Genomic DNA, 72,089 nt, shown 5'->3' with positions numbered 1-72,089 from the left:
ACTCAGGAGCAGTACCATTCAAAACGTATGATAGCAGGGTTAGTATATAAACTCCCTATAAAGTGTCTAAATTTGCCTAGAAAATACCAAGTTTCTCTGATATAAGAATCCACTTGTACCTTATTTTAAGTACAACTTGATTGAATTTTAATTGCTCATAAGTTTCTCCTCTCTCCCTCCTGACTATGAACATTTTGTGAGATCCAGCCATATTCCTGTGTATTATAACTGAAAATAATGCCACAGCTTCAGTAGATACGCAAAAATCATTTGAGAGAAAAGAGAAAGAGGAGAGAATGGAAGAATAAAGGAAGTAAGGATGGAAAGATGTAGGAAAGTTATACATAGTAATATTTTCAGATATTTCCTGTGAAGTCAATGGTTGAATAGCAACAGTGCATATTATCTAGCAAACCCATGTCTTCTAAGCCATGCTACTGCTTCTTTCACTTCAATCTGCATAACTACAAACCTAATATAATTCCACAGGGAATTCAATAACCGGAGAAAAATGTTTAATCTGTTGCTTCGATTGGATACATGTTTTCTTATCGTGGTAACTGATATTACAAAATAATGATTTTTGAGTCCTAAAATATTTGTTTGAAACTAATTGGTATGAACTTTTTGTCTGTACCTGATAAGTTCCCGATGAATTATTTAAAAGCTAAGCAGAGGAAAATTGTTTAGTTAGCAAATTAATCTATAATGCATAAAATGAAAGCATCTGAAAAGTACAACCTTTCTGGTAAAGATTTTAGGTCATTACATTCCGTATTTTGATCTCTATGACATTCAGATAACTGCTGGAAATGTTAAAAATTCGGTCAATGCTGCTGTTGTTTATACCTGCCTCATGATAAACAGTGAGCTTGACATTTTGTACTGAATTGTCAGAACGGATCATTTGTCTCAATGTTAGCTGGATACATTGATGTACCTCTGATGCATACATACACACACATATCCACTCATCAGTTTTTCTCATTTAAAATAACACTTATTACTAGAAATCACAGAAATCCTGATAATTTGCATTATCACTGGTTTATGTCATAGATGTTCTCAGATTGCAGTCAGAAAGCAATTGTTTTTAACTTTTACTAACTTCAATTTCTGAACATAGAATGAAATATGAGATAAAATCCATCCTCCTAAAACTGTTTTTGGAAATTATGAACTCTTTAGGTTGCTATCAGTTGAAGTATCTTTTCAGTATATTAAATCTGACACATAATAAAGATTAGATTCATATCAGTCTTTTTAAAAAAATATTTGAAAGAGAGAATGAGAGAAAAAGAAATCTTACATGCACTGATTGATTCCCTAGATGGCTGCTACACCCAGCACCAGGCTACACTGAAACCAGGAGCTAATTCCAGGTCTCCCATGAGAGTAGCAGGGGCCCAAGCATTTGGGCCATCCTCTATTGCTTTTCCCAGGCCATCAGCAGGGAACTAGATTGGAAGTGGGGCAGCCAGGACATGAACCAGTGCCCATATGGAATGCCAGCACTTCAGGTGACTGGCTTTACCTGCTTTCCCACAGCACTAGCCCTTCATATCATTGTTCCTCCCCACCCCCAGAAACCTTTTATTTAAGAAATACAAACTTCATACATCTCATAATTACAAATTTGGGAACATGGTGATTCTTTCCCCACTTATTTATTTCACTCTGATTTCTTCAATGACCCACTGTTCATTTGGGAGCATGTTGTTCAGTCTCCATGTGTTTGCATATGTTTTAGATATTCCCAAATTGTTGATTCCCAGCTTCATCCCATTGTGGTCAGAGAAGATGCATGGTTTGATTTAGATTTTTTTTGAATTTGCTAAGAATTGTTTTATTTCCTAGCATGTGGCCAACCCTATAGAAAGTTCTTTGCACTTGTGAGAAGAATGTGTATTCTGCAACTATAGGATAGAAAGTTCTGTATATATCTATTAGGTCAATTTGGTCTATAGTATCTATTAACTGTTTCCTTGATGATTTTCTGTGTTATTGATCTGTCCATTGCTGAAAGTGGGGAACTGAAGTCCATCATTAATATTGTATTGGAGTCTATGTCTCCCTTTAGATCCCTTAACATTTGTTTGAAATAGCCGAGTGCCCTGGAATTAGGTGTATATGTTTGTAATAGTTACATCTTCCTGTTGAATTGATCCCTTAATCATGACATAATGCCAGTCTTTGTCTCTTAACAATTTTTGTTAGTCTGTTATGTCTGATATTAGGATTGATACACCAGCTCTTTTATTTTTAAAGATTTATTTATTTATTTGAAAGAGTTAGAAGGGAGAGGGAAGAGAGGAGAGAGAGGTCTCCCATCTGATGGTTCACTCCCCAATTGGCCACAATGGCCAGAGCTTGGCCGATCTGAAGCCAGGAGCCAGGATCTTCCCCTGGGTCTCCCATGCAGATGCAGGGGCCCAAGGACTTGGTCCATCTTCCACTGTTTTCCCAGGCCATAGCAGAAAGCTGAATTGGAAGAGGAGCAGCTGGGTTTCGAACCAGCACCCATATGGGATACTGGCGCTTCAGGCCAGGGCATTAACCCACTGCGCCACAGCACTGGCCTCAACACCAGCTCTTTGCTTTAGCATGGAATAACTTTTTCCATCCTTTCACTTGCATTCTGTGGGTATCTTTGGTGAGGTGTATTTCTTATGGGCAGCAAAGAGATGAGTTTTGTTTTTTAATCCATTCAGCCACTCTGTATCTTTTAACTGGAGAGTTGAGGCCATTTACATTCAAGGTGACTATTGATAAGCAACGTCTTTACCTTGCCATTTTTCCATAATTAGATTCCCTTTGTACTTTTACTGGGAGATTTTCTGTCTTCACCTTCTTTCACAGTGATGAACGTGTTTCTGTGTGTTTATGTGCAGCACATCCTTAAGCATCTTTTGTAAGACTGGATGAGTGATGACAAATTCAATTTCTGTTCCTTTTGGAAGGTATTTATTTTACCTTCATTCATAAATGAGAGCTTTGCATAATACAGTATTCTGGATTGGCAGTTTTTCTCTTAAGACGTGGAATGTGTCTCACCATCTCTTCTAGTGAACTGTTAATGAGAAGTCAGCTGTGAGTCTAATTGGAGATCCTTTGAAAGTAATCTGGTGTTTCTCTCTTGCATGTTTTAGATCCTTTTCTTTATGTTTTACTATGGAGAGCTGACTGCCATGTGTAGCGGTGAAGATCATTTCTGGTCATGTCTATTGGGAGTTCTATGTGCTTCCTGTACTTGGATGTTCCTTTATTTCTCCAAATTAGGGAATTTTTCTGTTGTCTCACTAAAAAGGCCTTCTAATCCATTCTCCTTTTCCACACCTTCAGGAATTCCCTAAGACCTATATGTTGGGTCATTTGATTGTATCCTGTAGATTCCCAACAGTGTTCTTAGTTTTCTAATTTTTTTTTCCTGACTGTAAAATTTCCAGAGATTTGTCTTCTAACTCAAATATTCTTCCTTCTGCGTCACCGAGTCTTTCCACCACATTCTTCATTTGTTGTATTTAATTCATTTCCAAGATTTTACCTTTTAAGATTTATTTATTTGAAAGTCATAGCCTCACAGAGAAGGAGAGGCGGAGAGGGAGAGAGGGAAGGAGACAGAGGAGGGGGAAGGAGAGGGGGAGTTGGAGAGGGATCTTCCATCTGCTTGTTCACTCTCCAGTTGCTTTCCCAGGCCATAGCAGAGAGCTGGATCAGAAGTGGAGCAGCCAGGACTCAAACTGGCACCCATATGGGATACCAGCACTGCAGGCAGTGGTTTTACCTGCTACGGCACAGCGCTGGTTCCCGAGATTTCACTTTAAGATCTCAATTTCATGGGAGAAATTTTCTTTCATGTCATGTACATTAGTTCATAGATTTGCTTATGATTATTTCCAAGCAATCCTATCAGATTTTGAGTTCTGTTTCCAGCATTTCTTCAGTCTCTTTATCTTTACATCCTAGTATTGAAGCGTCGTGTTCTTTTGGGTGTCATGTTGCCATCCTTATTTCTTAAAATTGCTGTATTTGTTATTCAGCATTTGTAGAGATAATTGATTTCTTATTTTTTTCCCCATGATGGCTTTTTTCTTTGGACTGTGCCTCTGTAGCTTAGTAGAGTGTTTGCTTTTTAAGCAACTACTCAGAGGCATGTGGTGAGTTTGGCCAGGGAGCTCTGTTCAGTGCTCCAGAATGGATTGTCCAAGGTGACACCCAGGTTGGGCATAATAAATCATCTTTTTTTATTTATTTTAGCAGAGGGGAGGTTTGCTCTGTTAGCATAGTCTCATGCTCCCCTCTTCTCTTCAAAAGAGACCTGGGTACTAGCTCCATTGGGTATAATGTTCATCTGCACTGCCCCGGTAACCACACAAAGGATCTGTACAATCCTTGGTGTGAATATAGATCCCACAGCTATGTCATATCATTCTTGAGTGTAGACCAGGTCTTGATGCAGGGCATGACAGGCTTGTCTTGGCCTGACACTTATTGTAGCTCACTGCTGTTTTTGATACCTACAAAGTTAAGCTAGAACAATAGGTGAAACCATCCAGTTGCAATCTGGGTTCTCACACCTCTGTCAGATGGACAGTTCCCAGCTCTGGGTTCATGGCAGAAGGGACCACAGTGATGCCTCTCAGCTGGGCCTCACTGCTCTGAGGCTGATTGCTTATCTCTCTTCATAGCCCTTCTAGAGCTGCTTGCATAGTGTTCCCTTTAGTAACCTGTAGTCCCTGTCCGTGGTCTCTTTTAAGGTGATTGCAGACAGCCTTCCTCTTGTAGGGCCCACACTGGAACAAACAGCACTTAGTTTAAAGAGAAGAGAAGCATCACGCTTGCCTTTGGACCTTTAATGTGTGAGTCACATGGCAGTCCCAGTGTCCCCACATTTTAGGGTCACTATTCCAGCTCCCTTAGTGATGCTCTCGTCTCTACTGATCTTATTTCTAATTTTGACAAATTTACCCAAACAACATTCCCAGTTAAACTAATTGTATAGGTCAACAAAATTATATGTAAGTGTCCATTTTTCCCTTTGCTTCATCATTAACAATAAGTCATAATATTTTCAAGGAGTGGCATAATAATTTTTTTAAAAAATCCTTAAAATTGGTTGAGAGATAGAACAGAAGGGATGGAGGAATCCAAAATTTTATAGGTCATAGGAAAGGAAAAATAAGTGGGTAGTGGTGAGAAGCTTTCCAGAGAGGCGGTATAAACAATATCCAATGCTAGGTCAAAATGTCTGGTTTACCTCATGTGTAAGTTGGTGGTGATCTAGGATGGAGCAATTTCGGCTGACGATGAGAGCACAGAGTTAGTCTTCTGAGCTCAGGAGTGAATGAGGACAGAATGCAGGAGACGGTATGAAGAGGAAGTGTATTCACTTTTTTGAGAATTTTGTTGTGAAGGGGGAGGGTAGTCATAAGTATTTTTATATTTAAAAATGCATTTTTAAAAGGCAAAGTGATAGAGGGGGTGGGTAGAGAGATATACCATCCATCCACTGATTTATTCCCCAAGTTGCCACAATAGCCAGGTTAAGATCAAGCCAAAGCCAGGAACCAAAAACTCCATCCAGGTTTGCCACAAGGGTGGCAGTGGCCCATTAGCACGAAACTGGATGGGAATCTGAGGACCTAGGACCCTAACCTGCCCCTTTTTTTTTTTCTTTAAGATTTATTGTATTTATTTGAGTGGGTTACAGAGATAGTGCCAGAGAGAGGTTTCCGACCTGCTGGCTCACTCCCCAAACGACCACAACAGCCAGAGCTGAGCTGATGCGAAGCCAGGAGCTTCCTCCCAGTCTCCCACATGGGTGCAGGGGGCCAAGGACTGGACCATCTTCCAATGCTTTCCCAGGCCATAGCAGAGCTGGATCAGAAGTGGAGCAGCTGGGACTTGACCCAGTGCCCATATGGGATGCCGACACTGCAGGCCATGGTCTTAACTCACTGGCCACAGCACTGGCCCCAAACCTGCCTTCTTAATATGGGATGCCTGCATCTGCAAAGGAAGGCTTAACCCACTGCACTGCAAGGCCAGCCTCTAAATGTTATTTTTTAATTTGTTGCATTTTTTTTACTATACAAATGAGAGAGACATAGGCATGTTGTAATATTGATAAGAAGTTAACAGGAAGGTTATTATTCAAGAAGTAAGGAAATTCAATATAGTGAGATTCCAAGCGGATGAGATCCAATAATATTATGTTTCATGTTGGATGGATACTGCTGCTATTGTAATACAGGGGGAGAAGGAAAGCATCGATGTAGACCATGGGATTCTGAAGCTCCTTCCTAAGGCATCTTCTCCTGGAGAATTATGAGGCATGGTGGGTCTGGGAGCATGTTAATAGTATGAATTTGAGAAAGGTGTTGAGAATGGAAGAACAAAACTATGGAAATTCAACAGGGAACTGCTGAGGGCTTCAACCCTCAAATGGGATAGCCCCAGGGCCTGGTATCTATGTAAAGATAAAACCGCTGGGTTTCCTTATCTAAGTTCTTTTAAAGATCCAATAAGATTTATTATGTTAGAATCAACACAAAGAAAAACAAAACATGTACATGTAATGAGACAGCAAATTTACTGCTCCTACTACTCAGAAGTGCCAGGAAAATATACTTCTTCTGTTTCCTAAGGTGGCACTATTTCTTCAATCCTTACCATGCTACTTAAAGGAAAACTAAGATGCACATTTCAAAATTTCTGGCTAATTACATCAGTCTTTTGAATGTAAATAATATATACAGCTGGGTTTTTATATTTTTTAAAGATTTATTTATTTGAAAATCAGTTACACAGAAAGAGAAAGAGGCAGAAAGAGAGGTCTTCCATCCACTGGTTCACTCCCCAATTGGCTCAACACCCGAAGCTGTGCGGATCCGAAGCCAGGAGCTTCTTCCAGGTCTCCCACACAGGTGCAGGGGCCCAAGGACTTGGGCCATCTTGCACTGCTTTCCCAGGCCATAGCAGAGAGCAGGATCAGAGGTGGAGCAGGCCGGCGCCATGGCTCAAAAGGCTAATCCTCCACCTTGCGGCGCCAGCACACCGGGTACTAGTCCCGGTCTGGGCGCCAGATTCTGTCCCGGTTGCCCCTCTTCCAGGCCAGCTCTCTGCTATGGCCTGGGAGTGCAGTGGAGGATGGCCCAAGTGCTTGGGCCCTGCACCCCATGGGAGACCAGGAGAAGCACCTGGCTCCTGCCTTTGGATCAGCGCGGTGCGCCGGCCGTGGCGGCCATTGGAGGGTGAACCAACGGCAAAGGAAGACCTTTCTGTCTCACTGTCCACTCTGCCTGTCAAAAAAAAAAAAAAAAAAAAAAGTGGAACAGCCAGGACTCGAACTTGTGCCATATGGGATGCCGGCATTGCAGGCGGCGGCTTTATCCGCTACGCCACAGTGTTGGCCCCATACAGCTGTTTATTTCAGATAATTCCAAGCTAATTTTTTTTCTTTTCTTTTTTTTTTTTTTTTCCCTCACTGTTCTCTGCTCTACTTCCTCAGTCCTTGCCATGAAGTTGTCTGGAATACAGGTGACTTTTTCAGGCAGTCACTGGTTCAGACACTAAATTAATATTAGCTGGCCTTTTGGGTCACTATGGTGGCATCTACCACTGGAGTACATGATCCTTTTTTTGCTTTTAAGAAAACTTCTACAATACAGTTAAACCAGATTGCTGCTACTTCATCTCCTCTCTGCATTCACTGAGGCCCATGTGGATTTTCAGGAATGCCATAGATGACAGGACGTATGGGGACTCTACTGGGGTAATTACCTAGGAAATTCCCTCTGCTAGCATGCTGCTCTGCATCCCAGCCAGTGATGAGCAGGACACCCATGTGAAGGCGACCTCCTTCCGGCATCCTGGCATCCTGCAGCCGCCTTCAGGCAGTGCCAGAGGAGGCGGTCCATCAGCCTCCTGTTCTTGGGATCCTCCACACTTGTTTGGTTTCCTCATTCTTGGTAATGCTAGAACAGTAGGTACAACAGAGATGGATGAGGATCTCAGATTGACTAAAGATCCAAAGTACTGTTCCCTTCACATACATTTTCTATAAATTTAAGCATAAATGCTATATAGTAAAAAATTAAGCATACATGAGACGTTAGAATAATGAGCTTGCCATGCTTCATAGATAAGCAGACGAAAATATGGAGTCCTGGAGTGTTACTTGCAAGCCAATATTTTTATGGCTCACTCTGGATTCTTTTACCTTGTGGGTTTTTTTTCCTTTGTTTTTTTTTTTCTTTTTTTTTTTCTTTTTTTTTTTTTTTTCTGTCTCAGCCTTTAGCCGTGGATCTGAATTTACCTTCATTCCCTTAACCCTAACATATACTTTTAATGAGTCCTAGTACTCTAATAGTAAGGAGGTTGTCTCACATGACATAATATTCCAAATACGGACTGCTTTAAATGTTCGCACAAGAATGGCTGCATGATATTTCAGCTCTTATCTCTAGATCTTTCTTGCTAATTTGAGAGCTTTACTTCCATCTTTGAATATACCCTCTTCAAATAAAAATATTCTGTATTCTCTAGTAATTTCAATGTTCTTAAATTGGAGCTATTTTCTGATTCCATCCAGACTCAACTGCAATTTCTATTCTATTATGGATGAAGGGAAGCTTGCTCTACAGTATTTTAAAATCATGCTTAGAACACTTGAGGGTATGTTCAATCTCATTTCACTCTGTCTAGATATTTGTTAGCATGTTTGCCTGGTTAGCATCTACCTCCTGCTTCTTATTTCTATGAGTCTATAAAACATAGCTCTTTTTATACATCCTCTGTAGGGACTGCTTATTTCCTGTTTCTGGGATTTAACACCTAGAGAAAGAGCAGATTCAGGGCCAAAGCCACATGCACAGAGTAAAAACAAAGAATAACAAAGAATAAAAACAAGTTCATAGGGGCTTGTCTTGGCGTTGTTGTGTCCAGCAGTGGTACTCAATTATGGCAACTATAGATTACTGCCAATCCTGGATTTTTAGTTTTAGATCTTTATTTTTGGAAAGAAGGAGCCATCAAAGAAGGAGGTACCTTTCTCTGAAGGGAACTTCCACTTTGACTACAGTCTTGTCTAAATATGATCAGAGTCGGTGAACTCAAAAGGCTTCCATAGCCTTGGCAACTCATGACAAGAGCCTCGGGTAATTACTGATGTCATAAACAAGAGTGTCAATTGTTATATCAGCAACAGGAGTCACTGTGCACCTATTCCCCATGTAGGATCTCTGTCTTCAATGTGTTGTGCTATGTGAATTAAAGGTATAACTAGTACTCAAACAGTACTCTATACTTTGTGTTTCTGTGTGGGTGCAAACTGTTGAAATCTTTACTTAGTATATACTAAATTGATCTTCTGTATATAAAGAGAATTGAAAATGAATCATGAAGAATGGGATGGGAGAGGGAGTGGAAGATGGGATGATTGCAGGTGGGAGGGAAGTTATGGGAGGGAAAAAGCTGCTATAATCCAAAAGCTGTACTTTGGAAATTTATATTTGTTAAATAAACGTTAAAAAAATCATGTTTTAACTCAATACTTAGGTCAATAGTGACATTCTAAGAACTGGAAAGCATTGCCTTATTTATGTCATAATATTTTAGAAGATAGATATTTTCTAAGATTAATTGTTCTGAGCTATTTAGTAGAATCAATAATGCCTACTTTAATATATTCATATAATTTAGAGATTTAACTTAATATTGTCTTTAGAAGTATTTTAGAATCATACAATTCAAATATTTAAAGCATGTAATTCAGTGGTCAGCATTGTGGCACAGAGGGTTAAGCCACTACATGTAACACTGCATCTCATAGGAATACTAGTTTGGGTCTCAGCTACTCTGCTTCCTATCTAGACCCCTACACCTGGTAAAGCAGCAGGAGACAGCCCATGTGCTTGAACCTCTGCAACCCATGTACCCATGTTGGAACCCAGATAGTGTTCTAGGCTCGTGGTTTTGGCCTTTCCTAGCTCTAGCCATTGTAGTCATTTGGGGAGTAAACCAGTGAATGGATGATGTCTCTCTCTTTCTCTCTTTAACTCTGCCTTTCAAATTAAATATTTTTAAAAAAATTAAGTATGCAATTCAATGTATATCAGTATATTCAGAGTTATGTAACCACAATCTCAATACTTTGTAGAACATTTTCACCTCTCCAAAAAAAAATTTTGTCCCTGTTAGCAGTTACTACTCAGTTTTCCCAATATCTCCAGAACTGCATCTAATCTACTTGATCTCTCTCAATGTTTCCTTATTATAATTATTTCTTATGGATAGAATCATATGTGATCTTGTATGAGTGCCTTCTTTCATTTAGCTTAATATTTTCAAGGATCATCTGTGATAGAGCATTTATCAATGCTTCCTCATTTTTTACTGATAAGTACTATTCTACTTCATGGATTCACCTTGATTCTTTATCGGTTGATGTCTTATATCTTATGTATTCCTAAGCACTTTCTAATTCTAATATTTTAATGTTTATTGCCCAGATTATTTTAGTATGTGCTAATCTCTACATAATTGTGAATATCCCAAATTTCCAGCTGATTTCTCTTTTCCAACAGCACTATAGAGTATCAAGTGATCCATGCTCTGACCCAGTTAAATTTTGATGACATTGCAGAAGTAATTTTTGAACGCTTTCTTTGGGATTTGCTTAGACCTTAGAGGGTATTTTTAGCAATCTAATTTCCCAGTAATGAATGTGTCTAGTAAGCGAATTCGCCTAGCTTGGTGTATCCCTCTCAAGGATCTACCAGTCTTTTTTCCTACTTACTACCTAAATCCTCATTGTATTTGAGAGGACTCTTAGGCTTGGACTTACCCACATTCTATTTTTAAGTAAGTCTGTTCTTGTGGCATCTTTCTCCTTCTGCACAATTTCTGATCTCCAAAACTAGGTTTGAACTGCAGTCAGATTTTCTTTGAGTAATATCACTGTTTCATGAGCTGAGTGCTAAGCAGGAGCAGTATCCTCTGGTTATCAGCTGGTCTGTCATTTCTTGAAGCTATGACTTACAAGAATATTGGGACAAAGGCAATTGAGGCCCTAGTTTTCTTGGCTGATGGTATTTGTCATATACTCCTTGCCATGAATGAATGCCAGATGGAAGAATAGAACCCGAGACAGCTTGGCCAAACCCTCCTGGAATTGAGCCTATGCAATGCAGAGCTCAAGGACATGAGAAATGCTGGCAGTCTGTTCCTCCTGATGACAATGCAGTGAGCATTGACAAGGAGCTGCAATAGAAGGGACCCAACTGCATGCAGACTTTGTAATGTTAAGCTGAAAGAGATAAACAGAGGGAACAGGCTGTGGCTCAAATCTGACTAGCTGTTTTGTTTTGTTTTGTTTTTGAGAGCTAGTAAACTTTCATGATTAAATGTGTCTTCATTTGCTCTCTTCCCTTGTGACAATGTTCAGGGATTTGGAAGTTTTTTGTTTTCTCAAGATTTATTTATCTGAAAGCCAGAGCCAAAGATCAGGGGAGAAATGAAAAAAGGAGGCAGGGGAGAGAAGTCCTCCATTCTCCAATTGTCTGCAGGTCTGGACCAAGCAAAGCCGGAGACAAGAATTCCGTCCTGGTCTCCCATGTGGGACATTTTCTGATGCCTTTCCAGGATTATTAGCAGGAAGCTAATACTCTGTTGGAAACAGAGTAGCTGGGGCTTGATCTGGCATTTTGCTATGGGGTACCAGCATTGCAGGCTTTGGCTTAATCCACTGTGCCACAGTGCAGGCCACTGAATAGCTGATTCATAAAAATATTTGTCTTGCTGCTTAAAAACTAGAAAATACTTTCTTATTTAATTTTTGTTTCATTTTTTTTGCCATGGCTGCTTGGAAGAATTGTGTGTTTAATGTCCAAATATAACAATATTTCTTATCATGGTTTCTTAAGTCATTAGTGTTTTTTTTAACTTAGATTTATTTTCTATGTCTAGGTTACAATGTAATTAAAATGCTTCTTTAAAAAATATTTAACCACTTGAAAGGAAGAGTTAGAGATCTTCCATCTGTTGGTTCACTCCCCAAAAGGCTACCATGGCCAGAGCTGGACCAATCTGAAACCAAGATCAATGAACTTCTTCCAGATCTCCCATGAGGGTGCCATCTGCTGCTTTCCCAAGCACATTAGCAGGGAGCTGGATTGGAAGGGGAGCAGCTGAGATTTTAACTAGCATCCATATGGGATACAGGTGCCACAGGCATTGGCTTTACCCACTACGCCACAGCACCAGCCCCTAAAATCTTTTTTTAAGGAAAGTGACAAATGTAGACATCTGTAGAAGGCCATTTTTTTTGTTTTTGTTTTAAAGATTTATTTAAAGTAAAGGTAGAATTACAGAGAGACAGAGAGGTCTTCTGACTGCTGGCTCACTCCTCATATAGCCATTAACAACCAGAGCTGGACCAATCTATAGCCAGGAGCCAGGAGCTCCTTTAGGGTCTTCCACGATGGTGTAGGAGCCTAAGCACTTGGGCCACCTTCCACTGTTTGCCCAGGCACATTAGCAGGGAACTAGATGGGAAGTGGAACAGTTGGGATTCAAACTAGTGCCCATATGGGTTGCCAGTATTGCAGGTGGCAGCTTAACCTGCTATGCCGCAACACTAGCCCCAAGGCCGATTGCTAAGAAAGAAAACACTTCCTAATATTCTGAAAAATAATCTTTGTATGAATTAAATTTGCATTTCTTAGTTTAATCCACACCTGTTGTGTGGATAGCTTTTCTGAAGAATTGATTTACATTTTATGGCTTTAAATTACTAAGCGAATATAGTTCAGGAGTTTCTAAGATAAATGTTCATTGCTCCATTTCTTTTTCTGTAAAATAATTGTTTTTAGAATCAAACTAATACACAGAAAATATTTTAGTAATGTACCTAATGCATAGAATTCAGTCACTAAACGTTGTCAGTTATATTTTGATTATTGTATTCCTGTCAACAGTTTAGCACTAAACAAAAAAATCTTAGAAGGAGTCTTGCTTTCAAAAATGTATTTTAAGTGTGGATTTTCATTTCCTCTCGCCCTACACATTAGTGAGTTCCCTGAGAGAGTAGAGTTATAAAATTAGCATTGGCTCATATTCAGTCTTTTACAAAGAGCAGTTTTTGATACACTCATCCTCTGATTTAGAAACTCACTTACATTCAGAGGAATGTTGTCGTGTCTTTGATTCCGGTTCACATCACGAAGCCATCTTCTGAGAGCTGCATTGCTTAGCTTTGGTGTTGAATAGAGCTTCCTTTTGAATGCCACTTCATCCCTGTTTCTCATCTGCTTTCTCTACTGATCTCTGAGATTAAACAATCTCAAAGAAAAAGCTTTATTTGTTTGAGCTTATAGAATGAGCTACAATTATTTAAGAATCACAGCCTTCTTCCGTATTCAGCATCTGGAACAAATTTTCAGGAAAAGAACTCGTGACTACAAAGGGATGACTCAGACATGAAATATGATAAAATTAGACATACACTCAACTTTGATTTTAATACCTAAGCATTAGCTTATACAGAACATAATATTGGCATTTTTGTTCCTTAAAATATTTCTAGATATAAGATCAAGATAATTGGTTCAAATTGTAACATTTCATTATTTATATATTTATAATTATTTTAGAACATTATTTTTATTCAGATAGTTTAATGGAATGTTGGAGAAAAATATTCCACTATAATAAAAGATAAAAACAATCATCACTTAAATCATTCTTTATTTGTGTATTGCTTCCCAATCCACTACAAAGATTCTATCTAGCTCTGATATACAAAGTTCTCTGCTTTATTTCTACTATTTGCTCCATAAATGGGATCACTCTCACTCTGTGCTTAGTATACGCCATTCTTTATTGAACACAATAATGTTTGCATGCAAAATAACTTCTTCAACCCCATCGCCTTTTATTTCCCATTTCTTTTTTGTTTCCTTTTCTTTGGAATCAGGTTTTCATTATGTTTTTAAAGAAGATAACATTTTTTAGTCCTTTAAAATCTAGCTCCTTATCACATCCTTTCTCTTGTTTGTACGAGAGCGAATATGATTGTGCTTAGTGGTCTGATAGTTCCTCCCTTACAAGCATTATGATTTTTAGGCATTGGTTTATTTTCAGGTTGCAATTATTCTATATATCATTGCAGGGTTTTTTTTGTTTTCAAAAAGAACACATATTGACCTATAAGTAATTTTTTGCCTAAGTACAAACCTGCCTTCCTGCTAGATTTTGATATTTCAGAGATTTAATTTTTGCAATCTTTTTATAGAGCAACCCTATTCACTAGTTTTTGAACTCATTGTTACTGGGCTGGGAGATAAGGAGCTTACAACAAATGCAAATTATTTCACTAAAATTTCTGTAGACATTTCCTATGAAGGATGTAACACATTTATTGCCACTTTAGCAAAAGTTCCCTATCTCCTCACAGACTGGCAACAGTCTCCAGACTGGCACAGGTTTAAACTCCATTGTGAGTGGCATTGTTATAGAGAACTGTAACCTTTCCTTTAAATCCATGTAACTGAGACACAGCTTCGTACTGACTGTGCCAATAAAAGAGTAAAGTGTCTCATTTTTAAAGAATAAAGTATCTGTACATATGAGGAATTGGGGATATCCAATTTTAATGTTTGCCTAAAATTTATTTTCATGTACACTTTTTGATATTCTTATTACAAACACGTTGGTTTTTTGTCTACTTAAACTACCTATGAAACTGGTTTTCTTTCACTGAAGTAAACCTGGCTTTATGGCTTAGAAATGGCATTACTCAGGATGCAGCCAAGAAAATGGAACTAGAATGCCTATACCACACAAACAGGTTATAAAATGGAAAATTGATTACAATGTTATTAGACTATTATAGCAAAAGTGAGAGATGCTGGCAGAGCAAAATAAGTGTATTATCCAAGAAACTATTTATACCACAAGGATAGGCAGAATCCATGTTCCAGCACCTACTTCTTGGGTGCTGGAGGACAGCTGTTCAGAAGCAGAAACTACCAAAGGATACTGAGGATTTGAGAATCGGAAGCAAGAAGAAAAGAAGTTTACCCACTAATGGACCTTGTCTCTTCTGTGCTGTAGCAATATCAGCAATAACCAGCTGATGCGTCTCCTACCTGAGTTCAAAGGAAAAGTTACTTGCCAAGGCCTCACCTTGGCTGATTGTAACAGAAAGCCAGCTTGAGAGGAAATCTATGAAATATAGCTTGTAGATTCCCAGGTTTAACAGGTCAGAGTGGAGTATAAAAAGGATGGGTGTAGGACTCGGGTATACTAGACAAGTGGCCAGTACAAGTCATCCCTTTGGCTATTTGCAACCATCCATACACTTCTATCTACCCCACCCTCCACACACATAGGCCACACCCAGTTTTAAATGTTACATATGATACATGAACAATAAAAAGATCATGCTTCCACTTAATAAATTATAAACTATCTTTGGTAAAAGGAACTAATCCCCCCTACATTTCCCAAAAGATGGACAAGTGTAGATCCATAATTACTATAAGCTATCTCTTGGTAGTATCCTAGTTACTTTTATGAGAGGACTTCATAAAGCTCATAGAAAATGCATATTATGAAAAGTATGCATAGATTTCAAAACTGTTTTGCCTCAAAACAGACTTATTATAATTCCATTTTCCACAAACTTTTTGAAGTACTCTTGGATAGTTCAGTCATCATTTTATCAAGATATTCATTAACATAACTGCCACCCTGACTCTTTCTATAGAGAAAGGGAAAATGTTTGTATTACACCTAATGATAAAGAAATAATTATGGAGATTTGTTAAAACCCTTATTTATATGACTCGTTAGAGGAGTTTTTTTTTTTTTTAATATTTATTTGAAAGAGTTATAGAGAGGTAGAGTCAGAGGGGTCTTCTATCCGCTGGTTCACTCCCCAGATGGCCACAACGGCCAGAGCTGAGCTGATCCGAAGCCAGGAGCTTCTTCCAGGTCTCCCATGTGGGTGTAGGGGCCCAAGGACTTGGGCCATCTTCCACTGCTATCCTAGGCCATAGGAGAGAGCTGGATTGGAAGCAGAGCAGCTGGGACTAGAACCGGTACCCATATGGGATGCTGGCACTTCAGGCCAGGGCTTTAACCCACTGCGCCACAGTGCCGGCCCCTAGACGAGTTTATAAATACTTAATTACTTTCTTCCACCGTAGTCTTGCTTTTATTGGATTGCTTACTCTACCATTCTTGACATGAAATTTAAAAAATTCCCCAAAGGATTTGCTGCATTCCCTATACTCCCTTGCAGTTCAGTTTTCCCCGGTGTTTATGTTCCAACACAGTGAGTTTCACATCCCCCCTTCTTTGATTATTAGTTTCAATGTCAAAAAAATCCCAAATGACCCCTTTAAAAATGAATGGAAATTGTGTCTCTCATATTGATAATATAATGCTGTAGAATTGGCCTCATGTTATTTGATAGTCTAGGTCTTTGGAAGCCTTTTGGTTTTTCACTTAACTTCTCTTGAGATACTGAGACCATCATGCTAATGCCATTTTGGATGAGAGACTACATGAAGAACTTCAGTCTCTCCCTGGCATCCAGCATGAACTGCCAGACATGTGAATGAGGCGCTCTTGCAAGTGAATCATCAGGTTCTTGACGTTACACGAGTGAGCCCAGTCCAGACCAGCAAAACTGGACTGCCATCCCACAAAATCATGGAAAAAAGATTTAAAAAGTTTTAAATTCTAAGTTGAGCATTGTTTCTTAGGGAGCTAAAGATAACTGAAACACTATTGTTAGCCAAGCAAAAATTATTCTTAGAGGGAAGAGCCTGCTTTTGCTGGCCAAGAAGTCACAGTGGGTATCTGAATTTCTGAGATACTCGTATGCACCAGAATTCCCTCAAATATTTACGTCGCTACTCTTGGGATCATACTATTTCCCAAGAAATAGACTAATTTTCACCAAAGACATGTGGCAAGAATGTATAGTACACAAATATTTCAATTCCAAATCCTTCCAAATTCACAATGGTATCTGATTTTCCAGCTAAGCTATCCCTGTGTCTACAGAACATACGAGATTAGAAGCTCTTTGGTTTTCTGACTGTAATCTGAGCTGAACACTTCCCATTGGTATTAGACAATAAGAAGCCACATGACGATGGAATCTGAGAAATTCTATCGTGTGCTTCTAGCCTCCTAAGAATATAAACAGAATGCTTTTCCTGAGAGACAATAAATGACCACAGAGAAGTTTTGTCCACCAAGGAGATGGATTTGTTTCCTTGGGTAAATTTAACTTCTTTGGAAAAGAAAGAATTGAACTAAAGTGACTTTCAGTTTCCCTTTATCATCTGAAAATGGCTATTTATGTATGTTGGTGTATCACTTTAACTTCCTCACCTCAGTTAGCAATAACACTAGGAGAATGCAAGACAAAAACATAACATGCTTGTTTCTTAATGTTAAAATGGTAAGGAAAAAACCCACAGATGAAAATTCTTAATAAACCTTATTTTAAAAATGTGCCTTATTCAATATATTCAGAATATTTTTATTTCAGAATATAACCAATATAAATGTAATGATAGCTAACATAGTTGGGTCATACTAGCACTTTATAATCCAGATGTGTTTAGACTTACAAAATACATCGCATTTTCTAGTCACACTAGAAATGCTCAAGAGTTACATGTTGATAGTGGCTACTGAAGAATACAGAATAGCTCTAGATAATTTTTCTTTGCCTATTTATAGGATATTATATTTTATTACTATGTTTTCTCAAATTATCCTCTACTGCCAATGACAACAAAGCACTTACGAGGAAGCATAGGGTGAATTCCCTATGTAAAATACATTAAATATTTTCAGCTTATATAAATAAATAATTTAAAAACTGTAAGAATAGTAGTCATGAGGCAACTTACAAAGTAATGTGAACACCAAATTTAAATATATTAGAAAGTTGGGATTAGGAATCCCTGTCGCTCCCCCTCTTCGCGGAGGAACGACACAGGACCCTGCGCTGTTCTTTCGTCTGCTCGGCCCTCCCCAGGTTTTCTGCTGGTTCTTCCCGGGTTGGCTACTATCCCTTCCACCTCCGTGGAAGGGCAGTTCCCCCTGGCCGCATTCCCCACTTCCGCAGGGGAGCGGCACACCGCCGGCCGGCTCTTCTCGGGGGCTGCACAGGTGTTCTTTCAGCTACATGTTCCCCTTAGATGTTCCCCCGGTGCATGCCGTCTCTCTCCTCCTTTATAGTCCTCCTCCGCCAATCCTAACTCGGCTGCCCACACGCCAAGTACGCTGCTCTCCTCCAATCAGGAGCAAGTCCTACAGTTTATTAGTTGAACTGGAGGCAGCTGTGCGGAAGCTGTTTACTTCTCTCCCAGCGCCATATTGTGGGAGAGCAGATGCATAGAATAAGTCCTAATTCCAGTAACTTAGTCCAGTCCGGATTGCTCCCCACAGATCCCCCTTTCTTTTTATTTTTGGCGTTGATATGCGCCTGTCTTCGGTGTCCCGCGGCACACACTCTGCTCTACTTGCTAGAGTTGCCACAGGCTCTTACAAGTCCTATCAATCAGGCAAACCGAATCCGGGTCCTCTCTTCGCCATGTTGTGAGGAGGTTTTTAGGCGCTGATGCGTGCCTGTGTTCGGTGCCCTGCAGCGCATGCTCTGCTCTGCCTGCAGGGGCTTACAAAACCTAGCAATCAGGCAAACCGAATCCAAGCCTTCTCATTGCCGTATTGTGGGGGAGACTTATTAGTGTTGGTTCGTGCCTATCTTCGGTGACCTGCAGCTCATACTCTGGTCGAGTTGCTTGCTGGCGCTTACCGCCTTAATCAGGCAGACCGAATCCAAGCTCTCTCATTGCTGTGTTATGGGGAGGCCTTTTTGATGTTAATTCGTGCCTGTCTTCGGTGACCTGCGGCGCATAAGCTGCTAGCTGCCCGCAGGTGCTCATCGTGCTCATCGCCTCACTTAATCAGGCAGACCGAATCCAAACTTTCTCGTTGCCATGTTGAGGGGAGGCCTTTCTATTTCTCTATTTCTCTATCTCCGGGCATTCCTATTTCTCCCATTTTACTTCTATCTCCCAGCATTCTTATTTCTCTCATTTTATTTCTAAACTTTATTTCTCTTATCCCTGCAGCTTCCCGGCGCCTCGCGCTGCCGGCAGCTTCACGGCTCCGCGCAGCTTCAGCCCGCGCCTCATCTGCGCGGCTCGGCTTTGCGCGGCTTGGCTTCGCGCGCTCCGCGGTCTCGCACTTAACCCTTTCGCGTCTGAACCACGGCCTCGTGCCAGCCCCGTTCCCTATCTACTTGTGCCCCGCATGCTCTCTCTGCACGCGGCGGCTTCCGCGAGTAACACAGCGTAGCTTACGTGTCCGCCACTAGCATTCAATCTAAGTTCCCCGGGCTAACCTGGCGAATTCAACCCAGCGTACGTCTCCGCCCCACGGTTTGGCTTCCCGTCCTTTGCTCCCCGGGCTAATCAGACGGATCCCAACCAGGCTCACGTTTCAGCTTCTGGTTTCAACTTTTCGCCCCCTATTCCCGGGCTAACTTGAGAACCCCAAAGTGGCTTTCGTGTCCGCCTTGGCCTGCCCCCCACGGCTTCAATTTCCCTAACATTTTTCTCTACCCGGTATGTTTCCCCAAGCTTTCCTCCAACGATACTCCTCCCTCATTTCTCCTGGCCTCTCCCCACAGTCGGCATCCGAGTCTGTTTGTTCTAGCTTTCACTTTCACCTTCGACCTTAGAGATTTCTCGCAGCTTCCCCCCGTAGTCCGTATCCGAGTCTATGCCTAGGCTTTCAATAGCTTCTTCCGGCACCCTTTTCGTCCGGCTTTTCCCTAGGTTGTTTGCTAGTCTCTCTCGCCGGTATTTTCCCAGTTCTTCCCGTTTCTTCCCTCTTAAGTTTGCTATCCGACCTAGGTTTCCTAATCCGAGTCATTTCTTCCCTCCTAAGTTTCCTATCCGCCCTAGGTTTCCTATCCGAGTCACGGCACCATTATGTCGCTCCCCCTCTTCGCGGAGGAACGACACAGGACCCTGCGCTGTTCTTTCGTCTGCTCGGCCCTCCCCGGGTTTTCTGCTGGTTCTTCCCGGGTTGGCTACTATCCCTTCCACCTCCGTGGAAGGGCAGTTCCCCCTGGCCGCATTCCCCACTTCCGCAGGGGAGCGGCACACCGCCGGCCGGCTCTTCTCGGGGGCTGCACAGGTGTTCCTCCAGCTAGATGTTCCCCTTAGATGTTCCTGGTGCATGCCGTCTCTCTCCTCCTTTATAGTCCTCCTCCGCCAATCCTAACTCGGCTGCCCACACGCCAAGTACGCTGCTCTCCTCCAATCAGGAGCAAGTCCTACAGTTTATTAGTTGAACTGGAGGCAGCTGTGCGGAAGCTGTTTACTTCTCTCCCAGCGCCATATTGTGGGAGAGCAGATGCATAGAATAAGTCCTAATTCCAGTAACTTAGTCCAGTCCGGATTGCTCCCCACAAATCCCAACTTATTAAATTTAATAAAAATCATTAACTATATTAAACATAAACCAGCAATAAAAGCTTTTTAAAATAAAGTTAACAATGAATGATGTATGGCAAGAAGAGCAAATGCAAATACAAGCTTTCACATCAAAGACTGGAATGTTTAACATGTCTAATTCTGTAACCTTTGAAAAGTTAACTTTTCTTCACCTCAGAGTGCTCATCTGTAATATGGAAATAAACTTGCCATTTTATTGAGGTTGTTAGGATGACTCTAAAATGCTGAATGCAAATCATGCAATAATCTTTGCAGAAGTAGTTCATATTAAATGTTTTGAAAGTATTGAACTTTGTAACAGAGTAATAGATGCAATGAAATGTAAATGAACAAAAACTTTAAATAGTATGGTATATAGCTAAATATAAGACCCGACTTTAAAAGTACTGCCATAAACTGTAATTGATGTACTTATTAGAGGTCTTCAGAAAGCTCATGGAAAATGGTGACAGAGTTGTGAATTCAAATTTTTTCAAATCATAATGAACTTGTTTTGCTTCAGTTTTCCTCAGACTTTCGAAGCACTGTGTGAGTAGTCCTGCGGGTCAGTCAGTTGCTATAATGGATAGTGCAGGCATGCATGTCTGGTTTGGAAACCTGTCTTTGGCAACTTTGTGTGTCCTTGGACAAGTTATTTAGCACACTTGCTTTAGTTTGCTCACCATGAAGAAGAAAAAGGAGAAAAGAAGGAAGAGGGGAATAGGAGAAAGGGAGGCCTCTTCCTTATAGTTGTCATGAGAAATAAATTATGATTTTAAATTATATTTAAGGAGCTTATGTCTGGCATATATTAAGCACTATGTAAGAACACTTCAAAAAAAAACTTGGGGAAAAATAGAATTCAAAGAATACCTTATTTTGGTAAATTTTTGGAAATTTTTATGTAATTTTTTCATAACACATACTTTCCCTGAAATTTTTGAAATACTCTCATATGGTGTTTAGTACTACGTAAGACCTTGCATATGAGAGTTTACTGCATATAAGAGGTATTTTTTTCTGTAAGATCTATGATCTATGCCTGGGATTTAGAGGATCACTTTAATCCTTACAGAAAAAATTTCGGAGGATTTTGGAATATTTGGGTGGATGCATCATGGCATGACATACGCTAGAGGTCATAGGGCTGGAGACAAATGAACAAACTTTCAGAATTATTGATGAGATGGAGTTAATAGGACTTGATGATGACCGAGTATACAAACATAAGAGAGGGATGGGATGAGGACTTTTGTTCTTTATCTTCCACTTTGGAGGAAAGTCAAAGGAAAGCATAGATGAGATTGTAATTAGTTTACTTTGGAGTAATTATTTGAGATTTCTATGGGCTGCTAAGTGGTGGTGTCTTGAGAGATATATTTGAAATTCCTTGGCATAACTAAAGTCTTGAGAGTAAACGAGATGACACTAGAACAGTGAAACAAAGGGCTTCATGGAATCAGGAATCCTATTGTATAATAGCATAACATATCTATGCTGCATAGCTTATAATCATTTCTCATTAACTTTCATAGCTGTTTAAAATGCACTTCCTTATATTGCTCAAGTGAGATAAAAGGAACTTAGAAGTTAAAGTTTTTCCAGTGACAGCTTTAAAATTTATGCAGGGAAGTGAATTAAGATAGGCACTGTAGTTAGAAAGTATGGATTCGACCTGGAGTTAAAAGGTATTTTACAAGTATGGAAAACATCAAACAAATTATCTGGGATAGTAATTCTGCAGGATGTAGTTTTCTCACCTCCCTTAGCACAGATACTAGCTAGTATCAAGATACAGATAGTATTTTCAAGATCCTGGTATAAATGTTTTATACTAAAGGGTTATTTATTGAAAAAATAGAATGATTCACAAGCTAAGTAACAGAAGTACTTTTCTTTTTACAGTGATATCAAGAGAAGAGCTATCTACTTCTCAAAGAGAAAATGCAAAATATACCTCAAAAAAGATGATTATAAATTTTCCAGCCTAAAAACTATGGCATATATTACAACATATTCCAGTTTAACCTGGATTCTAGCCTCAGTTGCTATTTTTTCTTAGTTCTAGGGCTTCAGAGCGTGACTCACTTCTTGGATTTGTTGTGATCCCTATAACATAAGATTGTTGGAGTACATCTGAACTCAATCTAACCCTAAAATTATTTTAAAACTATGATTATCTCAATTACAGCTATTCATAGGATATAGTATGAGAAGTCAAACATGTATTCAATGTGTGAAAAACAATTTTATTAACATTAGCGTATATATTGAGTATAGTGTGACATGACAATCAATGTCTGCAATGTGTACCGATCAAAACAGTAATTAACATTTCAGTCTCTTTGCCATTACTTTATTATTGGAATCTTGCAACTATTCTATTTACTTAGAAAATGTATACTATGCAATTGTAAGTGATAGTCACCCTACTATGTTATGCAACACACAGATTTATTCTAACAGTGATTTGGTATCTATTATTCAACTTCCCTCCAACTCCTAGTCACTAATTTCTTAGGATGCTATAGGAATATTTCCATTTAATCTAAGATCTTGAGTTGTACCTGTGAAACCATAACTCACATTGATATTTCCATAATTTACTTTTGAAAACATAGGAACTTTAAAATTTTTTAAATTATTTATTTGAAAGACAGAAAGTGAATGCTGCCGAGCTCGCTACCTCCCATCTGCTTGTTCATTCCCAGCCGTCTGCAACAACTCAACTCTGGGCAAGATCCAAGTCAGGAGGCAGGAACTCGATCTAGGTCTCCTACGTGGGTGGCAGGAACCTAGCTGCATGAGCCAGACCTACCCCTTCCCAGTGTTTGCATTAGAGGGAAGCTGGAGTCAGGAGTTAGAGCCAGGAATCAAACCCAGGAACTGATATGGAAAATGCAATCTGAGCCACAGAAACTCATCCAAAAATACATTTTAACTGTTAAAATGAAAATGCTCTTTCCTTTTTTTTTAAATATTGCAACTCATCACTTTTTACCATTACCAACCTTGACATGATTATTTAATGCAAAATCAGCTTTTCTGCCTTGAAGTAAGAAGTTTAGCATTTGCTTACCTAGCTTTCTGATCAGTGTCTGGATGAGCACCTAATACTGTACAAAAAATCTGTGCTTTCGTATATTGCCTATTAGGTTCTCCTATAAATGTTGTTCTATTCATTTATTTTCTTTATCATTCAAATTCTGCTTTCAGATAGCGCACAGCTCTTCAGGAAATGCGATTTCTTTTCCTTTGAGAAGTTGCTGTGTTGGTGATGAATTTGCATATTAGATAAGTATGTTAAAAATAAGATGGAATAACACAGATGCTATATAGGGTATGGTACCTTGAAGTGATTTCTTGACAATTCAATTTTTTATTGTCTCTTAAAGTGGAAAAAGCTGGTTTTCAAATATTACTGCATTTGACACCCATGATAAGGATTCAACACAAAATTGCCACATGTGACAGTTATAAGACCTTTGTAGATAGCAAGTCTGGCATATGTGGTTTAACAGTATCAAGTGTCATTGAGCATCTGTGATCTATAATTGAATTGTCTTTGAAGATCTCAAAATCACTTTGGAAATGAAACATTTGACAAGTGACTAGTGGGACTTTTTCTTAGATTATATTTGGTAAATTTCATAAAACTTGATTGATCAGATCCCTTTTGGCATAAGTAAAACCAATATTTAGTCAAAAAGTGTTAACTGTCGAACCTGTTTCTTTAGGAAGTTACTAATTTCTGTAGATGGTCCCTAACATTTGCTGGTTCTCAAAATTTTTCAGCATTACAATGATGCAAATGTAATACACATTCAGTAGAAACCAGACTAGTGATACGTAGTAGTACAATACTTTGTGATTCCAGGCAGTCCATAGGAACCACAGCTCCCTGTTAGCCATGTGACCATAAAAGTAACCAAAAAATACTTCTTGGTGAACAGTGTTGTGAGCATTCCTTGTAGTATTCAGTAAAATTGTAAAATAGGCTTTGTGTAAGATGATTCTATCCAACTGTACACTAATTTAAGTGTTCTGAGCACATTTGAGGCAGGGTAGTCTGAAATATGTTTCATATGTTAGGTGTATTACATACATTTTTGACTTAATGATATTTCAAATTTTAATGATATGAGCAGGGTATAACCCCATTGTAAGATGAGAGTTGAAGAGAATCTGTAAATGACATTTGGGTCTGAAATTGGAAGGAGAGATTGAGGATTTAGTTTAAAAAAGTGCTATATCCTACAGTGTACCCAGGAAAAGAATAATAGGCTTATACTCCTCATTGTATTAGATACCTAGTTTCTAGAGTTAAATACTCCCAGGCATAATATATTCCCTATTATATAGTAATCTTAATAGATACTGATGAAGTTTTATAGTATAGGCAAAATTTCACATCTCTCCCCTTGGAATGCTAGTTGGTCTCGAGAATTGAACTAAGACAGATTAACAGAAAAGCATGTGCATTATTACAATACAAGTTTTATGTGAAACAGGATCTCTTATAAGGAAATGGAGACCTAAATAACCTTGGAGTCAATCACTAGTATACTTCATTGGACAGAGCAGCAAATTGAGAAAATGTGAAAGCTTAGAATAGGATGGTAATGGCTAAACAAAAAAAAGTAGGTATGAAGATGTTGGTTAGTGTAACACAATTTGTGCAGATTTCTTTCTGCTTCAACTTTGTCTTTGATGATGACCTTCTAGGGAGAGTGATTTTCACAAGGGACTTTGATTGCTTTTAGTAAACAACACAAATTCAGAATGATCTTCTTATACCTGTTGCATTTCAAGTGCCTTTAACTTAATATGCCAGAATGACATATGTTGGGTGGCATAGTCTTACCTCTTAGACTTTAGAAAGTAAATGGGAAAGATGGCCTATCTGAGCAAGAATCTTCTTTCATTTTATCCTGCATATAGTATGATTCCTGCCTCCTCATAGATGCTTTGTAAATATTATAAATAAGACTATAGTCTACATGTGTATATAGGGTGGCATGTGTATCCACAGCTATAAAAGATTTTCATCAAGTTCAACATATTTAAAAGTCCGTTTTGAGAAAATATAAACACTGGCATAAAGGGAGAATAGACTTCAAGTTTTGACCCTACTAAAAGTAAGATGCATGACTTTGGAAAAACCTCTTTTGTTGGTATACAATTTCATGACTAGTAAAATCAATGAGATGAACAAAAAAATTCTAATACATCTATAGCAGAAATATCTAATTGGTATTGACATTTAAAAGTGACAATGGGGCTGGCGCCGCAGCTCACTAGGCTAATCTTCCGCGTGCAGCACCAGCACCCTGGGTTCTATTCCTGGTCGGGGCACCAGATTCTGTCCCGGTTGCTCCTTTTCCAGTCCAGCTCTCTGCTGTGACCCAGGAAGGCAGTGGAGGATGACCCAGGTCCTTGGGCCCTGTACCCACATGGGAGACCAGGAGAAGCACCTGGCTTCTGGCTTCGGATCAGTGCAGTGCGCCGGCTGCAACGCACCGGCCATGGTGGCCACTTGAGGGGGTGAACCAATGGAAAAAGGAAGACCTTTCTCTCTCTTTCTCTAACTCTGCCTGTCAAAAAAAAAAAAAAAAAAAGTGATAATGGTATTACATGAGATTTTTTTTTTTTTTTTGACAGGCAGAGTGGACAGTGAGAGAGAGAGACAGAGAGAAAGGTCTTCCTTTTGCCGTTGGTTCACCCTCCAATGGCCGCCGCTGCAGCCGGCGCACCGCGCTGATCCGATGGCAGGAGCCAGGATCCAGGTGCTTTTCCTGGTCTCCCATGGGGTGCAGGGCCCAAGCACCTGGGCCATCCTCCACTGCACTCCCTGGCCATAGCAGAGAGCTGGCCTGGAAGAGGGGCAACCGGGACAGAATCCGGCGCCCCAACCGGGACTAGAACCCGGTGTGCCGGCGCCGCAAGGTGGAGGATTAGCCTAGGTATTACATGAGATTTAAGGCATATATGTGTCAGGGAATTACGAAGACGAAGAAGCTGCACTCTAAGCTACCCTGCAAGAGGAAATCGCCAAACCACAAAACCACATCATCATAGCTATGCAAACTGGGAGGGTGGCGTTTGGGCGGGGCTGACCTTTTAAAATTGTATATAAGTGGACCCTCATTCTGTAAGCAGAGGTTGCTCAGCCTCTCTCCCTGGTCCATAGCACCTTGTACCCACAGGAATTTGGCTGAGTAGTCTCTCCCTCTAGATGCCATAATAAAGAGCTTTAAGGTGTGTACCTGAGTCTTCTCAGTCTCCTTTGTTGAACCCATCGTTGGCTTCCTGTCCAGTTGCTAACATTCAGGAAGCTGACATATATGAAAAGAAAATATATAAATATACAAGGAGTTTATTGGTGAATAAATGGAATTGTATAAATCTAATGTCCTTAGGAAATGGTAAAAATGCTATAGAACATTAAGAATGTATTTTTTCTTGTATGCTAACCAATAAAGAATAATGCAGTACATGATGCAAATACCAATAGGGAGATGGAAAATAGAATAATAAGTTTGATCATAAAGAAGGCAAAGAAGAACAAGAGAACAAAGAATGAATGGAACAGAAAAGCAGCAAGGTATTGGATATACACCCAAGTATGTAACAACTATGTATGTATAGTATGTAGAATAAACACTATATTTAACACATTTTTCTGGATAAGCAAAAATAAGAACTATATGCAATTACACTGATTAAATAAGATGAACCTTATTAATGACAGAAAAGTTGAAGATAAAAGGTATACCATGGAAACATAAAGAAAAACTGAATTACTAATATCAGAGTAGATTTTGAGAAAGGAAATATAATTAGCCCAAAACAGGATCATTTCCTGGCGAAAAAAGTGCCAATTTCAAAAGAAGACTTAGTCAATTTTCATGCAGCTAAAAATAAGGAACAAAACATTGAATAATAGAAGCCACAAATAAATCCACAATTGTAGTTGAGATTTTAAGATGTATTTATTTCTTGAAAGGCTGAGTTAGAGGAAGGGACAGAGAGTGAGCTTCCCATGAGTGGACTCCCTAAATGGCCACAATAGCCGGAGCTGAGCTAGACCCAAGCAAGGAGCCTGAAGCTTCATCCGGGTCTCCCATAATTGTCCAGGGGCCCGAGTTCTTGGGCCATCTCTGCTGATACCCTAGCCCATTAGCAGGAAGCTGAATCAGAAGTGAGCATCAGGGACTTGAATTGATGCCTTTTGGGGAAGTTGGCACCACAGGCTGCAGCTTTACCAACTATGCATAATGCCAGCCCCTGCAGTTGAGATTTTTAACACAACTTTCTCAGTACCAGGTAGCATGATAGCATGAATAGATTGAAGAAATATTGTTTATTTTTATTATTATTATTATTATTAGCAACTTGATCTACTCAGCATAAAGAGGATAGATATTATCTCCAAAATATATGTATTGCACATATTTGTAAACAGATATCCAATATGTGCTAAAATATAATAAAAGATCAAATAAATTTTTGCTATGCCACAATGCTAGCCTCATAGGTAAAGGGTCGCCTGCAATGCCTGCATCTCACATGGGCGCCAGTTCAGGCCCAGCAGCTCCACTTCTAATCCAGCTCCCTCCCTGCTGATGGCCTGGGAAAAGCAACAGAAAATGGCCCAAGTGTGTGGGCCCCTGACACCCATGTGTGAGACCCAGAAGTTCTTGGCTCCAGGCCTGGCCCTGCCCTGCCCACTGTGGCTATCTGGTAGTGAACCAGCAAATGGAATATCTGTTTCTCCCCCTCTCTCTGCCTCTTAATAAATAACTGAATCTTTTAAAAATGTTTTTTTCTATATGTAATTAAACTAGAAATTGATGTATAAAATGATAGACAACCCCCAAATATTTCCAATTGAAACAAAATCACAATGGAATTAATAAAGTACTGAGCTGAATAATGAAAACATATCTTTACAATTGGTAGCCGTTGATGAGAGTTTATTAAAAGTAATTCACAGTATCCCAAAGGACTTTTCATTATTAATACAGTTTTTTTTTTTTACAGGAAAAGGTTAAAAATAACCACAAAGTAAGAAGATGCATAGCAGCCAAAGGCTACTTCTCAGCAAGAGATCTGGAGAGGCTGGACACAATGTCTAATTGTCCTCCCTCTGTAGGGTACTCATTGACGTGTTTCTGTCACATTTGGAATCACCAACACAATGTGAACACCTTGAACAGAGAGCCACAGAGTCTTGATCACAGCTTTCTGTGTTCTGTTCTTGTAGACAAGTTCAATTACAAGGATGAACTTGGAAATAGAGCCCAGGTTCTAGCCAAGACCAGATGCAAATAATCAGTCTTACTGTTTTCAATAAGCAATGCTGTCAAACTGTCATGTTACACACATGGTTACAAAGAAATGCTAATCAATATATTCCGTACCCTATCTAGAGAACAGTGTAATTTAAGCATGTCTATTACTTTTACAATAGCTGTCTTCAATTCAAAACTTGATAGTTAAATCTTGTAGCACAAGGGCATTATTTCTCTTCTAAGGATGTAGCTGAGGCAAGGTGCAGAGAAAGTGTTTCCAACTCTAAATGCATGCATTAAAGAGGTTAGGGACAGGCATTATGACCCAGCAGGTTAATTCATAGCTTGAAGTACCAGGATCTCCTATCAGAGCACCAGTTGGAATCGTAGCTGCTCCACTTCCAATCTAGCTCCCTGCTAATGTACCTGGGAAAGCAGCAGAAGATGGCCCAAATGCTTGGGCCATTGTCACCCGTATGGGAGACTAAGTGGAGTTCCGGTCTTCTTGTTTCAGCATGGTCTAGCCCCAATCATTTGAGGAAAGAACCAGCAGATGGAAGTGTTCTGTTTTCTCTTCTTTCATTGTCTCTCCCTCCCATCTCCCCTGTCACTCTGACTTTCAAATAAATAAATACACATCTTTTTAAACAAAAGATTAAAATCAAAGATCTAAATTTCCAACCTAAGCTATTATAGGACAGCAAACAAAATAAAAGAAATAAAACAGATAAAACTAAAATAGAATTCAAATATAGGGATAAAAATAAATGCAAATATATGATCAAGAAGAGCAATTGAGATAAAAGTTGTTTCTTTTATCAGCTTCATAAAAATGAAATGCTTCTTTCCAAATTAAACAGAAGAAAAATAAATTAGCAGTACTGTGAATGAAAAAATAGGATGTCATTATGATGATATACCTAAAATCCAAACAACTTTTTGGCCAAAAATTGACAGTTTGGAGAAAATCGCAGGATTCTTTGAAAAACAACTAACCAAAAGCGACATAAGAAGGAAAACAAATCTGAGTGGGCTTCTGTTAAATACAGATTACTCTGGCCCAGATAATTATCTTGACCCTGTTACTGGAGAAGCAAGGGTTCTTGTCTTCACACAAAGAATTTAGGCGTAAGACAGAGTAGTGGAAAGCAAAATAGCAAGGTTTATTAGGGTAGGGACATCCGTAAGAACGGATGGGCACCTCTCCAGACAGGACCTGAGAGAGAGTGCCCAGTCGCTCAGACTGGGGAAGAGCGAGGTTACACAGTTGAGTGGAGAGAATATACCTGGCCAGACCAGGCAGGTGGCTTAGCAGTGAGGCAGAAGGCTGAGCTTGCCATCCGGTTGAGGCTGGGGATTTTAAGGGGATGGTCTTGCCTTCCCACCTCTTCTCCTCCTGAAACAAAGGACTTTTTGGATGTAAATATGAAAAATTCCTGAGTTTTCCCCCTGAAGTTATCAGACAGGGGAAGCCTGGCATACCTCGCCACACCTAAGAGGAGCCTTAGAGAAAGGATGGTTATCCGGTAGAAGGGGGAGGGCGTTTGAAGTGCAGATACTGGGCTGCACCTGGAAGGTTATTGGGATTACTTTCAGATGCAGATGCTGGACCTAGATGTTAACTCCTTAGGCCTTTGTTGCACACACATAAGCTCATTTCTGACTTCCTACCTAACAACCCCAAAGAAACTGAAAACTCCAGGCCCAGATGATTACATTGGCAAATTCTTCCAAATACTAAAAATGAAATGATAAATTCCATTTGTCAAAGAATCAAATATGAAAGTAGGTACACTTCTAACTCATTTATCAATCCTCAGAACTTTTAATAAGTCCTAACAGGGATATTAATAAGAAAGGAACATTACTGGGCAACATGTCTCATGAACATAAACACAAAAACTCTCAACACTGTATTGGAAATCAAATCCAAATATAGATGTAAAGAATAGTTTGCATGGTCAGTGTGAAGAATGACATTGTATTAGACAAGATCTAACCACAGAAACAGATCAGTAGAAGATACATATTTAATATTTACCACAAGGAATTGGCTTGTGATTGTAGGGCCTGGCTAAATAATTCCACCATCTGTGAGCAGGTCAGCAGAAACAGTGAGCTAGAATTCAAGACCATCAGCTGAAATCTCAGCCCAAAAGGACTTTGGATGCCCCAGGGGCTTAGAGCCCAGGATGAGCAGATCCAGATTCTGACAAGTCAGGGAACAACTCAGAGCTATTAATGGGTTTATATCTCCTTTACTCACAGTGGTAGGGAAAAATGCACAGGAAATAGCCACTCACCCCTTATGGCAGTGGGGCCACAGGAGCTAGCCACCTTTGTGTCTGTGGCGGCAGTTAGATACACACAGAGGCATAGCTACATAGACACACCTAGTCATATACAGCCGTACATCCATGAGCACCTGCAGCCACCAATAATCACATACCCACACAGCCACATTGAGCCATGTCCACCCCCACCTCCTGTTGCTTTTATGGGTCTGTGGACAAAAGGTGCTCAGAGCCAAACAATTACATAGACTGCTGCGGGCAGCTAGCCAAGCAGGTGGACACTGGCTATCATAGAAGCACAGCAATAAAGCAGCACAGAGATAATAGGACAAGGCCTAAAAGCATGGGAACTTAACTTCACCTTCCCAAGTTCATCTCAATAAACTTGTATCCAGAGTATATAAGGATCTCCTTAAAATAACTGAGAAAAATCCTAGAACCTAGTATTAGAACTTCAAAGAAGTAGATATAAAAATAGCGAATAAATACATGAAAACTCCACTGATTGTCAGAGAAATCAAGATTAAAGCCACAGTAAAACACAGCCATTAGAATGGCTGAAATGAAAAAGGCAAAAGGCACTCAGGACTGGGGAGGATATGGAGGATGCAGAACTCACTTTGTTGGTTGTGAGGATCCTCTTAATCTGCTAAATACAAGCGCATTAGAAAACAGTAGTATCCACTAAAGATGATAGCACACAGAATTGAAAAGTCTTCATTGAGCAATTTTGCTTCTAGTTTGATAGGATAGGAAGACTTATTCATGAATACAAAAAAGCACATACAAGAATGTATATGAAGGGGCTGGCATTGTGGCATAACCCGCTAAGCTGCCTCCTGCAACACCAACATCCCTCATGGGGACCAGTTAGAATCCCAGCTGCTCCACTTACCATCCAGCTCCCTGCTAATGCACCTGGGAAAGCAGTGGAAGATGGCCTAAGTATGTGGCCCTTGCCATCCATTTGGGAGAACTGGAGGAAGGCCCTGCCTTTGGCCTGGCCCAGCCCTGGCTGTTGTGGCCATTTGGGGAGTTAAGGAACAGATCAGAAGATCTCTTTTTTGTCTCTGCCTTTCCCTCTCTCTGTAACCCTGCCTTCAAGTAAATAAATCTTTTTTAAAAAATAATATACGTGAATATCATAATTTGTAATTATAACAAATTGTAAACAATCAAAATATTTATCAGACTGGACACAGTATACAAGTCCCTTATGGTACTCATTCAATGAAGTAGTGCGTAGCAATATCATTAGAAGTCTTGTTCCACACAAAAGGGATGAATCTTAAAAATATTAAGTAAAAGAAGCAATTTATAGTTGCTATGCCTCCGTCACATAAGGTTCAAAAATGGCAGCCATCTCTCTATTTGAGGAGGGGTATAACCAGGCATGAGCAGATGCAGGATTCCTAAGGTGCTGATAATGTTCATTCTTTTTTTTAAGATTTTATTTATTTGAGAGGCAGAGTTACAGAGAGAGGTCGGTCTTCCATCTTCTGGTTTACTCCCCAAATGGCCACAATGGCTGGAGCTGGAGGATCCAAAGTCAGGAACCAGGAGCTGCTTCTGGGTCTCCCACATGTGTACCAGGGGCCCAAGGACTTGGGCCATCTTCTGCTTTCCCAGGCCTTAGCAGAGAGCTGGATTGGAAGACCAGCCACTGGGACATGAACCCAAGCCCATATGGGATGCTGGCACCACAGACAGTAGCTTACCCTGCTATGCCACAGCATGCATCCTGATAATGTTCATTCTTATGCATAGATGTGTCCAGTCTGGCTCAGTATGTATTAAAATCATTGAGCTATCAACTTTCCTTTGTCTTTCATACTCCATATATTTACTTACATACTCATTGTACCCCATAAATATGTACAATTATTGCTAATCAAAGCATTTTTACTAATCAAAAATGTAATGCTTAGAAAATTTTCACATAAATTAAATTTATGCTTATATTTTTTCTTTTTTCTTTTTTTAACTTTTATTTAATGAATATAAATTTCCAAAGTACAGAATATTGATTACAATGGCTTCCCCCCCATAACGTCCCTCCAACCCTCAACCCTCCCCTTATGCACTCCCTCTCCCCTTCCACTCACATCAAGATTCATTTTCGATTCTCTTTATATACAGAAGATCAGTTTAGCATACATTAAGTAAAGATTTCAACAGTTTGCTCCCACACAGAAACATAAAGTGAAAAATACTGTTTGAGTACTAGTTATAGCATTAAATCTCAATGTACAGCACATTAAGGACAGAGATCCTACATGAGGAGTAATTGCACAGTGACTCCTGTTGTTGACTTTACAAATTGACACTCTTGTTTATGATCAGCCCTCACCCTGACTGTTGATGAGCAGCTTAATATGTTATACCTCTTAGTATTTTTTTTTGTTTGTTCTACTTAATACTTTTGGTTGAATCCTGTAATCAATACACAATTCTTCTTAAGTGCTGAAACTTAACTGAAAAGTGATCGCTGTTAAATGTAAGAGTGGGAATAAGAGAGGGAAGAGATGTGCAATTCGGGACATGCTCAAGCTGACTTACCTCAAACGGTAGAGTTAGAAACATACCAGGGGATTCCAATTCAGTCCCATCAAGGTGGCATGTACCAATGCCATCTCACTAGTCCCAGTGATCAATTTCTGTTCACAATTGATCATAATGATAGGACTAAGAACCAAAGGGATCACAGAAACAAGAATAGTGTCTGCAAATACTAGCTGATAGAATCAAAAAGGGAGAGAATGATCCAACATGGGAAGTGAGATACACAGCAGACCCATAGAATGGCAAATGTCCTAACAGCACTCTGGCCTCATAATCAGCCCTTAAGGCATGCGGATCCGGCTGAAATGCCCATGAGAGTATTTCAGGCATGGAAAGCCAAGACACTCTGGGGGGGGGGGGGGTGGAACCTAAATGAAAGATCTCCACAAGTGAGATCCCAGTGGAAAGAATGGGTCATCAAAGAAGGAGGTACCTTTCTTTGAAGGGAGGAGAGAACTTCCACTTTGACCATGGCCTTGTCTAAAAATTATCAGAGTCAGTGAACTCAGGGGGCTTCCATAGCCTTGGCAGCTCATGACAAGAGCCTAGGGTGATTACTGATGCCATAAAAAAATTTATGCTTATATTAAATCTAAAAATGACTAGGTAGTTGAATTATTGCAATTCTTTAAAATAAAGAACATTCCCCCTTAGATATAATAGTCCAGTTTATTAAGATGTATTTAATTTATTTGAAATCGAGAGAGAGATCTTCCTTCCTCTGTTTATTCCCAGAATGGCCGCAACATCCAGGGCTGCCCCAAGCCAAAGCCAGGAACTTCATCTGGGTCTCCCACGTGGGTGCTGGAGCCCAACCATTTGGGCATTCCCAGATGCCCTAGCAGGGACCTGGGTCATGTTACCAGCTCCAGTCTTAGCCATTGAAGTAGAATGAACTAGCATATGGGAACGCTCTCTTCTTGCCCTCTCTTTCTGCCTCTCAAGTAAATATTTTAAGGATGAAAAGAATGCCAATAAAGATGCACACAAAATTCCAACCCTTTAGCTATATGTTGAGTATATTTCATATTCCAGTATTTCTCTAGAACTTGGCACACATTAAATATATTGTAATTTTTAGAAAAATTTTTCTCACCAAAGTAATAAAATTTATTTTAAAAATTGTGGATTTCTTTTTCTAATGTGAGGAGAGAAGAGTATTGTAATTTAAGTGGTGTGATACAGTGGTAGGTTATCTAATACATAGAAAAAATAAAAAATATGCTGGCAATGCTAGGAATGCAGGTTCCAGGAGGACAACACCTGAATTATGAGCTGGATGATCTCTGGCACATCATTGATCCCTCTTCTAGAGTTTCTCTTTAGAAAAATGGGGACTGTTATACCTCGACCATTTAAGCTTTTCGGGAGAGAAAAATGTAAAGGCACATGCATAACACTAAGAACCAGAAAGTGTTCAAGGAAATTTAGATACTGTTACTATAAACCTGTACTGGTCATGCAAATGTCTGTTCATGTTTTGGATGAGCACACATATATCTAATACATATAAGCTATTCATAGGTATGTGTATATAACACATATCTATGAATATTTTATATATACTCATAGTTTCTCCTTTTTTGTGAATCCTAATAACTCAAAGTATCTTTTATTACCTTATCTTTCTCTTGCAGTTACGTACATAAAAATCTGGTACTAAAATGTAGTTTATGATGGTGCTATGATGAATAGACGTAGCCATAGTGCCCTTTATTTCCTTTTTCAGGCATAACACTAAATTCTACGTAAAAACCTTACAATAATGTTGTGTCATTTTTAATTCATGTAACTGGAAGATGAAGCCATATCATCATTGCAAAATCCATCTTTACTGCTTGTGAACAGTTGACTGGCCTGTTTTCCTAAGGCAAAACCAGGTGCTGTTAGCATCTTGTATTCTATTTGTGACTATCGTGGAGATTGTGTCATTGGTATTAAATTAAAAGATAGAATCAAGCCCCTGCACAATGAGTGGGTCCTGGGCATTGAAGAACATGGCAAAGAAAAACTGGGAAACTGTTGGTATATTTTTCCAAAATCCTGGTGGCTACATTGTAGGCAGGAATTGTAGGCAGTTTACAGAGTAACCGTTTAAGGCTTACGACTATATTAGGACATACTTAAAGATGAAATAGGGTGTAATTAATTTTTGTGGGACACCAGGAGTTAGCTATGACTGCTTTAGACAAAGGGTCACTTTAGTTACAAGGTTATCTTAGAAGGGAAATGTAGACGTTCAGTGGTATTTATGGTGGCCAAGGCGGGATGTTGAATCAAGGGGTGGTGTCATTAGTCCTGGTAGGCACATCACATTCCTGGCTCTAAATGAAGTTGAAAGTTGAAGCATCCCAAGACACGCCAGCACAGCGGCCTCTCATGGAGCTTCAGATTCTCTCAGCGCAGCTGGAAGTGCTGTCTCACAACTGTGCAGCATGTTATGCGACCGTAAATCTAGGTCTTCAAAGATAACGTGGAAACCTAATGGAGGCACCAGGCTCACATACTCATGGCTACATAAATATCGCTATAACACAGAAAACTTGAAGGTCAGAAATGTTCATCTTGACATACAGTGTTCCTACTGATGACCTATCACTGGGTCACCCCTGCACCCACCCCTCTCCAGGAACGTTCCCTCATCCCCAGGCCTGAGGTGGACACTTCTCTATCTCCCCAGCGCACACTGCAGACTCCTATCTAAACTTAGCACAATGTCTCCCAATTACTGATTGACTTTTATTTCTGTTATTTAAGGCTGTTGATACTACAGACCATGTCATATTTTCTTTGTCTCGTGTGCCACATACACTCTCTAGTGCCCAAAGCTTGGTGGCTATTGCAACTGGATTAAATGTATGACTAATGTTGGAATAAAACTTTGTATTTCATGAAATTCTTTAAAACCCACTTGTTTTTAAGAGTTCTTCAAACAGTGGGTGTTTGGTAAACATGAGTTGATGCAAAAGCTCTGCTAATTTTACATGTCACTAATTCTCTATCATGAATGTACAAGAAATTTTCATGCATTAGTTTACAGCTGTGTATTTGCATGGAGCGGGAAGGAGTCATTCAGGCCATCTCGGCAGTAGTGATGAACTGCTCAAGCATATTCAAGGAACATTGCAGTGTAACCGGAAAAGAGCACCAACATCTGGTATGCTACACTATGAATCCTAATGTTTTATACACGGTTTCTCAACTCTTCACGTATATCAAAGTTCATTGCTGTCCACTGGTAAAAACATTTGCTCTTGTCTGAGAACTTTGCAAGGCCTTCTTTAACATCATTCCCTTGTTTCATTGACACTAGTCAACATTATCCCATTGGAAATTGCTGTCTTAATGCTTCGACTTTTTGCTTTGGAATATTAGTTACTCTGTGTATCCTGATGTTCATCTGGCCTTTAAAATTGCTAGGTCCCTCCCCATAAGTATCAGAAAAATTAATTATTTCATGGATATTAGATAAATATGTTTAACATATTTACCCTAGAACATCACCATTTGGTGCTGAAGTTTTGGTTTCTTTAGTTTCTAGCTTTTAAATGTTTTCATCTTATGTAGAAAACTAAAAGCTTTAAAAAGGAAGTGATTCCTCCATATATGGTCTTCAGCTTATCTTCAATATGTCATTTATCTTAGCTTTTCATTCTTGATGTTAGTGATTACATCTGTCATCGCCCAAGTAAAAACCGATTTTGTAGTAAGATGATAACCAAATTTATGTATTGGATTATGCTTATGGTGTTCTTAAAAGTGCATTGACCTGATGGAAGGATTCAGTTTTATAGTTCGTGTGTCAGTATGAGAAAGTATAGTCAAGTCAGGTTCCTAAAAATAAATAAAGCTTGGAAATTAAAGCATGATGTCACTTATTAATTATTAAATATTGAAGATAGTCTTTTAGAAAGTGTTATTTTGCATTAGCAATAGAATTATGAAAAGAACCACAATTAACACACTCAGCATTCTGGGGTACAAACAGTCGTTTGCATTCTTTAGTTGTGAAAAAAAGCTTTAATATAATGCAATGCCACTTCTGTTCGCAGTCGTGCTCTTCCAATTTAAAAACTTCTCTGCACTTGGCCAGGTATCATCATCCAGAACAGTTTTGTTATATTTTCCTTAATTCTAGGACTGAATTTTCCTTGATCAATATAGGGAAACTGTGAGGTGATTAAAGGTCCTATAAAAATCTTTCAGGGTGAATGGCTAGTATATATGAGTACTATATAATCTCTTTTCCGTTCTCTAAAATTAGTGATTTTAGAGTATGTCAGACAGTGTCATCAAGCATTTTAGTTTTGTGTTTCTTATTTTGGCTCCAGTGTTGTGGATATGTGATCAACATCAGGGACTCCTTTGAATCTCATTCCATGAAATGAACATCATATGACCTTGAACTTGCTCAAAAATACAGCAGCTGGATTAAATTCTGGGGTTTTCTTGCAATCAAATTGAGTTTAAATATGTATGTAGATTTATTATTTTAGACTGATGCTATCTATTATAAAATATACTAACATTGAAAATATATACTCAATAAATATAGAATATAATGAATTCCTCAACTATATTACTATATGATTGAATTTATATATAAAATAGTGCTTATTAGTCCTCATATCAATGAAAACCTAGCAAGATATTTAAAGAAACAAAGCTATGTAGCAACACTAACAAACGAGACTAATCAGACAACTGTACTATACATTTTTAAAGCTTGCTGAGTTAATCAGTTTCATTTTAGCACAACAAGTTGCGAAAGATACACTGGTTCAGTGAACTAGCACTAACTGAAATGATGCCCAGGGAACACTTTAACAGGAATCAGCAAGAGAAACAACCTTCATTACTGAGCTGCTGAATTTGCACTCTAACTGAGGTTTATTTGAACAGAAGTTAGAGTAAAAAAAAAATGCAGAACTGTGTGAAGAAACTTACCCAGGCTTATATAATTATGGTTGATAGCTTCAGATCTAAAATGGAGGAATCTAGTTTTAACCTGAAGTATTAAGGAGAATTGTAGTAATGTAGTTTTTTAATTCTGGCTTTCCAAAGCAGTATGCTGATCTTTGTAATATTTTCTTTTCAGGTTTTTTAAAATCCATTTAAAGAAGGGAGGAGTATGTGTGTGTGTGTGTGTGTGTGTAGACCGATTAAGAAAGATCTTCCATCTGCTGATTCACTCACTCCATTAATTGACAGCAAAAGCTAGGGCTGGGCCAGACCAAAGCTAGGAACCTGGAACTCAATCAATCCAGGTCTCCCACATTTAAGGCATGTACCCACGTAACTGAGCCATCTCTGCTTCTTCCCAGGGTACATATTATCAGGAAACTGGATAGGAAGCAGAGTAGTGAGACTTCAACCAGACAGTGATATGGGGTACAGGAATAACTTAATGGCTGTCCAAATGCTTATCCCAACATTTAAATTTTTGATTTTTACTTTTGCAGATAGTTAACAACTACTTTTCAATGATAGATTATTTTAGATAAGGTTTTATTAAGCATTTAAGAAATATTTATTTGAATGGCAGAATAACAGCAAGACAGGAAAATCTTTGATCTGCTGATTCGCTCTCCAAATGCCCATAACATCCAGGGCTGGGCCAGCCTGATGCCTGGTATCCCACATGGCAGGAATTCAAGCACATGAGCCATCATCCACTGCTTCCCAGGTGCATTAGCAGGGAGCTGAATCAAAAGAAGAGGAGCCAGGACTCTAACCAGCTCCCCTTGGTGGGATGCAAATGACCCTCGTGGTGGCCTGGCATGCTGCACCACAGTGCCTGCACCTGTTGAGTATTTTCAATCTATTGCATATTCGAATGTAAAATGCTATCTGAGAGAGAAAAACAGATATGTAATGTTCCATGATGGAATCTGCTTAGGATGATTTTTAAATTTTTATGTTAATTTTTAATTAGTTTTAACAGATCCAGAGTGATTTGGAGATGGTTTTAAGAGCATAATGATTTTCCCTTCCTCCCTCCCCCTCTCTTCCTTCCACACTCCTCCTTTTGCACTCTCTTTTTGCAGTTTTTGAGATAACATTTTAAATTTATGTTACAGTAAAAATGCTTAATACTTCCCCAAATAAGAAGTTTAATAAGTAAAAAGCAAAGACCCTAGTTTAGTGGGAATGTAGGCAATGCTTAAAAACAACAATTGAATGAAAAAATGACCGTTTCTCCCATTTATAGCAAATTTTAAAGTAATCACAGATGATTAAAACTGTAGTAGCAAAACTTGACAAAGGTGTAAAACAGTTTCACAAAACTATATTTGCAGCAATACTAATACACAACGGCACATCTTTTTTTGTTTTTTAAATTTTAGCTCACACATAAGGGGAATTTTATATGTATACACACACACACACACACACACGTATACCACATTTTCTTTATCCATTCATCTGAAGATGGACACCTTGGTTGATTGCACATTTTGGCTAGTGTGAACAGTGCTGCTACAAGCATGGGGGCCCAGGTATTCCCCTGATATATTGTGTTCAAGATTTTTAGTTTAAACACAATAGTGAGATTGTTGGATCCTATGGCAAATCTCTTTCTAGAAATTTAGATAATCTCCATACTGGTTTCCAGTGTCTGCAGTAGTTTAATTCCCACCAAGAGTGCCCCCCTCTTTTTTTGACAGCCAGAGTTAGACAGTGAGAGAGAGACAGAGAGACAGAGACAGGTCTTCCTTCTGTTGGTTCACCCGCCAAGTGGCTGCTACAGCCAGTGTGCTGTGTCGATCCGAAGCCAGGAGCCAGGTGCTTCCTCTTGGTCTCCTATGCGGGTGCAGGGCCCAAGGACCTGGGCCATCCTCCACTGCCTTCTTAGGCCACAGCAGAGAGCTGGACTGGAAGAGGAGCAACTGGGACAGAACCGGCACCCCAACCGGGACTAGAACCCGGGATGCCGGCACTGCAGGTGGAGGATTAGCCAAGTGAGCTGGCACTGGCGAGTGTTCCCCCTTTGTCCACAACCTCGCCGGCATTTGTTACTCTCTGCATTTTGGCTTTCAGCCATTCTGACAGGAGTGAGGTGATACCTTACTATTGCCATTTTGATTTGCTTTTCCCTGTAGGTCATTTGTATTTCTTCTTTTGAGAATTGTCTATTGAAGTCCTTTGCCCATTTCTCTCCTGAATACTTTGAAAGAATCATTTCATTCTTTGGCAATTTTAATGCCCTTGACTTGGAGTGTGTACTTTGTCTATCCTCAGTAGATCCACTTCCTTTCTTTTAGAATACTCTGTTGTGATAATGACCTTTAATTTTATCTTTTAGAGAAAGAATAGCATATTTTTTCATAAAATTAATTTAAGGATAACTAAACCTCATATTTTTTAAAGATATTATTCCTCTTATTTTTCAAATGACATAGTGAGATTTTTTGCATACTTCTTTATGACTACTTAAACATTTTTATTTTTAATTTGTGTGAAATGAAATATTTAATGTTAATTCACTCTAAAGTTTAAGAACCTAAATTAAGCATGAAGTAAACAATTAATCATGCTTTGACCCTGTTAAAAATGTTAACCTTATCTGAAAATGAAAAATTCATCATGGGGCTGGTGCTGTGGCATAGTACCTTAAGCCTCCACCTGCGGCACCCGCAGCTGCTCCCCTTCCAACCCAGCTCTCCGCCATGGCCTGGGAAAGCAATAGAGAATGGCTGAAGTGCTTGGGTTCCTGAACCCATGTGGGAGACCTGGAAGAAGCTCCTAGCTTCAGATTGGCCTTCTCAGGCCATTGCACCCATTTGGGGAGTGAACCAGTGGATGAAAGACCTTTCCTCCTCTCCCCCTCTCCTCCTCTCCTCCTCTACCTCTCCAATAAATTCTTAAAAATCTTTTAAAAATTCATTGTGCATTGTGATAACATGTTAGAAACAAAAAGAATAGTTGAAATATCCTGCAGTTTAGCAGGTGAGTCGTGATCACTGAAGTGTTTGGCTCAGTGGTAAAGGCGCTGCTTGGGGAACCTGCACACCACATCTGGGTGCCTGCCTGATTCCAGTCCTGGCTGTAGTTTTGATCAAGCATCCTGCTAATGTACATCCCAGGAGGCAACAGGTGACGGCTCAAGTACTTGGGTCCCTGCACCCATTTGGGAGACAGATTGGGTTCCAGGCTTCTGGCTTCAGCCTAGCTCATGGCTGTCTTCCTTCTGTGTGTGAATGTGTCTTCCTACCCTTCATTGGATTTTTCTATGCTACCTAAACTTTTCTTTTCCTCTTCTCTGTATGAATATTTTACTTTAGAGAATGTTTGTGAGAACTAGGAAATGCTTTATGAATAATTACTAGAGAAATGCTAAGGATAATTTTATCCTGTGGCAGTGGGGATAGAAGCATGAGTTTACCTCTCCCTAGGAATATTACAGAGGTCCAAGAGCGGCAGCAAACAGAAACACCCAGTTGGAAAGTAGGCATTTTGGTCAGTATAGAAGTAGATTAGATATGTGGGAAACATCAGCCAGAAAGTAAGAGTGTCAGAATTTAGGAAATTTAATAATAAAATATATAGTTTTGAACTGTTAATTTGAACTAGTGTTACTGTGCAAATACAAACATATCAAATTGTATATGGTTTTTAAAATGTTTTTGAAAATCATCACATAGAGGGAAAACTATTAACATGAAATCAAAATCTTGAGATAGGTAGTTGGTCTAGTGTTTAAGGCACTGGCTGAGACTCCCAATCCCACTTCTGGGTAGCTGAGCTCAGTTTTAAGCTCGGACTCCTGACTCTTTCCTGCTAGTGCATACCCTGGGAGTCAACAGGGATGGCTTGAGTAACTGGATTGCTGTTACCATCTGGGAGTAATGGGTTGGGTTCCTGTCTCCAGGCTTCTGTCCCAGCCCATCCCAGTCATCATAGATAATCAACAGTGAAATCACTGGATATATCTCTGTCTCTCTTCTTCTTAAATAAATATTTTAAAGGTATGTCTTGGGTCTATATTTTAACCTGAATACCAATTTGCTTTAGGAAAGTGAAACATGTATAAAATATGATCATCCTAATTCATAAGATGGTCTGGTTGTCATAATTTGTAGATCGCACTTGAGAACTGATCACCTGTACATTAGTTAGAAACAGGTGGAGTTGAAGGTCAGGGTCATCTGAGATGTATAGCTCATCCCCTAGGGGAGACAGTGATTGAAAAATGGTGACATTATTCCTGTCCACTTGACAGAGGTTCAAATAGATTGTTTTTATTCAAGAAGGCAAAGTTCATTAATTCATTTACTCATTCATTCAACTAACCTACTAAGTATAAGGAAATTCATCAGGTGCTGAAGACATAAGAGAACCAAGCTAAGCACCAATCTTCAAAAATCTAGTGGAAAGGGGGCGGAGCCAAGATGGCGGAATAGTGAGGGCGCGCACCGATAGTCCGGGAAAATTTAGTTTAATAAAAGGGGAGTTACGGTAGCCTCAGAAAAAAGAACCAGGAAAATATTGCAGAGGAAACTCTTCTGGATCGAGTGGCTGTGAATCAGAGGACCTACTGGGAGAACAAGGTCACCCACTGCGCGGAAGCCGAGCCGCGGGTGCCGCGGGTGCCGCGGAAGCCGCAGGGTCTGTGCGCCAGTGCATGTTACACAGACAACAGCAGGGAGAGTTGCAACGTCCAGGGCTCCGAGTCCACACATTGGCGCTGGAAGGGGAGGTGAGCTCAATAACCCAAGACATTGGCGGGGAAACGAGGGTCAGAATCTAGAGGGGGGGCCGGAAAGTGCAGCAAACTCACTACCGGAAAGAAGGAAAAAAAAAAAAAGCTTGGAGGTTTCTCTTTCCCCTAACTTTGCAAAGGTTGCAAGGCTGCAAGGCTTGAAGAATTCGCAAGAGACAAAGAGCAGGCCCCCTCTCTGGATTTACAAATCAACAGGGGAGAGCTAAGGAACTGAGTCACTACAATTCAGTAGCCTAGGAAACCCAGTGGGAGTCCAGAGGAGCCTACACAGACTCTTTGGGTAGAAGCCAGAGACTGGAAGCTAAATACCATCAATTCTACACAGCCGTGCAGTGCGGTGTTACTTACCCCCTGAATAAATAAAATAAATAAATAAATAAATAAATAAATAAATAAATAAAAAGAGATTTACCACACATAACCTGAGGGTGTCACCTTTGCACACCCTTAACCAGGAAGAACCAAGCAGAGCTCTCAGGCCACACCCATCTCAAGCCTCCAAGGCTCCTCCAACAGCAGGCAGTCCACTTAACACGGACATAGTATAAAATAAATTTAAAAAAAATTAAAAAAAAAACGCACAGTGACGAAAGAAGAATTAACTATGCCAAGCAACAAACACAGAAATCGAGGGAACAAAATCAACGATGACACTATGATGCCTCCAAATAAACAAAACACCCCAAACCAAGATTATGAAGATGATGAGATAGAAGAAATGCAAGATACAGATTTCAAAAAATTTATGATAAGAACATTTAGAAGTTTTCAAAAGCAAATCCTTGAACTACAGAAATCCTTAATGGACAGGACTGAAAATCTCTCTCGTAAAATGAAATTTTAAGGAAGAATCAAAATGAAACGCAGAAACTAGTAGAACAGGAAAGTGTGATAGTGAAGAGAAATCAAAATGAAATGAAGAGCTCAATAGATCAAATGACAAACACATTAGAAATAATTAAAAACAGAATGGGTGAAGCAGAAGAGAGAATATCGGACTTAGAAGATAGAGCACAGGAAAACATACAGTCAAACCAAAGAAAAGAAGAGGAAATTAGAAATCTAAAAAATATTGTTGGGAATCTACAGGATACTATTAAAAAAAACCAAGATTCGAGTTCTAGGAGTTCCTGAAGGCATGGAGAGAGAGAAAGGATTAGAAGGCCTTTTTAGTGAGATACTAGCAGAGATCTTTCCAGGTTTGGAGAAGGACAGAGACATCCTAGTACAGGAAGCTCATAGAACCCCCAATAAACATGACCAAAAGAGATCCTCACCATGACATGTGGTAATTAAACTTACCACAGTGAAACATAAAGAAAAGATCCTCAAATGTGCAAGAGAGAAACGTCAGATTACTCTCAGCGGATCTCCAATCAGACTCACAGCAGACTTCTCATCAGAAACACTACAGGATAGGAGGGAATGGCGAGACATAGCACAGGTGCTAAGAGAGAAAAATTGCCAGCCCAGAATATTATATCCTGCCAAGCTCTCATTTGTGAATGAAGGTGAAATAAAGACCTTTCATAGCAAACAGAAATTGAAAGACTTTGTGGCCACTCGTCCAGCCCTGCAAAAGATACTTAAAGATGTGCTACACTCAGAAACACAGAAACATGGCCATCAATATGAAAGAAGGGAAAGGAAGAACACCTACCAGTAAAAGAGCATGGGAAGCTCAAAGCATATACTAGAAAATATTTCCGGGAAAATGGCAGGGCAAAGTCACTACATATCAATAGTCACATTGAACATTAATGGTCTGAATTCTTCAGTTAAAAGACACCGTTTGGCTGACTAGCTCACAGGACACAACCCAACTATTTGTTGCCTACAAGAAACACATCTCTCTAACAAAGAGGCATGCAGACTGAAAGTGAAAGGTTGGAAAAAGATATTCCATGCCAACAGAAACCAAAAAAAAGCAGGTGTGGCCATATTAATATCAGACAAAATAAACTTTAATACAAAAACTGTTAAGAGAGACAAAGAGGGACACTATATAATGATTAAGGGTTCAATTCAACAGGAAGATGTAACTATTATAAATGTATACTCACCTAATTACAGGGAACCGGTCTATTTAAAAGATATGTTAAGGGACTTAAAGGGAGATTTAGATTCCAATACAATAGTACTGGGGGACTTCAATACTCCATTCTCAGAAATAGACAGATCATCCGGACAGAAGATCAACAAGGAAACAGCAGATTTAATTGACACTATTGCCCAAATGGATCTAAGAGATATCTACAGAACTTTCAACCCTACATCTACAGACTTCACATTCTTCTCAGCAGTGCATGGAACCTTCTCTAGGATTGATCACATACTAGGCCATAAAGCAAGTCTCAGCAAATTTAAAAGAATTAGAATCATACCATGCAGCTTCTCAGACCACAGCGGAATGAAGCTGGAAATTAGCAACTCAGGAAACCCCAGAAAGTATACAAACACGTGGAGACTGAACAACATGCTCCTGAATGAACACTGAGTCATTCAAGAAATCAAAAGAGAAATCAAAAACTTTCTGGAAGTAAATGAAGACAACAACACAACATATCAAAACTTATGGGATACAGCAAAAGCAGTATTGAGAGGCAAATTTATAGCAATAGGTGCCTATATCAAGAAATTGGAAAGGCACCAAATAAATGAGCTTTCAGCGCATCTCAAGGACCTAGAAAAACTGCAGCAAATCAAACCCAAATCTAGTAGGAGAAGAGAAATAATTAAAACCAGAGAAGAAATTAACAGGATTGAATCCAAAAAAACACTACAAAAAATCAGCCAAGCGAGAAGCTGGTTTTTTGAAAAAATAAACAAAATTGACACCCCATTGGCCCAACTAACTAAAAAAAGAAGAGAAAAGACCCAAATCAATAAAATCAGAGATGAAAAAGGAAACATAACAACAGACACCACAGAAATAAAAAGAATAATCAGAAATTACTACAAGGACCTGTATGCCAGCAAACAGGAAAATCTATCAGAAATGGATAGATTCCTGGACACATGCAATCTACCAAAATTGAACCATGAAGACATAGAAAACCTAAATAGACCCATAACTGAAACAGAAATTGAAACAGTAATAAAGGCCCTCCCAACAAAGAAAAGCCCAGGACCAGATGGATTCACTGCTGAATTCTACCAGACATTTAAAGAAGAACTAATCCCATTTCTTCTCAAACTATTCAGAACAATCGAAAAAGAGGGAATCCTCCCAAATTCTATGAAGCCAGCATCACCTTAATCCCTAAGCCAGAGAAAGATGCAGCACTGAAAGAAAATTACAGACCAATATCCCTGATGAACATAGATGCAAAAATCCTCAATAAAATTCTGGCCAATAGAATGCAACAACACATTAGGAAAATCATCCACCCAGACCAAGTGGGATTCATCCCTGGTATGCAGGGATGGTTCAACATTCGCAAATCAATCAATGTGATTCACCACATTAACAGCCTGCAAAAGAAAAACCATATGATTATCTCAATAGATGCCGAGAAAGCATTTGATAAAATTCAACACCCTTTCATGATGAAAACTCTAAGCAAATTGGGTATAGAAGGACATTCCTCAATATAATCAAAGCAATTTATAAAAAACCCACAGCCAGCATCCTATTGAATGGGGAAAAGTTGGAAGCATTTCCACTGAAATCTGGCACCAGGCAGGGATGCCCACTCTCACCACTGCTATTTAACATAGTTCTGGAAGTTTTAGCCAGAGCCATCAGAGAAGAAAAAGAAATCAAAGGAATACAAATCGAGAAGGAAGAAGTCAAACTATCCCTCTTTGCAGACGATATGATTCTGTACTTAGAGGATCCAAAGAACTCTACTAAGAGACTATTGGAACTCATAGAGGAGTTTGGCAAAGTGGCAGGATATAAAATCAATGCACAAAAATCAACAGCCTTTGTATACACAAGCAATGCCATGACTGAGAAAGAACTGCTAAGTTCAATCCCATTCACAATAGCCACAAAAACAATCAAATACCTTGGAATAAACTTAACCAAGGACGTTAAAGATATCTATGATGAGAATTACAAAATCTTAAAGAAAGAAATAGAAGAGGATACCAAAAAATGGAAAAATCTTCCATACTCATGGATTGGAAGAATCAACATCATCAAAATGTCCATTCTCCCAAAAGCAATTTATAGATTCAATGCAATCCCAATCAAGATACCAAAGACCTTCTTCTCAGATCTAGAAAAAATGGTGCTAAAATTTATATGGAGACACAGGAGACCTCAAATAGCTAAAGCAATCTTGTACAACAAAAACAAAGCCAGAGGCATCACAATACCAGATTTCAGGACATACTACAGGGCAGTTGTAATCAAAACAGAATGGTACTGGTACAGAAACAGATGGATAGACCAATGGAACAGAATTGAAACACCAGAAATCAACCCAAACATCTACAGCCAACTTATATTTGATCAAGGATCTAAAACCAATTCCTAGAGCAAGGACAGTCTATTCAATAAATGGTGCTGGGAAAATTGGATTTCCACGTGCAGAAGTATGAAGCAAGACCCCTACCTTACACCTTACACAAAAATCCACTCAACATGGATTAAAGACCTAAATCTACGTCCTGACACCATCAAGTTATTAGAGAACATTGGAGAAACCCTTCAAGATATTGGCACAGGCAAAGAATTTCTGGAAAAGACCCGGGTGGCAGAGGCAGTCAAAGTCAAAATCAACTATTGGGATTGCATCAAATTGAGAAGTTTCTGTACTGCAAAAGAAACAGTCAGGAGAGTGAAGAGACAACCGACAGAATGGGAAAAAATATTTGCAAACTATGCAACAGATAAAGGGTTAATAACCAGAATCTACAAAGAGATCAAGAAACTCCACAAAAACAAAACAACCCACTTAAGAGATGGGCCAAGGACTTCAATAGACATTTTTCAAAAGAGGAAATCCAAATGGCCAACAGGCACATGAAAAAATGTTCAAGGTCTTTAGCAATCAGGGAAATGCAAATCAAAACCACAATGAGGTTTCACCTCACCCCAGTTAGAATGGCTCACATACAGAAATCTACCAACAACAGATGCTGGCGAGGATGTGGGGAAAAAGGGACACTAACCCACTGTTGGTGGGAATGCAAACTGGTCAAGCCACTATGGAAGTCAGTCTGGAGATTCCTCAGAAACCTGAAGATAACCCTACCATTCGACCCAGCCATCCCACTCCTTGGAATTTACCCAAAGGAGTTTAAATTGGCAAACAAAAAAGCGGTCTGCACCCTAATGTTTATTGCAGCACAATTCACAATAGCCAAGACCTGGAACCAACCTAAATGCCCATCAACGGTAGACTGGATAAAGAAATTATGGGATATGTATTCTTTAGAATACTATACCGCAGTAAGAAACAATGAAATCCAGTCATTTGCAACAAAATGGAGGAATCTGGAACACATCATGCTTAGTGAAGTAAGCCAGTCCCAAAGGGACAAATACCATATGTTCTCCCTGATCGGTGACAACTGACTGGACACCAAGAGGGAAACCTGTTGGAGTGAGGTGGACACTATGGGAAACGGTGGCTTGATCAGCATAGCCCTGACTGTTAATGAACAACTTAATACATTATCCCTCTTAGTAGTTTTTTTGTCTGTTCTACTTAATATGACTGGTTTAATTCTGTAATTATCACACAGTTATTCTTAAGTGTTGAAAATTAACTGAAATGTGATCCCTGTTAAACATAAGAGTGGGAATAAGAGAGGGAAGAGATGTATAATTCGGGACATGCCCAAGCTGATTTGCCCCAAATGGTAGAGTTAGAAACATACCAGGGGATTCCAAATCAATCCCATCAAGGTGGCATGTACCAATGCCATCTCACTATTCCAAGTGATCAATTTCTGTTCACAATTGATCATAATGAAAGGACTAAGAGTCAAAGGGAGCACATAAACAAGTCTAGTACCTGCTAACACTAACCGATAGAATAAATAAAGGGGAGAGTGATCCAACATGGGAAGCGAGATACTCAGCAGACTCATAGAATGGCAGATGTCCTAAATAGCACTCTGGCCTCATAATCAGCCCTAAAGGCATTCGGATCTGGCTGAAAAGCCCATGAGAGTATTTCAGGCATGGAAAGCCAAGACACTCTGGCAAAAAGATCTCTGTGAGTGAGATCCCAGTGGAAAGAACAGGTCTTCAAAGAAGGAGGTACCTTTCTCTGAAGGGAGGAGAGAACCTCCACTTTGACTATGACCTTGTCTAAACAAGATAAGAGTCGGAGAACTCAAGGGGCTTCCATAGCCTTGGAAACTCATGACTGGAGCATAGGGAGACTACTGATGCCATAGACAGGAGTGTCAATTTGTAAAGTCAACAACAGGAGTCACTGTGTACTTACTCCTCATGTAGGATCTCTGTCCTTAATGTGCTGTACATTGAGATTTAATGCTATAACGAGTACTCAAACAATATATTTCACTTTGTGTTTCTATGGGGGTGCAAACTGTTGAAATCTTTACTTAATGCATACTAAACTGATCTTCTGTAAAAAAAAAAATTATCAATTCCCAACTTGACTCTCACTGGGATTAAACATGACAATAGGTCTGATCTGATTTCATCATCATTTAAAAAAATCATCTATTATTTTTTACTTTATGTTTCTGTGTGGGAGTAAACTGTTGAAATCCTTACTTAATGTATACTAAACTGATCTTCTGTATATTAAGATAATTGAAAATGAATCTTGATGTGAATGGAAGGGAAGAGAGAGTGGGAAAGGGGAGGGTTGTGGGTGGGAGGGACGGTAAAAAAAATCTAGTGGAAAAGTAACATTTAAATTAGCATTATTTACTTATTAATGACAGTCAATATTTATTGGAAATTTACATGGACAAAGATTTTTACCTTAATCATTCAAAAACTCTGGGCTTATTTATGGATTCAATGAAACACATTGACTATCAATGGCATTCTTAGTGGAAATAAAAAAAAAAGTCCCAAAAAACATAGGCTAAAGTAATCTTGAGCAAAAAAGAAAAAAAATGTAGATATTACAATATCTGAAATAGTACAAGGTGTAAGTCTACAGTGACCAAAAGACCATGGTACTGGTATAAAAACCAACACATAGACCAATGGAACAGGATAGAAATCCTATAAATTTATTCACACATCTAGAGCCTAGCGATACTCAACAAAGGTGCCCAAAACATAGTGGAGAACAGATAGCCTTTTATATAAATGGTCCTGGAAAGGGGGCTGGCCTCTAGAAAGTTAAGTCTCTTCCTGCAGTGCCAGCATCCCATATGAGTGTCGATTCATAGCCCAGCTCCCTGCTAATGCACCTGGGAAATCAGCAGATGATGGTGCAAGTGTGTTGTCCCCTGCACCCACATGGAAGACCCAGAAGAATCTCTTAGCTCCAGGCTCCTAGCTGTGTCCTGGCCCCACTCTGGACATTGTGGCCATTTGGGGAGTGAACCAGCAAATGGAAGATCTCTCTCTCTCTCTCTCCCTCTCTCTCTCTCTCTCTCTCTCAAAAGGCAGAAATAGAGAATGAATAAATCTTAAAAACAAATGGTCCTCAGGCTGGTGCCTGAGGTTAATCTTATGCCTGCAGCTCCAGCATCCCATATGGGTGCCAGTTCTAGTCCTGGCTGCTCCTCTTCTAATCCAACTCTCTGCTATGGCCTGGGAGAGCAGTAGAAGATGGCCCAAGTCCTTGGGCCCCTGCACCCATATGGGAGACTAGGAAGAAGCTCTTGGCTCCTGACTTCGGATAGGTGCAACTCCGATCATTGCGGCCATTTAGGGAGTGAACCAACAGATGGAAGACCTTTCTCTCTGTCTCTTCCTCTCACTGTCTGTAACTCTACCTCTCAAATAAATAAATAAAAAAATTTTTAAGAAAAAAAAATGGTTCTAGGGAAACCGGAATATCTAAATGCAGAAGGATAAGCTTGACCCCATTTTATGCTATGTAAAAATTCAAAATAAATGAGATATCTAAATGTAAGAGCTGAAATTGAAATGAAGAAAATATAGGGGAAGCACTTGAAGACATCACTGCAGATAATAATTTTTTTAAAAAAAGGAACACATTAGATTATTTTAAACTAATAAGTAAGGCTGCAAAAGAAACAAGAGTGAAGGGAAGGGGGAAAAAAAGGAGTGGGAGAAGACATTCATGAAAAAGTCATCTGACAAGGAAATAAAACCCAGAATATATAAGGAGCTTAAAGTAGCTCAACAAAAAATATGATACAATTTAAAAATGGGCAAATGATTTGCATAGACATTTCTCCAAAGAAGAAACACAAATGGCTAACGTGTATATGAAAAAATTGACACCTACATTGGCCATCATGCACATGAAACAGAGTGATAAATCATTTTACCCCACTCAGAATGGTTTTTAGCAAAAAGAAAGAAAATAACAAAGTCTGAAGAGGAGGAGAAACAAGAACTTCATACTGCTTGTGGGGCTGTAAATTAGTGCAACTGTTGTTGAGAACAGAATTGAAGACTCCTCAAGAAAACTGAAAATAGATCTGCCGTCTGATCCAGCTGTCTCACTTCTGGGTACACATATCCAAAGGAAATAAAACCGGCATTTAAAAGACATAGCAGGACTCCCGTGTTTATTCCTGCATCATTCACAACAGCCAAGTCTGGAATCAACTGAGGTGTCCATCAACTGGAAAATGGATAAAGAAAATGTGGCATATGCACACAAGAAACAGGATTTGACCACAACAAGTAATTAAATCATATTCAGGGATGAAAAAGTTAAAACTGTACCACAATTAGTGCCTGTAGTTACTATGGGTTGTGAAAACCAGAAAATGAGCATTAATATTTAATTGTATTTAGGTTTATTCATTTAGTGAGGAAATAATTATTTTAAAGCATAGTTATCATAAAAGTTGAAATAGGAAAAGAAAATGATTATTAGAATTAAACTTTTGTAGATTATCATTATGGATATAGGAGAATAGCATCTAAGAGTTAGCAAGTGAAAACTTGATGTGCAATTCTTTTTTTAAATTTTTTAAACATATTTTTTAAAGATTTTATTTGAGAGATAGAATTAGAGACAGAGAAAGGTCTTCCATCCTCTGGTTCACTCCCCAAATGGCTGCAATGGCCAGAGCTGGACCAATCGGAAACCAGGAGCCAGGAGCTTCCTCTGGGTCTCCCACGTGGGTGCAGGGGCCCAAGCACTTGGGCCATCTTCTACTGCTTTTCCAGGCCATGAGCAGAGAGCTGGATTGGAAGAGGAGCAGTCGGGACTCGAACTGGCACCCATATAAGATGTTGTTGCCTGAGACGGAGGCTTAGCTTACTGTTTCACAGCTCCAGCCCCAGCCCCTAGGTACAATTCTGGTCTTTGAGAACAGATGAGTTGATTTCTACCTTGAAACTGGTTTCTATTATTTTTTTGTATATATACATATATATTTTTTAATCCAATTTCTTTTGTTTAAAAACCTTAAGCAGGTTTCTAGACTAGTTCAGAGTATAAGGAAAATACTTTCGTGGTCCATACTGCCTGCAAGACCTCCTTTCTCTAACCACTGCCTTCTGAATTGCCGTCACACAAGCTGCTGCTTGTTTTCCCAGCCCATTAAAGCTGCCCCAGTCCTCAGATCTCTGCGCTTACTGCTCCATCTACCTGGATGACCCCCGATCCCCACTTGACCTGTTAACCTCAATGCCTTCTTCAAGTCTCAGTTTAAGCATCATTTACTAAGAGACGCTTTCCCTGACTCTGCAGACCTGATTCTTTCTCCTGCAGTATGGCTGCATAGCTTTAAAAATTCTTTGTATATATATTACTTTTGATATTGAGTGTATTTCCCTATGTCTTTCTATGGATTCCCCCAGAACAGAACTGAGAGAAAGTGCATATAGTTTAATTGAGAAGGGACCCCAGGGAGTAGGAGACCGGACTAGGGAAGTTCAACAGGGAAGGGTGAAAAGTCATTGACGCGTCTTTTGTCCTATTGGAGCTTATAAGAAACTTTATGAAGTGCTTTTCGGAACTGATGAAAGAATCATCAGAAAATGAAAGAAAAATCATTTATTCCTCCACTCCATCACGTTGGTCTGGGGTCGTCCATAGCATTTGTGCCTACATTCAGGTATGCAAATGTTAAAAATGTGGAGTAGATCCCCACTGGGCCCCCCATTCTCTGAGCAGAGCATTTGAGGATGAGAGTTGGAAGTGGAGGTCCACACGGAGCAGCTGGTAGTCTGCACCTGTTCCAACCTGTGCTTGAGCACCGCAAAGAATAAAAGCTGGATCCGAGTCTGAGGGGATTGGGACCGGAGACCATGGGTTACCGTCTCCTAGCAAACGTGATACTTCAAAAAGGTTACGGAAAATGGAATTAAAGGACAATTTTACTTGGTAGAAAATCTATTGAAATCCATGCTTAGAGAAGGTCTTCAAATAGTTCATGGACATGATATTATTTTTTAAAAACAATTCATAAATTCCGAATTTTTCAGTTGCTTTTTGTAAATTCAGTGTTGATTGATTAGAAATTTAGTCAGATTGAACTCCAAACTTGTAGGCAATTATTACAACCAATGATTGCTTACTGATGAAAAAAGATTTCATGCACTCCAGTTAGCACAGAATCCTGAACTAGGTGAAATGCTAAGTTTTCTCTCGCTCAAAAGGGGCTGATGCAATGTTGCAGCCTCCGTTCATAAATACTAGGAGTTGTGTATGAATATTTCAGTATGCTTTTGTGTCAGGGGAATGCTCCTGTACTTCACCAGTGTGACTGGGGGCAATTTATAGATAACAAATGATTCTACAAGGGACAACTGTGCAGATGTCCATACACAGAGAACATTCAAAAGAATTAAAATGTAGGCGATAGAGAAAAACAACACAAAAATGGAACAACCGTGTAAATAGGATTTCTAAACTTGGTAGATATGAATATGGTCCTTGCATTCATCTAACTGTACTTTCTGTTCAAATGTTACCTCACCAGAGAGAATTTCTTATCCCTTCAAGTTATACTTTATCCTATATATTATTCTTGCTGCTTACCCTCATCCAACATACTCTAAATCCAATTGTTAATTTATTGCTGCTAGTTATAACATAGTAAGTTATTAAGTTGTTTCTCACTTAGCTACATGGAACAGGTAATTTCTTCTCTGCTGTTTTCAGTGTCTAGAGCAGTTATTGGCATAGAATAATAGCTTGATAAATAATTTAAAAATGATCAATCAAAAGAATGCATGTAATGTTTTAGTGTAAGAATTGGAAAAGTAAAGCCTACCTCCACTTTTATAAATAAAGCTTTATGGTAACGCAGGCACATTAATTTACATATTGTCTGGATGGCCTCATTTTCACCATAACAAGAGTTTGGAATGCTTGTGATTGGCCATATGGTCCACAAAACTGACAGTATTTATCATCTGGCCAATCATAGAAAAAGGGAGCCACTCTGTTTTAGAGCTGCAACACACAAAGGCAGTATTCATAACTCTAGTTCTCTTTTCAAAAAGTCACATTATACATGTAGACCTTTACTTTTTAGTATAAATATAAAATTATTTTTCTGGAGGCCACCTACATGATGTCATAACTTGTCCAATTTAAATTTTTTGCTTAACCTACTAAAAAGCATCCGTTGTAAAAGAGCAGTCAGAAAAAAATTTTGTATTTTCACAGGAATCATATCACTAAAATTAAATATAAATCACTGCCATTGAATATGTAACTGTATATCACATAACTGCATAGGAAGACATGTTTTCCTACCTGAAAAATGATTTAGATTAATTCTCAGGTTGATTCCAACTCAAATTCTGATATCAATGATTATCTATGTAAATATCCAGCATATGTCACTTCCAAGTTCATAAGAAGCCAGTTCAAAGGGCTTCAGTTGAAGGCATTTTCTTAGAAAATTGCAAAACCAAGAGAAACCAAAAGGCACAGAATGATTTAATACTCATTCTAAAGTGAGCTGACAAAGAATTTGACAAATGAGATTGATCTGGGATCATTGTTAACTGGACGGTTGTAGAACTTACATTGTAGTAATCAAGGTTGAACAACTCAGCTTTGGGCTTTGTACTGTGGAATATTGGGACTGATTTCCCTCGAGTCAGATTATCTTCTTTTTAAAGTACATTAAGGAGGTTTAGGGTACTCTTTTTCTAAAAAGCAATGAACTTTTCCATTTTCAATAATTTTCAGACAGGAAATGAGGTAGTCCTTGGACTAAATGGAGTACATTTTCACTGAGGATAACTTAGGATGAAGTATGGAGGTTCTTGTTAATGTAAATTGATTCCACCCTGCCATATGAGGCTTCCTAGTAGTGAGACAAGTAACCTGAGGTCAGGTGATGGCAGTGGTCACTCATTATGGAAATCATTATCTGTTTTTCTCCATATGTCTACCTTCCACAAGGCTTCCTTGTCTCGGTGACTGTTAGAATGTTTTTGTAAGAAAATTTTTGTTGGAAATGTTTTTGTAAGAAGTTCTGTTATTGTCCTGGTCTGTGGAACACTGTCCCGAGACTAGAGAGAATCAACTAAATTCACCCATAGAAGAAAACTTTGCTTAATAGACTTAGTATCCTCCAAAAGCTGTTACTTCTGTTACACAGGTAGGGAGCAAAGCGTAAGCAGTGAATGCAGACCCAGGCTGGGTCAAACACTGCCTATCCTTTCTTGAATTATAGCTAGTTGTTAGTCCTTCAATTTCTTCATTTAAACATTATAATAATTATACCTGATTTATAAGTTGAAGATTAAATACTATAAAAATTTTGCATCATAGTGCCTAGACAATAAAGGTACTCTATAACTAAGCTACACATTTTCCCAATCGCTATGAGACTTTTTAAAATATATATATTTGTGGGATTCGTTGGAAGGCAGAGAGACCTCTCATATGCTGGTTCATTCCCCAAATACCTGCAGAAACCAAGTCTGGGCCAGGCCAAATGAGGGAGCTGAGAATTCATTCCAGGGCCCCCATGTGCATTACAGGGACCCAGCTTCTCAAGCGTTAGTTGGTGCCTCCCAGGTCTTTGTTAGAAGGAAGCTGGATTTAGCAGTAGAGCTGCTACTTGAAGCTAGGCACTCTAATACGGGGTGTGAGGGTCCCAAGCAGCAATGTAATTGCTGCAGCCGATGTCCACCCTGTTGGATTTTGCTGGATAAAAGGATTGTGAGTGGTATCAATCAATGTTAGGGAAAGGCTGGAGGAAAGCCAGATGCAAGAGAATACTAAAGCATGGACTTCAAAGGCATAGAGAATAGAGGACAACTGTTTTAACCTTGAAAGAAGTAAGTAGGAAACTGCTCTTATGTATGCAAAACATGGGAAAATAAGCAGTTCCCACGTTGGCAGGCCGTAGAGGAGATCAAATATTGCAAGAAATAGTAAATGCAGATCATGAGGGAGCAGCGGTATTTGAGTACATTGAAGTTATCAGGGAGTATGGAAATTTTGGAATTTGTAAAGAACCAAGGTAACAGTATTTAAAACTGGGTACTGCAGCAGAGAGAATGTGTTCCAGTCTTAGCTTTGCCAGTTACTGAATGTGTGACCTTCAAAAGCTACTTAAGTTCTCTAACAAAGTTGTCGTCTGCAGGATGAGAGTAATAAAATAATACATAGCACAAGTTTTCTGGGGAGGAGTTAAAGAAATGTAAATTACTGAAATTAATTAGTAGTCAACATATGATAGCTGCTTTGATAGTGCTTACAATGTTAATAATTATATATTATGTTATAAATTGCTTAATACTTTAAGAATAGAATTAGAAGGTGGATATTTAAAGAGTATGAAGTTTAGAAACAAAAGTTAGAGATGATTGGTGACCTAAGGCCCTAACTGTGTAAATGACAAAGAGGTTAAATGTGATTCAAACATTAACTTAGAAGTTTCGAGGGGCGGCACTGTGGTGCAGTGGGTTAAAACCCTGGCCTGAAGCGCCTGCATCCCATATGGGCATTGGTTCTAGTCCGGGTTGCTCCTCTTCCAATCCAGTTATCTACTGTGGCCTGGGATAGCGGTGGAGGATGGCCCATGTCCTTGGGCCCTTGCATCCATTTGGGAGACCCAGAAGCTCCTGGCTCCTGACTTTGGATTGGTGTAGCTCTGGCCATTGTGGCTATCAGGGGAGTGAACCAGCGGGTGGAGGACCGCTCTCTGTCTCTACCCCTCTCTATAACTCTTTCAAATAAATAAAATAAATCTTAAAGTTTCGAATACAATTCCAATATTATTTTAAAATTAAATAAAAATAGCTCACAAATAGAAGTATAATCCCTAAGACTATGTAAATTCTAGAATAAAATGTAGAAAATCTTGGGAACGTAAGATAAGCAAAAGTTGCCTAGAACATAAAAAGCATGACATAAAGTTTAAAGACCCATTGTTCCTTGGTACCTACCCAAAAGAACTGAAAACTTTTGTTCACACCAAAACCTACACATGGATGTTTATAGCGGCTTTATTCATACTTGCCAAACTTAGAAGCAGCCAAGATGCCCTTCAATTTTTGAATGTATAACTAAACTCTGGTTCATCTAGACAGTGAAATATTATTTAATACTAAGATATGAGCTGCTATGTCATGGAAAGACCTATAGAATCTCAGGTGCATGTCGTGAAGTGAAAGAAGCCAATCTGAAAAGATGACATACCACAGGATTTCTACTATATGTTCTAGAAAAACTAAAATAAAACAAACAATGGTTGCCAAGGGGTGAGTTGGTGATGGGTTTATAGACAATACACTGCTCTCTGCAATGAAAATACTTTGTATGACACTGTGATAGTGGGTCCATGGGATTGCACATTTGTTCAAACTCATACAAGGTACAACACCAAGAGTGAACATATTGACTGTAGACTTTGAGAGTTGGTTCTTCAGTTGCTAAATGTATCCTACTTGGTGAAGATTTTAGTGATGGGAGAGGCTATGTGTGTGTGGCAGGGGTGGGGAATAGATAAAGGAAATTTGTACAACTTCTAAATTATGCCATGAACCTAAAACTTCTCGAAAAATAATAGTGAACTTTATCAAAAGTAAGAATTTTCTCTTTGAAATAAACTATTTGAAAAGGCAGTTTTCTCTTTGAAATAAACTAGTAAGAAAATGAAAGGATAAGCTACATATTAGGAGAAAATCTCACATATACCAGTATTTTAAGCAAATAACTTCTATTTAGAAAATATAAAAATCCTTATAACTCACCATAATACACAATAAAAAGTATGCAAAATAGTTGAACATACATTTTACTAAAGATGAGTTGCCAAAAGCACATGTAAAGATTTTTATACCATTAGTAATCAAGAAAATATAAAACCATAATTAGAAAGTAGTACTTTTTGAAAAAAAAAAAAAAAGACTGAACATGCCAAGTGTTGGTGGTTGTAAGAAGGAACTAGAATTATCAAACACCACTGGAAAGACTGTACAACAACACAACAAATTTGGGAACAGTTTCTCTTAAGAAAAATCAACATATGTGTACTATGCAAAACATTCTGCTGTTAGGTATTTACCAAAGAGAAACAACAACATATGTCTGCAGAAAGGACTATACATGCATGTTCATAAAAGCTGTGATTTTAATAGACTCTAATATCCTTTGATATATGAATGGGGAATCAAATTTTGGTGAATCTGTACTGTATATATGTTACAACATGGAAAAAAATCAAAATAGGTGATAGAAACTAGAACCAAAAAGGATATATACTCTATGATCCCCTTTATATAATAGTCAACAAAATATAAACAAATTTACAATCAAAAAACAAGTCAATGCCTGCCCTTGGACAGAGGTATAAAAATATTGGGTCAACTTCTGGGGAAAAGTTTTTGCTTACAATAAAATAAAATACACTAGATGTGATTGACAGTAGGTTAGATACTGCAAAGGGAAAAGATTAGTAAACTTTAAGACATGGCAATAGAACCTTTAAAATGAAACTTACAAAACTGAAAACTTTTATAAATAGCAAGCAATGAAACACCTTCATGGGACCTAATATATATATGTAAATAGAGTCCATTAAGAATAAGGGAAATTAGAGAAGAGATAAATGTTAAAAGAATGGCAGAAAATTTACCCAATTTGACTTTAAAAATGAACCTACTATAAACAACAAACATAAAGAAAACTACACTAAAGCACTAACCAAGCTGCTCACAATCAACGCCAAAGAGGAAATCTTAAAAGCAATCAAAGGTTTGAGACATGTTATATTCAGGAAAAATGGTAAAGAAAAACAGATTTATTGTCTTGGAAAGAAAAGAAACAATGAGGCAACTGTTGTAAAGTACAGAAAGCAAAAGCTGTCAACCTACAGTTCTGTACTATCACAAACTGGATGGTATCCTCTGAAATTCCTGTGTTCACACCCAAATCCCAGTGTAATGTTATTTGGAATTGGGACTTGGCAGTGGAGTGTGGAGGGTGGGGGTGTGTATATTTGTAGATGAGGCTTACAGGGTGGGGTCCTCATTATGAGATTGGCACACTTAAGAGACAAGAGCCTAGGGTGATTACTGATGCCATAAACAAGAGTGTCAATTTGTTAAATCAACAACAGGAGTCTCTGTGCACTTACTCCTCATGTAGGATCTGTGTCCTTAGTGTGCTGTACATTGTGATTTAATGCTATAACTAGTACTCAAACAGTACTTTTCACTTTGTGTTTCTATGTGGGTGCAAACTGTTGAAATCTTTACTTAATATATGCTAAACTGATCTTCTGTATATAAAGAGGATTGAAAATGAAACTTGATGTGAATGGAAGGGGAGAGGGAGCAGGAAAGGGAAGGGTTGCAGGTGGGAGGGACGTTATGGGGGGGAAGCCATTGTAATCCATAAGCTGTACTTTGGAAATTTATATTCATTAAATAAAAGTTAAAAAAAAAAAAGAGAGAGACAATAGTGTGTTCTCTTTCTCCTTATCTCTATCTTCCTCCCTCTCTCTCTCCTCCCCCTCCCCCCCTTCCTCTCCCTCTCAAAATCGCTGTCTGCCTTGTGATGTCACAGAAAGAAAGGTTACCAACTACAACCCAAGGAGAGAGCCCTCCTGAGGACTGACATGCTGTTACATTGTTCTTAGAGTTCCAGTTTCCAGGTCTGTGAGAAAATGGTTTTCTGTTGTTTGACCACCAGTCCATGGGATTGTGTTATGGCAGCCTGAATTAAGATATCCAGTGAACAAATCTTCAAAACATGGTTGTAAAATAAAAGCTTATTCAAATATACAAAAGAGAACAGAATCTATCACATTAGATTCACAGCAGAAGAAATGTTAAAGGAAATCCTTCAGAGAGATTAGATAAAAAGCAAGACCAAAGTGTATGCATGAGCCCTAAAAGAAATGCACTTCAAATATAAAAAGCTCAAAAAGGTTAAAAGTAAAAAGATGGCAGATGACAGACTATGCAAACACTAAATAAATTGAAAATGGAGTGGCTATATTAATTTCACACAAAGTAGTTTTAAAAGCAAAGAACATTACCAAGAATAAAGAAACACGTTTTGTAGTGATAAAAGGGTCACTTTAAGAGGATATAAGAATCCTGAAAGAATCCACCTTGAAAATACAACAAGCAAAATCTGTTAGATTTGCAAATCAAATCCACAAATGTCAGAAATTTCAGTAATTTCTGATTGACAAACAAGTAGGCAGAAAATCAGTTGCATATATCCACCCTGAGGTAAAATATGCACATTGCTATAATGTCCATTTCTATATTGTATTTAGAATATCTATCTAGGTAACATTCTGGGACATAAAGCCTCAACCAAATTTATAAATGGGCACAAGGAACATTTCGGAGTGACAGACATATCCATTATCTTGATTATGTTGAGGACGCCATGAGTATATATAAACACATATGTATCAATGTGTAGCTAATTGTGCATTTTAACAATGAGTTTAATTTATATGGGAATTTTCTCTCAAACTGTTTTACAAAGAAAAATTCTAGATCAGAACATGATATAAAAGAAAACCTCTCAGAAAAAATGGCAAGGTCTAGTTGATCTGCAAAGTATTGTATTACTTGTCATTTTTCTTGCACTACTCACATACAATTACGTGGTACACTTTTTGCCCTATCATTGTGAAGGAACTATCCCAAAGTATATTGCGAACTAAGAAATCACAAGATAACAAATCTGTGGAACCAAAGTAAGCACTAACAACAACAACAGACAAGGAACAGCATCGACTCGCCATGTGCAGCCCTGTTCACTGTTTCCCATCCGCGGTAGCTGGTCACTCTTTTGCATCGTGAAGAGTTTCTCTCACTTCATCTTCCAGTGTTGGTCCTTTTGTTCACCCTTACTCGTATGTCTTGTTTATGGCCCAGACTTCAGTCCCAAAGAGAATATTGAAGAAACATGTATTCTCCTTTTTAAAAATATTCTTGATCCCATGCTGTGGGTGAAGTGCCTCTGATTGTGCACCTGGATCATTGTCACTAACTGTTCCTTGTTTCCACATTGCTGGGATTATTTCATGTCCCATGCCATTTGCCTTTACATTGTCCAACTCTGCTTCTCTGTTGCATTCCAATTTGAAGGTGTAATCATCAGTTGAACATCCAAATTCCTTCACAGTCATACCCTACTGCTTCTCACAACCTCATTCTATTCGCATGTTTGAGACTCCCACCAAAATATGGTACTCATAATTTCTTTTTTTTTTTAAACTTTTATTTAATGCATATAAATTTCCAAAGTACGACTTATGGATTACAATGGCTTTCCCCCCATACCGTCCCTCCCACCCACAACCCTCCCCTTTCCCACTCCCTCTCCCCTTCCATTCACATCAAGATTCATTTTCGATTATCTTAATATACAGAAGATCAGCTTAGTATACATTAAGTATGGATTTCAACAGTTTGCTCCCACACAGAAACATAAAGTGAAAAATAATAGATGATTTTTTTTAAATGATGATGAAATCAGAGCAGACCTATTGTCATGTTTAATCCCAGTGAGAGTCAAGTTGGGAATTGATAATTTCTTTTTTTTTTTTTTTTTTTTTTTTTTTACAGAGGATCAGTTTAGTATGCATTAAGTAAGGATTTCAACAGTTTGCACCCCCATAGAAACACAAAGTGAAATATATTGTTTGAGTACTCGTTATAGCATTAAATCTCAATGTACAGCACATTAAGGATAGAGATCCTACATGAGGAGTAAGTGCACAGTGACTCCTGTTGTTGACTTTACCAATTGACACTCCTGTCTATGGCATCAGTAATCTCCCTATGCTCCAGTCATGAGTTTCCAAGGCTATGGAAGCCCTCTGAGTTCTCCGATTCTTATCTTGTTTAGACAAGGTCATAGTCAAAGTGGAGGTTCTCTCCTCCCTTCAGAGAAAGGTACCTCCTTCTTTGATGGCCTGTTCTTTCCACTGGGATCTCACTCGCAGAGATCTTTTGCCAGAGTGTCTTGGCTTTCCATGCCTGAAATACTCTCATGAGCTTTTCAGCCAGCTCCGAATGCCTTTAGTGCTGATTCTGAGGCCAGAGTGCTATTTAGGACATCTGCCATTCTATGAGTCTGCTGAGTATCTCACTTCCCATGTTGGATCACTCTCCCCTTTATTTACTCCATCAGTTAGCGTTAGCAGGTACTAGACTTGTCTATGTGCTCCCTTTGACTCCCAGTTCCTTCACCATGACCAACTGTGAACTGAAACTGATCACCTGGAACAGTGAGATGGCATTGGTACATGCCACCTCGATGGGATTGAATTGGAATCCCCTGGTATGCTTCCAACTCCACCACTTGGGGCAAGTCAGCCTGAGCATGTCCCAAATTATACATCTCTTCCCTCTCCCATTCCCACCACCATGTTCAACAGGGATCACATTTCAGTTAATTTTCAACACTTAAGAATAACTGTGCATCAATTACAGATCTAAACCAGTCATATTAAGTAGAACAGATAAAAAAAACTACTAAGAGGGATAATGTATTTAGTTGTTCATTAACAGTCAGGGCTATGCTGATCAAGCCACCATTTCCCATAGTGTCCACCTCACTCCAACAGGTTTCCCTCTTGGTGTTCAGTCAGTCGTCACCGATCAGGGAGAACATATGGTATTTGTCCCTTTGGGACTGGCTTATTTCACTCAGCATGATGTGTTCCAGATTCCTCCATTTTGTTGCAAATGACTGGATTTCGTTGTTTCTTACTGCGGTATAGTATTCTAAAGAGTACATATCCCATAATTTCTTTATCCAGTCTATCGTTGATGGGCATTTAGGTTGGTTCCACGTCTTAGCTATTGTGAATTGAGCTGCAATAAACATTAGGGTGCAGACCTCTTTTTTGTTTGCCAATTTAAATTCCTTTGGGTAAATTCCAAGGAGTGGGATGGCTGGGTCGGACGGTAGGGTTATCTTCAGGTTTCTGAGGAATCTCCAGACTGACTTCCATAGTGGCTTGACCAGTTTGCATTCCCACCAACAGTGGGTTAGTGTCCCTTTTTCCCCACATCCTCGCCAGCATCTGTTGTTGGTAGATTTCTGCATGTGAGCCATTCTAACCGGGGTGAGGTGAAACCTCATTGTGGTTTTCACAGTCATACCCTACTGCTTCTCACAACCTCATTCTATTCGCATGTTTGAGACTCCCACCAAAATATGGTACTCATAATTTCTTATACACTTCAGTTGTTTCCTGTCTGACACTCTTTGCTTACATTTCTCCTCTATTTCTTTCTGTTGCTAGTCTGTGCCCCTGATTTTACGCATTTCATGACACTTTCTAATTCTTCCTACTAACAGTGACCTCTCCTTCTTATGAATTGTCATGAGTTTGTCACTAATGTATTAGTGATCATACCTTGCATTTTATTTCTTAATTGTCGTATAGTGTTGCATCCTGTAGAGTGAGAGCAAGGACTCAGAAGTGTGTAGTTCTGTGTTTGCCAAACTCTCTAGCACAATGTAGTGTAGCCAAGATTATCATTAGGTTGATTTCAAAGACTGTCATTTGACTGATGAATCATAAAATGTACTACCCCCAAATTTTGCTCATGTTACCTTTTATTTCATTAACTCTTTTACATAGCAATATTGCATGGATTATATAACCTGTGTTAGCGGTAGACATTTGGGCCTATCCTTGTAACATGAATAATGTTCATTAGGTCTGACCTCTTTTCCAGTTTATACTTTCAAATTGATTTCCTGAGAACAGTGGAAAAAATAAAATGAAATATGGTGAGAGGCCAAAAAGCTCGCAATATTCAATTATTTTGTATTTCTTAAAATAAGGTTGATAATGGGCATGAAAAACACAAACTCATGAGTTCATGTTCGCATTCAACTATAAAATTTAAGGATCGTGCATTTTGAAGAATAGTTTTTATCTAAATACTGAGTCAGTTCATCATGTTATGCTATGTTCCAGAGAAAATGAGTCATTTCAAAAAGGTACATAAAATATCTTTAAAGTTGCTAGTACTGGCCAGAGAATTGGTAAATCCAGTGGATGAATAGTTAGACCAACAAATTGATGGCATCAATCAGGATACAAAGAATCTCAACACAAAATATGTTTATAATCTGTAAGGGAAATCCTCTTATTAAAAATCTTTAAAGACACAATTGTAGTATTAGAATATTTTTCACATGAAAAGAAATAGCTGGTCAGAGTTCCACTGTCTCCCTGAGTTTCACCTATTTTTTTTTTTTTTTTTGACAGGCAGAGTTAGTGAGAGACAGCAGAAAGGTCTTCCTTCCATTGGTTCACCCACCCACCCCCCCCATGGCTGTTAAAGCTGGTGTGCTGCGCCGATCTGAAGCCAGGAGCCAGGTGCTTCCTCCTGGTCTCCCATGCGGGTGTAAGGCCCAAGCACTTGGGCCATCCTCCACTGCCTTCCCGGGCCACAGCAGAGAGCTGGACTGGAAGAGGGGCAACTGGGACAGAATCCAGTGCCCCAACCAGGACTAGAACCCGGGGTACTGACGCCACAGGTGGAGGATTAGCCTAGTGAGCCATAATGCTGGCCTGAGTTTCACATTTTGCTTGAAATAGCCATCATACAGGTCAAAGACTTTGAAAGTTCCTCTTAGATTTCTGGCTAATGCATTATAACATAATATTGAATTTAACTTCTCTTGGTATAATTAGCCCCATTTAATGTATTTTGTTTTTAAAAATATTTTATCATAAAGTAGGGGAAAGACATACCTATATTTATTTTATATGCATTGCAAAGGGTGAGTGAAGGGGAGATAATACTGTGGGTAGGTTGCCGAGCTAATTCTATAACAGGTAAACTGGGGAAATGATGTTGTTCCTGAAGATTTAAAATGAATTAAAAACCAGATTCCTGAGAACACACAAAAGATGATAGATAATTCACATAAAAGTATAAAATGGTCCTTAATCACATGAAGATATTAAAATTCAGTAATAATAAAAGGAATTCCAATTAAAACTAGTCTATCATTTTTCACATAAAAAAGCAAAAGTTCTAAAACTAGAAAATCTATTTTAAGTAGTCAAGAAATATGCATTCTGTTACCATTTAGCCTTCAGAAACATCACTGTGGCAAAGGATTCTGAATTTTTATAAATTTGTCAATGGCCATGTAGTAGGCATGTTTCATTTAAGCATTTAAACACTTGTCACCTGTTTCTCATATGACCTCATCAAAAAGAATAGTATCACTATGATGAAGCAACGTTATATAGAATACTTAAATAATTTAACTTTTATTATTTTCATATTACTTGAAAGGCAGAGATAACAGAGAAAGAGACTGAGAAAACGTTAGTTCACTGATTGACTTGCCAAATGCTTATAACAACCCAGGTGTGGCCAGGCTGAATCCAGGATCCAGGAGCTCACTCAGGGTCTCCCAGGATGGCAGGGTCCAAGTCATCACCTGCTGTCTCCCAGGGTGCACATTAGCAAGAAGCTGATTCCAGAAGATTTGGGGACGCAGGCAGTCCCCAAATGTGTCATAATTGCTGTACCAAATGCCCAACTCTATCCATCTATCTATCTATTTACCTATCTACCTACCTACCTACCTTTGTCTATTTTTCTACCTACTTTTTTCTAGTCATCACCTAAAATAATTGTCTATTCATACTTATTGTTAAACATTATTTTGTACTCTTGGGTCCCCTTTTTACTCAGTTACCATCATTATTGTTCCTGGGCTATAGTTATTTCTCATAGTCACCACTTCCATGTACTTTAGTGTTAGATTCACTTCATTTGCTTTTGCAGACAACTAGTTAACATTTTCATATGATTGCTTAAGTTACATTATCTATGTTAAAATATCTTGTGTGCTTTCTGATCCTTGTGTAGACACTGATACACAAAACTGATAAAACACAATTTTCTTTACCTCTGTACATCCAAAGCACTACTAATAAAAAGAAGTGGTAATAAAGCAATTGTTTTCAGATCATGCTAGTCAATGTAGAATAAGGATACTTTATAATTACCATTTGCTGCCATGAAGATAATAACTGATAGAGAAAAGAGATCAAAGATATTAAAACTTCTAGATAAAAAGTCACTGAAGTGAAGGATATTTGTCCTTATTCAAAGTACTATTCCACAGATCACATGTAGGAACACAAGTTGGGACTGGCATTGTGGCTTAGAGAGTAAAGCTGCTGCATACCATGCTGGCATCTCATGTGGGTACAAGTTCAAGTCCCAATCATGACTCCTCCTCCTCCTCCTTTTGTTTTAAGGGGTGTTTTGACCTTTTAATTTTTTGTATAAAGGGAACAAGTTTCATGTATTTCATAGATACAGTTTTTTTTTTTTTTTTTTTTTTTTTTTTTTTTTTTTGACAGGCAGAGTGGACAGTGAGAGAGAGAGACAGAGAGAAAGGTCTTCCTTTTGCCGTTGGTTCACCCTCCAATGGCCGCCGCTGCAGCCGGCGCACCGCGCTGATCCTGGCAGGAGCCAGGAGCCAGGTGCTTTTTCCTGGTCTCCCATGGGGTGCAGGGCCCAAGCACCTGGGCCATCCTCCACTGCACTCCCTGGCCATAGCAGAGAGCTGGCCTGGAAGAGGGGCGACCGGGACAGAATCCGGCGCCCCAACCGGGACTAGAACCCGGTGTGCCGGCGCCGCAAGGTGGAGGATTAGCCTATTGAGCCACGGCGCCGGCTATAATGAAAGGTTCTTTTTTTTTTTTTTTTTTTTTTTTTTTTTGACAGGCAGAGTGGACAGTGAGAGAGAGAGACAGAGAGAAAGGTCTTCCTTTTCCATTGGTTCACCCTCCAATGGCTGCCGCGGCCGGCACACTGCGCTGATCCGATGGCAGGAGCCAGGTACTTATCCTGGTCTCCCATGGGGTGCAGGACCCAAGCACTTGGGCCATCCTCCACTGTACTCCCGGGCCACAGCAGAGAGCTGGCCTGGAAGAGGGGCAACCGGGACAGAATCCGGCGCCCCGACCGGGACTAGAACCCGGTGTGCCGGCACCGCAAGGCGGAGGATTAGCCTAGTGATCATAGATACAGTTTTAAGAGCATGATACTGTCCACCCTTCACTCTCTCACTCCCATGATCCCTCCTCCTTCCTTTCTTATTTTTGTTATAGTTTTTGCAATGACATTTTTAATTTAGTTTAAAATCACAAGATTAACCATCCAGAATTCAACAAATACTAAGTAGAAAAACCACTGTTCCTCCAGAGTGTAGACAAGGGCTATAAACAATTATCCAATCTCAAAATGTCAATTTCTTTCCTATACATTACTTTTTTGTACTCTGTATATTAGTTATCACAAGTCAGGAAAATATGATACTTGTCTTTTGGAGACTGGTTTATTTCACTAAAGATAATTGTTTCTAATTGCATCCATCTTGTTCTGAAAGATTTTCATTCTTTTTTATAGCTGAGTAGCGTGTCCCATTATGTATATATACAGCAATTTCTTTATCCACTTGTCAGCTGACTTCTAGGTTGATTCCATATTTTAGCTATTGTGAGTTGAGCACAGGGATAAACAGGGATACAGATAAATCTTTCACATGCTGGTTTCATTTTCTTTGGGTGAATTCCCAGGAGTGAAATGGCTGGGCCATATGATAGATCTATTTGCAGATTTCTGAGGAATCTCCATACTGTCTTCCATAATGGTTGATCCTGCTTCTTGCTAATGCACCTAGTAAAGCCACAGAAGATGCCCGAGTGCTCAGGCCTTGAACCCATATGGGAAACTTTTCCTTCTTCTTCTCTCTCCCTTTTTGTCTCCCTCTCCATATCCATCTCCATTCAGACAAATAAATTCTAAAAATTGAAAGTTATATCCAAAACAGATGAATTGGAAAATAACACCACAATTGGATGAATTGATACAATGTGCTTCCTAATATATTTCAATGAGAAGTTCACAATGGTAGTTATGTAATTTTCTTACCAAAATGTTTGACCTAAATTTACCAACTAGGAGAAGTTCAGATAATTCTAGATTAAGAGATGTTTCATCGTTAAAACTGTAGAATATTCAGATAAAATGGAAGAGTACTTCCTTGATTAGAGGATAATAAAGAGCCACTACAATCAAAGACAATGTATAATATTATTCTATTGCATCCTGGATTAAAATATATAATGGACTTTTGGAGCAATTTAAGAAATTTAAAATGAATTATTTCTTAGTGCAATTGTATTGGGGTTAAAATTCTTGAATGTGGTATGGATCTGTAGCAGAATGCCTGTGTTAATTAAAATATGCTGAAATATTTATGAATTATACTAATATGTATATATAACACATAAGGACTAATTATAAAGTATGTAAACATAAAATTTATATATTCTTTATATCTTAGTGAAAGATAAAATAATATCCAAAACATCTACATTTAATGAATCTAGTTTAACATACCTTGTTGTGTGTTCCTTTTAATCTTTGTGAAGGTCATAATAATTTTATCTAAAAAGGAGTGAAGGAAAAGGAATGCTATAATCTCACTTATGATTTAAAAGATAGAGCTGACTACAATGCTACATTAAAATTTAATGGAACAATGGATGAAGCAGGGAGATAAGTAAGGTGGCTATCAAAAATAATTCTAGTGAAAAGAGCCAGTACCTTTTATTAGGGTTGTAGAAGTTAATATGGTGAGAAGTTGTATACTATGGATATAGGTAAAGGATAATGTGTTGAGAAAAAACATAATTGAAAACAAAAGCTGCTCATAACAAGAAATTCACTCCACAGAGGGAATAAAGAAATAGTTTGATTATCAAATAAGATTAAATCAGAATGAGATGTGTATTAAAATCTACTGAAAACTGCAAAAACAGGAAAACTCAACCTTTCTTAGAGTGCAACATATCTAACCCATTACTTACATCTTACGAAGGTAGACAATAACCAGTCCTCCAGAAGGAAGATAGGAAAAATCGCTTTTCATGCATGTTTCATTGTAATTTCAAACTTAAAATTGAGATGAATCTGTATTACTTAATTGGATTTATCTTTAGGAGGAACTAACATATCTTTATAAGTAGCTTTGCAACTTGGAGCAAGATGCCTACCAAAGATAGAATTCTGCACTCCCATAGAAATTGGAATATAGGGATGGTATCTCCTTTGCTGTTTGCATTTGAAATGAATGCCTTCCCACTGAGGCTCATGAGTAACGTATTTCTGGGTCATCAAGCTGACCAAAGACCTAAGGATTTTTCAAACCTATTTTCCAGTGTGTATAAAAGCATGCATGCATATATGTGCATACATATTTGTATGTGTATTTCAAAGTATGAAAAATTACAAGTTTTGTTTTGTAAATTAAATACTCTAAGCCAAGTATTTAAGGCAGGGAAAAGTCTATTCCCTTATTTTCAGCACCAGTAATTGGGCCTTTTATTTTAATTTTTGTCCTCATAATAGTTAGTCTTTCCTGATAGACTAGATGTAGGGACTCACAAAATAGAGGCAATAGAATTTTAACCTGATGAAATGAAAGAAAAAGTCTAACTAGATGAAGAAAACCTTCAGGAAAAGAGGTGTAGGAGAAGAGAAAATCAAGATTGGGGACGTTAGTGTATTAAGTTGGAGGTGGCATTTATACCTCCTAATTATCTTCCTACGCAGCAGATTGCTATGCAAATTTAGAGTCCAAAATGCAGGTCTGAATGAAAACTATTATTTTTGGAATTTATAATGTACAAAAAGCACTTAAAGTAATGAGACAGAGGCCAATCAAGCATTTCTTTTATTCATTATAGATACAAAGAAGAGCTGGAGTCTGAGCATTTGGGAGCACAAGGTATGTTTATTGAGGAGATAAGGTTGAATCAGCAGAGGATGCTGTGAAGTGGTCTACGAGGAAGAAAAAGGCGCCTTGAAAGCAGGTGTTACCTAAAGTGAAGAGAATGGTTCAGTAAGGAGACGGATCATCTGCGTCGAACACTGCTAAGGGCAAGTGAGAGGAAGACTGGGAGATCACCATTGAATTTATCATTCTGGAGACACTGAACAGGAACTCCGAGGAATTGGAGTGAAAGGCTGGCTGATCCACACTGAACGGAAGAGAGACCAAAAAGCATTAATACATTGAATATAGACCACTCTCTGCATGGGAAGTCCTGTACATAGGAACAGACATGCGGAACAGTAGTTAAACAGGCAACGGGGTAATATAGATGGTTTAAGATGGGATAAATGACAGGATGTGTGTACATTGAGGGGAATAATCTAAATAAAGAGCAGAAACAACCAGAAATACAGCCAGGGAGAGGATTGCTGAACATTGTCCTGGACGAGGGGAGAAGACACAGTCGGGCAGTTGGTTTTTAAAAAGGGCAAGCCTTTATCTATGAAAAAGGAAGGAATGGACGCAGATGCCGGAGTTAAGTGGAGATTATGATGGGTACTTCTGACTCCCTGTGTATTCTGAGTTGTTTGGTAGGTATAACAGTGGAAATTTCTGACTACCTCTGATTCCTCAGAAAAGGTACAAGGTTATCAGAATAAGAATGGGATGGTGGAAACGCGAGTAGTTTAAAGGAGGGCCCTAAGCTGTGGCTATGAGAATGAACGCTGAACCAGTGAAATTGAGTACCACTGCTGGGCAGCCTTCGATGCCTCTGTGAAGCCATTGCTTGTGAATTTAATGTAAAAGCCATCAGCATAACTGTGTTTTGTTTTTGTTTTCTGTTTAGGGGTTGTATGTACAAAGTAGGGGTTGTGTTTTGCCAAGCAAATTTAGTAAAATGAGAACAAGGCTAGAGAGTTGAGAGGATACGTAAGGGAGACTTTGTGATATTTGTTACAGAATTCAAGTTGGCTAAGAGAAATTGAAAAGGTGATAAATCAATGGGTTATAGTTATTGATGGTTATGCCATCGGGGGGGGGATTTTAATGTAGCTTTACTGATACTCAGCATCTTTTCAATAAGGAACTCTGCAGGATAAACCACGTTACTAATACATGCATCAGCCTCATTGAGCTCTGCGGAGGGCTAAGAAATCATTCAGTGTTCGAGCAGTTAACATTTCAATTTTTATAAATTTCTAGAAGTAGCAAATTATAAACTCCTATACTTATCACAGCTTAATAGTTTATCCTTCACTGCTTGTAATCAAATATTGCATACTTTCCTATTAATA

This window comes from Oryctolagus cuniculus, chromosome 12, assembly GCF_964237555.1.
Source record: "Oryctolagus cuniculus chromosome 12, mOryCun1.1, whole genome shotgun sequence".
NCBI classification, from domain to species: Eukaryota; Metazoa; Chordata; class Mammalia; order Lagomorpha; family Leporidae; genus Oryctolagus; species Oryctolagus cuniculus.
Note: the sequence above shows the minus strand (reverse complement) of the source record.